The 72,089-nt window shown below is 41.8% G+C and overlaps 4 protein-coding genes across 6 annotated transcripts in view; 2 read left to right on the plus strand and 2 right to left on the minus strand.

The window, feature by feature from the left end:
* Positions 1-691, plus strand: part of LOC115112685 (cytochrome P450 26A1-like) — a 3,097-nt gene extending 2,406 nt beyond the window's left edge. The window contains exon 7 of the mRNA XM_029639711.2: positions 49-691. Within this exon, the coding sequence (XP_029495571.1) occupies positions 49-402 (354 nt within the window). The 3' untranslated portion in view covers positions 403-691. The remainder of the gene's footprint in view (positions 1-48) is intronic.
* An 11,100-nt stretch (positions 692-11,791) lies between these two features.
* slc22a15 (solute carrier family 22 member 15) lies at positions 11,792-20,385 on the minus strand. 3 transcript variants are annotated; one of them, XR_010461679.1, is made up of 13 exons: positions 20,212-20,385; positions 18,314-18,457; positions 18,017-18,149; positions 17,555-17,719; positions 17,241-17,370; positions 16,822-17,058; positions 16,483-16,623; positions 16,225-16,310; positions 16,037-16,145; positions 15,789-15,861; positions 15,417-15,575; positions 14,639-14,786; positions 11,792-14,529 (listed from the first exon to the last, which is right to left on the minus strand). XR_010461679.1 is itself a non-coding variant. In XM_065012775.1 (12 exons), exons 1-12 carry the CDS (start codon positions 20,293-20,295, stop codon positions 14,769-14,771), a joined length of 1,479 nt encoding a protein of 492 aa, XP_064868847.1. In that variant the 5' UTR covers positions 20,296-20,385; the 3' UTR covers positions 11,792-14,768. The 3 variants fall into 3 exon arrangements, 2 of the variants coding, with proteins under 2 accessions (XP_064868847.1, XP_029496334.1); XM_065012775.1 differs by having other exon boundaries at positions 11,792-14,786; XM_029640474.2 differs by lacking the exon at positions 14,639-14,786 and having other exon boundaries at positions 20,212-20,384.
* Positions 20,386-31,767: 11,382 nt separating this feature from the next.
* On the minus strand, positions 31,768-51,806 carry LOC115113167 (kinesin-like protein KIF11). The gene is made up of 23 exons (XM_029640476.2): positions 51,648-51,806; positions 51,314-51,424; positions 49,803-49,935; positions 49,615-49,712; positions 44,495-44,573; positions 44,218-44,403; positions 43,937-44,061; positions 43,752-43,842; positions 43,366-43,608; positions 43,166-43,261; positions 42,957-43,045; positions 42,740-42,827; positions 42,440-42,628; positions 42,078-42,285; positions 41,813-41,985; positions 41,584-41,709; positions 41,328-41,486; positions 40,967-41,106; positions 39,477-39,750; positions 33,964-34,186; positions 33,704-33,861; positions 32,152-32,262; positions 31,768-32,054 (listed from the first exon to the last, which is right to left on the minus strand). The coding sequence occupies exons 2-23, from the start codon at positions 51,388-51,390 to the stop codon at positions 31,944-31,946; spliced, it is 3,177 nt and encodes a 1,058-aa protein (XP_029496336.1). The 5' UTR covers positions 51,391-51,424; positions 51,648-51,806; the 3' UTR covers positions 31,768-31,943.
* An 18,738-nt stretch (positions 51,807-70,544) lies between these two features.
* LOC115112686 (early growth response protein 2b-like) overlaps positions 70,545-72,089 on the plus strand; it is a 2,433-nt gene continuing 888 nt past the window's right edge. The window contains exon 1 of the mRNA XM_029639712.2: positions 70,545-72,089. This exon is cut by the window's right edge and continues 888 nt beyond it. Coding sequence (XP_029495572.1) covers positions 71,102-71,827 — 726 coding nt within the window. The 5' untranslated portion in view covers positions 70,545-71,101 and the 3' untranslated portion in view covers positions 71,828-72,089.

The raw sequence follows: 72,089 nt of genomic DNA on the forward strand, positions 1-72,089 counted from the left end.
TCATTGCCATACCCACCCCACCTAACAACCTAAAGTGTGTTTCCTCAGGGATACCAGATTCCCAAGGGTTGGAAAGTCATCTACAGCATCTGTGACACACACGATGTGCTGGACACACTTATGAACAAGGAGGAGTTTCAGCCAGAGAGGTTCTTGGACAAGTCACCAGATGACTCCTCCCGGTTCGGTTACATCCCATTTGGGGGTGGTGCGAGGACGTGTGTGGGTAAAGAGTTTGCTAAAGTTGTACTTAAGGTGTTCCTGGTCGAGGTGGTCACCAGATGCGACTGGACTCTGTTAAACGGACCCCCGACAATGAAAACAGGCCCAACCGTTTATCCAGTGGACAATCTGCCCACAAAGTTCAGCAGATATGGTGACAAATGTATCCAGAACAACTGATAGTGAAAAATTCACATTTATGTAAATACACTTGTTAATATTTAAGATAGACGTATCATGTATATTACATATATTTTGTAATAGAGATATTTATGTAATCCCCACTAGCATTGTAAAAGCAACATTTTTAGAAGCACTTCAGGTTGATGCACTTCGATAAGTTTTGAGACATAATTTTATGTATATTTTGAAATGTAATTGTTTTTCATCTGTACTTGATCTTTTTCATGCAGCTTAACTGTGTTGTTGCATTTGGAATGTTTTCAATAAAAGAAATGTACTATTATTATGAATTAGTTGATTTTTCACTTTAAATCTGTCTATATCAAAACTGAGAGACTGAAAAACAGCTTCTATCTCAAGGCCATCAGACTGTTAAACAGCCACCACTAACATTGAGTGGCTGCTGCCAACACACTGTCATTGGCTGCTGCCAACACACTGTCATTGACACTGACCCAACTCCAGCCACTTTAATAATGGGAATTGATGGGAAATGATGTAAATATATCACTAGCCACTTTAAACAATGCTACCTTATATAATGTTACTTACCCTACATTATTCATCTCATATGCATACGTATATACTGTACTCTACATCATCGACTGCATCCTTATGTAATACATGTATCACTAGCCACTTTAACTATGCCACTTTGTTTACTTTGTCTACATACTCATCTCATATGTATATACTGTACTCGATACCATCTACTGTATGCTGCTCTGTACCATCACTCATTCATATATCCTTATGTACATATTCCTTATCCCCTTACACTGTGTATAAGACAGTAGTTTTGGAATTGTTAGTTAGATTACTTGTTGGTTATCACTGCATTGTCGGAACTAGAAGCACAAGCATTTCGCTACACTCGCATTAACATCTGCTAACCATGTGTATGTGACAAATAAAATTTGATTTGATTTGATTTGAACTATTTAAATTTTCCCACATGACATTGATAGAGCTCAATGTTTTCATGTCAAATGTTCCTCTATCCCCAAATAAATCACTGTTGGTTCAATTGCTTGGAGAAATATACATGTGTAGTTATTGGCACCACTTCCTGTTATTGTATCACTCTATGGATCTAGTTGTATGCCCATTCATCTAGCACACGCCAGTGTACATTCACTCCATGCGACAAGTCGCTCTGGATAAGAGCGTCTGCTAAATGACTTAAATGTAAATGTAAATGTAATAACTATTACACTTACGCATAATAAGACCCCAAATGACGTTAGACAATGTCAACGGTGATGAATTTGAATCCAAAGGCGACACAGAGAGGGACAGGATGTTAGACCCTCCAGATGAGTGTGGAGAGGATAGGTATGTGACTTCATGGGAAGCCTGAAGGGGGAGTCTTAAAATACTAGTAAATATTTATCCCTCAATGTTGATTTAAAGTATTTTTGTGCTCTCAGGATGTTCTTTAAATGGCTTTGCATATACTTGATTTATTGATTTGTCCTTCTCTGACCATGATTAGACCGTCATAACAACCCTGCCAGGCTGCACAGTCAAGCCGAATGCACTGTAGTCAAGCCAGCTAAGCACGCACGCACGCACACACACACGCACACGCACACACACACACACACACACACACACACACACACACACACACACACACACACACACACACACACACACACACACACACAGCTAATAGGCTGAACCAGGCTTTAAATAGGGCAAGTGTGGCAAAATAGTGGGCATGAAAATACAAGAAAAAGGTAAATATCCCTTAAACAGATACCTTCCCCCGCTTGCTTCTCCTCATGTGGGTGAAAATGTGACTTTTCACTTTGTATCGGGGTGGATGAAAGCACTTATAATGTCATTTGCATGTCTGGTGCACTCTTGCCCCCTCGTTGAAACATATCAGTCCACCTAACTCTCAATCAGATTACCTATTAGCAGCCCATTGGTATTATTTATAATCAAGAGGGAGAGGCTTTTCAGAGGACGCCTCAGGGTCAAGGAGAGTTCAGTGATAAGAAAAGGGCCCTGGGGTTACAGTGATGAGGTTGGGGATGGCCTTTCATCTGCCTGTTCAAATAGTTTACTGATCAGTAAAGAAAAGTAAAACAATTGTCAGCAAGAAGGTTAATAGCGATATTTCATGCATTTCACATTTGAATTTCATCTTCTGTAAAAGGCTTTATTGGCCAATAAAAGTCACACCGCAAACAAGTATGTTCATGCTCTCTTAGAACTCTTGCTCTCTACTCGTGTGGGCTTTGGTTCAAAGACACTTTGAAAGCAATAAGGGACAACGACTTGTGAAATGAGAGGAAGCAGAGAGGAAAAGGCGAAGCGAGAGGCGAGAGGTTTTACTCTGCCTAAAATCTGTCCACTAAAATAAGCCCACGAAGTGAGGAATTTTTGTATGGTCAATTAGTTTTCAATTTGGTTAACAAAAATTGTAATTGCTCATTTGCTGCATGAGGCTTATTTGATTGAAAGAAGCTTCTCAGTTGTTGAAGCTTAGCTTCTTACAAATTCACTGATATAAGTGGACGCATGTGTAATTTCGTCAAATTTATATACAACATTAAATATCGGAGTTGTGCCTGTTGTCACCGAGATAGACAGAGGACTCATCATGTAAACTCAGCAAAAAAAGAAATGTCCCTTTTTCAGAACCCTGTCTTTCAAAGATAATTTGTAAAAATCCAAATAACTTCACAGATCTTCATTGTAAAGGGTTTAAACACTGTGTCCCATGCTTGTTCAATGAACCATAAACAATTAATGAACATGCACCTGTGGAACGGTAGTTAAGACACTAACAGCTTACAGACGGTAGGCAATTAAGGTCACAGTTATGAAAACTTATGACACTAAAGAGGCTCTGAAAAGAGACTCTGAAAAACACACAAAAAAGATGACCAGGATCCCTGCTCATCTGCATGAACGTGCCTTAGGCAAGGCATGCTGCAAGGAGGCATGAGGACTGCAGATGTGGCCAGGGCAATATATTGCAATGTCCGTACTGTGAGACGCCTAAGACAGCACTACAGGGAGTCAGGACGGACAGCTGATCGTCCTCTCACATGGCAGACCACGTGTAACGACACCTGCACAGGATCGGTACATCCGAACATCACACCTGCGGGACAGGTACAGGATGGCAACAACAACTGCCCGAGTTACACCAGGAACGCACAATCCCTCCATCAGTGCTCAGACTGTCCGCAATAGGCTGAGAGAGGCTGGACTGAGGGCTTGTGGGCCTGTTGTAAGGCAGGTCCTCACCAGACATCACCGGCAACAACGTCGCCTATGGGCCAGACAGGACTGGCAAAAAGTGCTCTTCTCTGACGAGTTGCAGTTTTGTCTCTCCAGGGGTGATGGTCAGATTCGCATTTATCATCATTGCAGGCAATCTCAACGCTGTGCGTTACAGGGAAGACACCCTCCTCCCCCATGTGGCACCCTTCCTGCAGGCTCATCCTGACATGTCCCTCCAGCATGACAATGCCACCAGTCATACTGCTCGTTCTATGCGTGATTTTCTGCAAGACAGGAATGTCAGTGTTCTGCCATGGCCATCAAAGAGCACAGATCTCAATCCCATTGAGCACGTCTGGGACCTATTGGATCGTAGGGTGAGGTCTAGGGCCATTTCCCCCATAAATGTTGGGAACTTGCAGGTGCCTTGGTGGAAGAGCGGGGTAACATCTCACAGCAAGAGCTGGCAAATCTGGTGCAGTCCATGAGGAGGAGATGCACAGCAGTACTTACTGCAGCTGGTGGCCACACCAGATACTGACTGTTACTTTTGGTTTTGACCCCACCCCCTTTGTTCAGATACACATTATTCAATTTCTGTTATTCACATGTCTGTGTAATTTGTTCAATTTATGTCTCGGTTGTTGAATCTTGTTATGTTCATACAAATATTTACACATGTTAAGTTTGCTGAAAATAAACGCAGTTGACAGTGAAAGAATGTTTCTTTTTTTTCTGAGTTTATATCACCCATTTTAACATGGATATTAAAATTGAGGGCTTCCACCATTTTAAAGTAGTCAACTGGGTGGGAATTCCTATGAGTTGGGTGCAATCAGCCAATGCAGAAGAAAATTTAGATAGCCTCAATGGCGCTGCCCATGCTGTCACAGACGCTATAATGCACAGATACAAAGATGAGTCCTCTATTTATCTCAATGGCCTGTTGTTCACATGCGTATTTGCCCTCTCATTGTCTAGAATGGTCCCACCTGATTTGGCTTATTCCTGCCTGCCTTCCATTTTTGAGGACGTGTCTTTCCATTGTTAGAGAGGTCACTTGACTATCTTGTCAATATAATAGGCCATCTCTGGAGGTAGCCAGATATGATAGGGCTCCTAAAACATCAAGCCCAAAGTTAGGTAATGCCACCCTTTAGTCCCAAAGGAAATTATAACTGACCCTGTAACCTCCCTCTGAAATCATGTCACTTGTATTCTAGTATGGTACAAAAGATATACATCAATAATGATTTCTTTATATAGCCGTTCCAGGTCATTGAGAGTTAACAGTTAATTACAATAATGAGGTAAGAGAGCAGTCTTTAGAGAAATTTACCCGCCCACAGACGGATTACACAAATCCACTCGCTTGTTGCCTCTTTTGGAGATGTCAGGGCTAGGGATTTGACTTTGTGTTTGAGACTTTCTTTTACAGCATTCAAGAGTCAAAGGTTCTCAAAAAAATAAACCAATAATTCAGAGGAAATAGAAACGTTACTGTAACAAAGTTTACTAAACTTTACAAGAAGCTGACAGGAAATACCTTCAGAATAACAAGCTGCCAGGAAAAACTTTCAGAAGGACAAACATCTTAAGGATGTAAGCAAATGTTGTTCAGATTTCAAAATGTTATAAAGACCATGTTGTTTCATATGTATGAAAATGATGAGGTTCTCAAACAATGAGGTTATATCCAAGCCACAAACAATGCTCTAATCATGTGACCCAGTAAAAGGGAGATAGAGATAAACAGAGAGAGACAGTAAGAAAGAGAGAAAGAGAGAGAGAGAGAGAGAGAGAGGGAGAGAGACAGCATCCTGCTGTGACCTTAAACAGAAAAGGACACAAGCTGTTCACACAGGAGGAATAAGGCGCAAATTAAACAGGGATCTGCCAAGGTGAGAGATAATTATTGGCTATGTCAGACAACATCTGTTATTGCAGCATTCCAGAAGTCAGCTTCTCTGAGGACAAGCTGAAACCTCCTCCAGAGTTCATGACTGACAAAGGCCTCTGGCTGTTCCCACTGGAGTTCACCCTCCTCCATTTCCATCATAATATAGAGCATCTGGCATGATAGTGGAAGAGAGGAGAGATTAAGAGATGATACTCCACACATTTGTATGTGTGTGTGAGGGTGTATCAGACAGGTGTGTAGGGGTTCGTATAGGGCACGTGTCAAACTCATTCCACAGAGGGCTGAGTGTCTGCAGGTCTTCGCTCCACCCTTGTACTTGATTGATAAATTAAGGTCACTCATTAGTAAGGAACTCCCCTCACCTGGTTGTCTAGGTCTTAATTGAAAGGAAAGAAAAAAAACCTGGAGACTCTCGGCCCTCCGTGGAATGAGTTTGACACCCCTGGTATAGGGAGGACAGGCTCATATTAAAAGCTGGAACAGCATCAATAGAATGGTATCAAGCACATCAAATGCATGGTTTCCATGTGTTTGATACCATTCCATTCACTCCATTCCAGACATTATTATTAGCTGTCCTCCCTTCACTGGCCTCCTGTGGTGTGGTGTGGTGTGGTGTGTGTGTGTGTGTGTGTGTGTGTGTGTGTGTGTGTGTGTGTGTGTGTGTGTGTGTGTGCATGCATCATGTGTGTGTTAGCATATCTTATGATCTTGTACATATTTGTAAGGAATATATGTTGTTTACTTGTGAAATGGCTAAAGTTATTGAGCTACAGTTTTCAAAATGTTCATGTTAGCAGTTTACCCATAAAGACTCACCCTGTAAACTTTTGGTATTTGTTGCTTACAGTCAGAGTGAACTCCCAGCCCTGAAGCATGGTAAAATGAGATGGGAAGCATGCATTTCATCGCCAAATAACTGCAAAAACTTGTTTCGTGGCAGCCTGTGCCTCAAGGTCAGGCAGAGTTCGTTGAAAAGTAAAAACAATCCAAGCTAAATCAACTATCTGAGGGTTACTGTTTTTGTTTCCTAAAGTTTTGCACATGGAGGACAAAATAAGAGCTGTGAACCCTCTTTGACAAAGCAGAAGCAGAGTGGGAGGATGAACTGCAAGAGCCCTCATGAACTCTCATATCCATCAGTGCAAATAAACACCTTGTGTCTCGGACGGGGTTGTTTATGCTATGAAATCTTGTGTGGGGTTGATATACACTGTACTACCGTGTGCCACATACCAGCAGAGGTTCAAAAGTTCATCTAAACCATGAACTCTGTCAGGGCACAGCAGGCAGTTCCACCCATGAGTCAAATAAAAGAGAGACAGAGAGGCTCGAAGCAGCATAAAACAACCCGGAAAGTGCTGCACACCACATTCAAGGGCAATGACAGGTGAGAGGTGTCACAACTCCTGCCCCCTTCCTCCCTCCCTCCTGTCCTGTCCATCCCCCCTCATTGGTTCACTTTATGACCCTCTGACGCCCCTCATGCCCCCTTTAGGAGCACAAATACAGTCACTGTGAATGAAACTCAAGCGTGACTGTTTGATCAGTCCATTCAGTTGTGTGGCGTGTGTGTGCTTTAGGAGAAGAGGGTCTAGGACTATGCTATGGTGAGGGACACACATTCTTTCCTAGGTTGTGTTCATATGTGCGTCTGTGTGGTGTGTGTCTGTCTAGGATGGGCCAGGGAATCAAAACAGAGGGGTTATGACCCATATGTATTTGTTTAAAGATGAGATTTGTGTCATCTCCGGGCCCAAAACGCAGCCTAGCAGTGCAAACCAGCGGCAGGCATAACTGGTTCTGGAATGAAAACAAACCCTTTGCTGTTGTTACAGCTAATTTGCTAATGTTTATACCGGCTTATCAAAGAATACAGAGTGTTTAACTCGATCAGTGTACCCTACAGGTTTTCACATAACATGTTGTTCATAGCTGACCTCGTCCTATAACATTTTAATAGGCCTTTTCATTTGCTTAAAATTGTTATTGTTTTTAAGAGGGTTTATGGTTTATTGCCTTTCACATAAGCTCTAGAGAGAGAGGAGGGGCCACATAAGTGAAGTTGTCTATTCTTAGTTCAGGCAGGGGTTACATAAGCTTTGATCAACTTTTTTTACCAGAAGTCTTAGTCTACCAATTGTTTTCGTATATGTTGAAAGAAAACCCAGACTGCTTGCCTTTGAAAGCATTTAGCAGATACCACTGATGGTCTAAGTGCAATGACCTGAAACTGCCCCTGCATGTTCGCTGTTAGGATAAATATCCCTCTATTAGGAACAAGTGCCTTGAAAGCTGCATTGCTTTCTGGGGAGATCTCTACTCAGAGCTTTTAAGAAAAGGTGGTGCACTTGACTGGCAGGTAGACTCTTTAAGAAGCCTGCCTCATCCATCAGGTACACAGTATGACGGACAGTTATATTTAGCCGTTGTGGTATGTGAATCTGTGTGCATGAAGAGTGCTTCCAAAAACTCCTCTCTGTGAAAAGGTTCATTTGCTTTTCCTGGCAGGCGTAGGCAGCCTGATATAACAGCAAGAGGGGTATTTTAAACAGTCTGCTTCCCTCAGACAGCTGCCATGGTGGGAATTGAACTGCAGCAACGCAGCAGCAGAGCTGCAAAGGGAGGGAGGATGACCAGGTCACACAGCGGGCACGGGGATACGCCTGGGACACTGCAGCGACGCTTCATTCCCATACTGTAAATACAGACAGACAGTCTCTGGCACACATACACGCGTTAATGCACAGGGGGAAACCATGGACAGCCATGCACACATAAGCTTTGTATGGTTTGTTGTGGGCTGATATGTTAGATATAACGTGCATTAAATATTGAAATGATTTATAGGTCACTACGTGCATTGCATTTTTTTATTCATACATTGACAACAAAAAAAGCTGGAGACTAAAAGCATTCACTCCAGTGGTTTGGTACATCCACTGCACTATTTTCCAGCTTCTTCTGTTTCTCATTGCACTAAAATCCAGGTTAATACACATCACCACAATCCATTAGAGGGAACCCCCATCTCCTCCAGATTCTGGCCACACATTCATCATCTGATTTCACTTGTTCCAAGGCCGAGCAGCAAGTCATCCATCATTGCCATGTGCTCGTTTCATTATCACCAATCTCTCCTTTTCACCCCCAGAAAACATCTAGCATGCTGTAAAGCTGAGAGAGAAAGAGAAACCAGCAGCTCAGTGAATAGTGAGCTACCTTCCATCTTCATTTGTCAGAAAGGAACAGTACTACGTTCCAGACCCTTTTGAGGGTCTTGCCAAAAATCAGGAGAATGAACACTGTTGAACAGGTCATGTTACAGCAGGTATTGCACTTGGCTTTGGCCTTGTCAGTACATATCTAATTTAGGTGTGAATCGACAGTCAGTGTCATACAGGTGTTTCTTATCTTTACTGAATCTGATAGATTAATTATACATTTAATGAGAAATGTTATCAGAAATGTCATGAGGGCACAATATGTTTGCAAGCAGGGTGGTGTGAGCTGAAACTGGTGAAGTTGATCAATTTGTAAGTCGCTCTGGATAAGAGCGTCTGCTAAATGACTTAAATGTAAATGTAAATGTAATTAATCTCAAAAACAGAGCCAATTCCAATAGGTTTCTCAGGGTCAAAATGAGAGGCAGGGGATGCATAACAGAACATAATCTCTGCAATACATTCCCAACACATAACAAAACTGAAAATATGGTATTTAAGAATATGAAAGGAGCATTTTCTCACAGGTCAGACTTGGCTTACTCTCATCATTGCTCTCTCCATCTGTGGAAAGTTCCCCAACCCCCTTCCCTTCATTCCAACCCCCACCTGCACATGTCCCTCCTTCCTTTCCTCCCCCTCTCTCAAGAGCGGAAAGGCCTCGGTCTCTGAGAGACTCACCGGCAGGATGCTCTATACACAGTGTAATTACAACCAGAAGCAGCGGCGAGTGTGAAAGCAGCAGATAACATCAGGTCACCCAGCGTGCAGGAGTTCACACAGAGCCCAGTGGAGTGGCAGCAGCTGAGTTATGGCTCCGTATTTTAACTGCTCCAGCCTGGTCCAGCCCTACGCTACATCCCCATTCACTGCCCACACCCACTGTGATACAGCAGCAGGGAGCAGCATGGTGTAGGGTTAGAAACGTTAGTCACAGATTGCAATGTCATACATAGACAAAGAAAATGTTCAAGGATTTGGGGATAGAGATTTATGTTCATTGTAAGATAAGAACACAGCCGGACGCGCACATACGCAAGCACGCGCACATCCACGCGGTCTAGTATAGCAGGTCTGTATCTATTTGCAGAACTCTGACAAATTCAAAATAACTTAAACTTGTCCTCTCTGGTAATGTTCAACCCCAATTGTCATCTGTCCCCCTAGGTGGTTGGAGGTTGAAAAAGGTTGGGAGAAACGACGGCTGTGGAGAGCAGTGACCCTGCACTGTTCCCTGTCAGACTGCTGGATTTATGGCCCATCACTGTGAAGGGGAACTGTTTGTTTAGACACCACAAATCCTTAAAATGTCCACTTCTGGCACTTACTCACTGATGTCACAACAGTCAGAACTGTTATACCCGTGTACCCGGGAATCTACTGTAATTATGTATTTGCCCTTTAACCTGTTACCTGAGAAAAGATAGCAAGGAACCAGCAGAAAGTACCATACTAGATTATACTGGGTGCTAGATAGTTCAGTTGACCATAAAGCAAAAAAAAATCTGTGTGCTACTAATAGCGTTTTACTTGAATAATTGTCTGAATAAGACTATTAATCTTTATTTTTTTTACCTTTATTTAACTAGGCAAGTCAGGTAAGAACAAATTCTTATTTTCAATGACAGCCTCGGAACAGTGGGTTAACTGCCTTGTTCAGGGGCAGAACGACATATTTGTACCTTGTCAGCTCAGGGATTTGAACTCACAACCTTTCGGTTCCTAGCCCAACACTTTAACCACTAGGCTAACCTGCCGCCCCTATTAACATTAATCAAACTTTTAACACTGATAAAATCTTAAGTAAACACATAAATCTGGACTGAGAGCACATTTACTGCTAGCAATCCACCCAATAGGCTACCACAAGTACAAATACACACATGCTCCCTGGCACACACTCTCACTCACGCACACTGCCCCAATCACGCACTCTCCCCTCTAGAGATGTGACAGAGTTGTTCCTCGAAAGTTCAGCAGTGGGTCAGTGTGGACATTACTCTCCTGGCTTCCCCCACACACTCACAGGCTCAGTGCTCACACACCCACTCAAACATAACCACACTCTCATTCCCCTCCTCATGCCTCATCAACTTGACTGGAGGTAACTATAAATATCAAGATATCAGTGCCGTTGGAAAATGTTTTTTTTGGGAGTGTTAAGTGAGGAATTGGGGGGGGGTGGGTTTAGCTGGCTAGATCCTGAACTTTTGATTTGAGTGCATATTGGAGGGTGTGTGAACAATATTCTGTGTTTCCCCGGTCTCAAGTGCCAGTTTTAATAAGCAAATGAGGTCACCTTGAGGCTTCAGACTTTCCTTTTTGTTATTTAGTTTACACAACCATTCAACTGAATCATCTGACATGCCTTTCAATTGGCTTCTAATTAGACAGAGAATGGAAGTAACCTCACCCAACCCCATGTAACACATCTTATCTACCTCAGGTGCATTGCCTTCAATCACCCATCCACAAAATATTTTGCAGCAAGAGTTTGTGTGACAAATCTACTGCATGCTGAAATATCATCTGGCACGCTTGCTGTTCAGAGTGAAGAATAGCAATTCCAGGACCTCAAATCAATGGTGGGTGAAAGCCTCCAGCTCAAACATACAATAATGATGGAAGCAGACCACAAAACTTTATTTCAACTAGGCCAGTCAGTTAAGACCAAATTCTTACTAACAATGACAGCCTACCGGGGAACAGTGAGTTAACTGCCTTGTTCAGGGGCAGAACAACAGATGTTTACCTTGTCAGATTGGGGGTTCGATCAGGCAACCTTTGGGTTACTGGATCGTTCTAACCACTAGGCTACCTACCGATAATTACTTTAAGTAGCATAAGCACTTCAGCTCGCATTAGGACGTAGAGTTATAAAATTGAAGTGCATTCAAGCTGTTTTGAGCTTGATATTAAGCTAACCCACACTGTATAAATTATACATACATTAATTCAATACATTTTCATTTCAATTCAACACCTCATTTCCACAAACTTTTGTTGGAGATTGTTTATTTCCTTCAACAGGGAATTTCTGTGCTGGCAAGCATACAGTGTCAGAGGAATATAAATCAAAACAATGATTATGGTTTCAACTCTTCAACTCACTCCAACTGTTTGCTGAACCGGTGGTACGGGCCAACTGCCATAATTATAAGTGATGGGGGGGGGAAAAAAACATTAAGCGGTTACTTCATTCTTTGATGAGAGCTTCTGGACGATATGGTTGTTCGGGGGCCTCTCCTGTCTGCGTCAATGGTGACACAATCACCTCACTAGTGTAAAAGGCCAAATGTGACCTGAGTTTAGGCAGTGACCACTAATTACTTATAAACAGTATTAAGTTATAAAAGATTCAAATGTCGATGAACATTACAATGCAACCCTGTTTCATGTCATTCTCATAATGATATTATTATGCAAGCTACCATTCACAATTGGTGTTACTTCCCGTCATTAACTATTTATAACTCCGGAATCAACACAATGTAAACCAATTACCTTGAATACTGTACAAATCGTCAACAATGTCCAATATAGATATTTATACATAATCTGTATTCACATTGTAACTAGCATATGATCTGTCCAGCAGAACACATAGAAATTATATATTTATATGGAAACTGAAACAAGCCATTTGAACTTCAGTGACTTGATTTATAAACGTTGCGTACACACAAAATATGCATGCCTGTTCTCACACAAAAGTTGGTATTTATAAAAACTGAACTTAACATGAGAAAGGGCCATCCTTCCGCAAACTTTAGATCATGCAGTTTCTAGTGGTTGAAGTCCTGCATTGCAAGAAAGCAAAAGTAGCCTAGTCGTAGCCTTATGAATATGTGTCGTCATATTTTCACAACAAAAAACAGGTAGGCCTAGCTAAATAAGCTGCTATCATTTTCCATTAGTGATAAAAGAAAAACAATCAATGCATCATCACATTCTAAAATAATTTGAAATAAGGCATATATATTTGCTATTATTAATTTAATTTCCACAATCATTTCACCTTTGCTGTTTTCGAAATAGCCTACAGGCAGACAAGTTAAGATGGGACGAATGGTAGTTTATCACTCATTTAAAATTGTACCCACTTCCCAGTAGTAAATAGATAAGCTATTTCAAGCAGCCTATTTTGCTCTACGCGATCTGAAGCGCAGTTGAACAGTAAAACAGATGGTTCACAGGCTACGTCCGAGTACTGTAATGTGAAATGTCTAGAGTAGATATTTAATTTACAAACATAATACATATCATCCATCGCAGAATAAATTCCTCACATTTTCTGGCCATGATGAGTTAATATTCTTGTAGTAGCCATACAACAAATTACCACACGCATCTCATTTAAATGGGATTATTAGTTAGAGCAAAATTATAAATAGCCTTTGTGTCCGACAGGGTGCGCGGTTTATAACATACAGTAGAATTAGACAGGCGAACAGACAGTTGATATTTTGCATTGAAGTGTGTAGGCTACCACTAAGGTCACTGTTTACATTTTACAGAGTAGACAATGTATCAGAATTTGCGGGCAGTACAGCATATTTAGGTTCGGGAAAAGGTTCATGCAAAATTTTGCATTTAAAACTATCTGTTTACAGGTCCACAAAAACATGCAATTGTTTGTCTTTCAGAAAATGTCAAATACCCAGATTTACTCCACCTCAAAAACACCCATCATTAACCTTTTGTGATGACAATAACGCCCTTATTTTCGGTATAGTTTGAAAGTAGGCCAAGACAGTATCTAAAGGAAATAGCAATACAAAAGAAAACATTTAGCCAATCCCTCCAAAGACATGTGATCAAGGTCACCATTGCTATTTCCTTTAGATACAGTCTTAGTCTAATTCCAATACTTCCAAACTATACAGAAAATAAGGGCGTTATTGTCATCACAAAAGGTGAATGATCGAGCATTTACTCCACCTGAAAAATGCCTGTCACATTTATGACAGGTCTGATTTCAGGTGTCTCACCTTCCGGAGACACCTGAAACCCCACCTCTTTAAGGAATACCTAGGATAGGATAAAGTAATCCTTCTCACCCCCCCCACCCCCTTAAAAGATTTAGATGCACTATTGTAAAGTGGCTGCTCCACTGGATGTCATAAGGTGAATGCACCAATTTGTAAGTCGCTCTGGATAAGAGCGTCTGCTAAATGACTTAAATGTAAATGTAATGATTTACAATGGGAAACCTGCATATGAATGGCGTGTGCCAAGTTAACTGCACGCACAAAAATATCGAGATTTTTCAGAAATGGCGCACGCGGCTATTTAGTGTTAAATGTACGCAACAATTATAAATTAAGCCCCCGATGGCTACTTGGCAAAGTAGAAACTGAAAACTTTGGCAGTAATTGTAGTTCTCTTCCATTTGATACCACGTGATTACTTGATCAATTCACTGCGGCTAAACTACGATTTTCACTGTGAAGTACAAAAAGTATCACACATACAAAGAGAGAAACAAAATAACACGAAAACATTGTAAACATGTGCCGTTTCCTGTAAAAAAAATGGACCACCATCCATCACGGCATGACCCGTCCTTGCTTCACCATGGAAACAGAGCACACCGGGTCACTTGTGAGAAAGCACTTGTGTGTGGACAGGCTTTGAGAGTCTCTCCTGTCGGATTGCCTCTGACTGTTCTCTTGTTCAAAGAGTGAGTCACTGATTGTGGTTGGTTTTCGATTGGTCCTCTTCAAACAAGTGTGTCTGTATAACGGAACACAAACCAACCCCCCAAGATACAGAATGTTAAGCAGGTATTAAATTTAAGATCATTGTAAACTTGCATTTGGATAGGGGGCGTAACTAGTCTCACCTGACCATCCTTCTCAATCCCATCTCAACTATTGGAAGTCTGGAGAACATCAATACTGGATTTTCATTTGAATGGGAGCGCTGGCCTTCAGAGCTTGAATTTGCCCACAGGAGAGGCATTTCCTTGTTTTTCATTTTTTTCTATTTCCCTACAGTGTCAGACATAGGCTTGCTAGCTTGTTTTAAAAATCATAGTCACAAACTCCGTTTGGAGCACCACCGATGCAAAACATGTGATGGGTTGCAACAATCATACCAATCACTAGTTATACTCCACCCCTTTATATTTTCTTCCTGAGGAGAACTTCGCCAGGCTTTCGAAATACAGTACAAGTAAAGTTTTGGACACACCTACTCATTCAAGGGTTTTTATTTTGACCATTTTCTACATTGTAGAATAATAGTGAAGACATCAAAACTGTGAAACATATGGAATCATGTAGTTACCAAAAAAAAGTATTAAATCAAAATACATTTTATATTTGAGATTCTTCAAAGTAGCCACCCAAATGTCAAGAACTTTTTTAAGTTTCTTCAAGTGCAGTCGTAAAAACCTTCATATGTTTAACCAATTTTTTTCCGTTACTACATGATTCCATGCATTCTGCCATAGTTTTGATGTCTTCACTATTAGTCTACAATGTAGAACATAGTCAAATAAAGAAAAACCCTTGAATGAGTAGGTGTACAAACTTTTGACTGGTACTGTACGTGAGAAGCTCGACGTCCGAAGCTAGGGGGTAACTTACCCAATATAATGAACAGAGTTATGATCCTACCTTGGTCTCTACAATGCGGTGGTAAGCAGGGCTGCTGAGCTCATCCAGTGTCTCTGTCACAGGTTTGTTAAGTGTCTCAGGGAGAAGGAGACCCAGGCAGCCAGCAGAGATCCCACTGAGACAGAACACCAGGAAGGGCATAGAGGTGTGTAACTCTCTCTGAAACACATAGCAAACAAAACACAGCTTAAGCTTGAGGGGTTCAAATGAATACCATACATTATGACAGAAGGCAAAACAAAACTTCGGTTTACCACAATTTGAACACTTAGAAAGCCCAAAGTGGTCCTCGTACTTGATTACAATTGTGAAAACAAAAAAAGACTTATGATTTTTGTCCCTTGTCATATTAATGATATTCTGCTGACGTACCATAGAGGGCACAAAAGGGGCCAGGATCCCCCCGACTCTGCAAGACATTGAGCAGACCCCAAGACCAGCATTCCTGACATCAAGACAAAGCACTTAACATTATTTAAACACCTCTCCAACATACCATACAAAACCATATTGCATTGTGAGAATTGACACTCATATTACACAAGCAAAAATGGGAGAATGGCACCCTCTACTGTACTTCATAGAAGTAATTTAGTGGGATCTGTTTGCACTGCACTCACCTTACAGCAGTGGGGTACAGTTCAGTAGTGTAGACATACACTATGTTGAAAGCCGCACTGACCAACAGCTTTCCTAACAAAGCTAAAGAAGTAGCATTGAACAATGCCCCTAAATAATAAACAAATAGATTAATAAGCAAAATAATGAATCAAAGCTATCTAATATACTGTAGATGGAATGCCCTTACCAGCATTTACTGGAACCAACATGGTGCATAGACACGACAAGCCAGCTAAAGCCAGAAAGCTGGCCATGGTTTTCCTTCTCCCAGCCCTAAAAAACAGGCACAGATTCCAACTGTTTAGCACAGCTGAGGAGAATATATGGTCTTGTGAAACTATTACGATTCAACTTCTGAATTATTAACCATAAATCAAGACATTTATTCAGTGCACCACTGACACTTCAATTCATAGAATATCATCACAGGTGGTGATAATCTTACCACTGCTTGTTTATAAAATAGATACAGAGAGGGTAGGCTGGGAGCTCCACTAGTCCATACATGGCAACACTGAAGTAGCGGTTCCCACTGTCCTCACTGGCATTCATGGTCAGCCCATAGTACACCAGGCTGCAGGAATACCTAAAGCACATCCACAGACAGTGTCAATCTAAGTTTGGTTATGTTTAAAGTCTTCAGTGTGAAAGGACTTTAAAACAACGTATACTGAACGTATGCATCGTTGTGAGCTGTTGATACCGTCTGTGCACTATTAATGACATTGCAAAAAGCGAGTCCCTCTGGTTTCCCAGTGGTTCAGCTCATGATGTGCTAACTCACCAGACATACATGAGCACCACGGTTCTCCAGCGGAGCACTGTGTGGGTGAACAGGTCGAGGAAGCCAGGGCCATTGTTGCCCTGGTTACCAGTCTTGACAGAGCCAGGACACATACGGAGCTTTACTTTGGCTGCAGCATTGCTGTTCCCATTCCGCACAGCTATATAGTGCAAAACCTCCTCCGCCTTCTCCGTGTAACCACGGGAATACAGCCAGCGTGGAGACTCCGGGAGAGTCCTGCCTCAGCCAGAAAAACAAGAACAAGAAAGAAAAACAGGAGACGAAAAGGTCAACTTGCTATTTGTTTCATCAGCAAACTACAGTCTCACACATGCGGTAAAATGTATTGGGAAAGGTGTCAGTAAAGGTTCTAATGCAATTGCTTTCTTGGAATAATCATCCTAAAAAAAGTGACTTACACACAAAGTAGAAAAAACAGGATGCCAGGAGAATTAGCTGTTGTTGCCAGGGTACGCCATGGTCTGATATAGTAGCCAAGGGCACCAAACAGGGCAATACCCACAGCAAAGGTCATATTAGTCAAGGTCCCTGAAAAACAAAACACCAGAGACAACTTTTAAATAATTTGAAATAAACACTTTGCAATAGTGTCAGACCACTTTCTTATGTGGACGGACTGACTACAATTGACCATTTGTCCAATCCTAGTCCCCCCCTTCCTTAGTTACTGTAGCTGGTAAACATTTGTCATTGTCATGATGATTATTTGTACCTGTCATGGCCCAATAGGCCTTGCCCACATACTCCTGGGTGAGCACAAAACAGACGAGGGACATACCCCCATTCATCAGACCCACCAGCAGGCGCGACAACGCAAACACCTCATAGCTGGGAGCAAAGGCTGTGGCATAGCCAAACAACACCTCAAAGAACAGAGCTGAGAGAGAAACAGAGAGCAAAAAAGTTGGTTTGTCAAAGAGAAAGTTGCTTAAAGAGCATGTTATCAATGATGTAGCAGTCCACAAGCAAAAGTTTTTTTTTTTTTAATTATGAATGATGAGGCCTAACCATAGCTCTCAGATGTTTACCAGTGACACTATTAGCTGGGCTGAAAAGCAGCCTGCAAGGAAGCAGTTCAGAACAACATTTCCTAATGACTGCTATATCATATCAGCCAGTCAAATATTTGAGAGGATATGGATTAAGATCAAAATATGTGAACCTCATTTGTCACCTGTTAGGAAGACTGGTTTCCTTCCAATCTTGTCAGAGAGGGGTCCAAAAAACACATTTCCAATCAAGACCCCGGCGAAGAACAAAGAGCCTGCCAAGCTGACCTTGTAAGCCTGTTGCTTTAGAAGGAACCACTAAGAGAAAAGGAAGGAAAGAGACAGGAAGATGGCATTCATAAATTATCATTGTGTAGATGATTTTTAAGTGTGTTAAATACCATACACAGGTGTGAATGACGCTATATTCTCAAGCACGGCACATTTTTGCTCCTATTGAATCATGAACGGTGACTGCTCACCTCCGTCACGATGGAGTTCACATCCTCTGTAAATGTAACGTGTTTGATGAGCTCCTCATAGTTGGAGTGGTCACCTTGTTCAATGTGGTATTCTGGTATAGCGCCAATGAGCACAATGAGCATGGACTGGCATGCCATATACACCTGGAAAACAAAACCAAGCTGAGTGCCAAGCAAGTAAAAGGCCTAGCTACCTAAGTGATCTATCCATCACTGGTATTTAATTAGCTAGCTCCTTTCACACATTCTGCATTGGAACAGCCTGACCTGCTCAAATCCTCTGAAATTCCAGAGATTGGCATGGTAGAGCTGGGGAGCTCGGAAGGTACCGGAACGCATAAAAAAATAACCCACCTTTATAATAAAGCATTGAATGTATATCAACACATTTGCCGAGTGACATAGGGCAGAAGAGTAGAGCCACTTACAGATGTTACACACATGGGGACATTCTTTTTGGGGCCGAAGATGCCGGAATTGTTGGGGCCTTTTATAGACACATTTCATGCAATTCTTCGTAATTTTACATGAATCTTTTTTTAATGCTGCGTTTAAAACTGGGAACGCGGAGCTGGAAATCTCCAACTTCAGTACAACTGGGAAATAGGGAAAAAGAAGCTCCGACTGTGAAAATTTGTTTGGGACATTCATCTAACTCGGAATTCCAAGTGGGGAACTACCTGAAGATGGATCACTGACGTCATGATTCGACCTCGTTTCCTCCCCCTGAGTTACCAGTTGTCTTGAAAGCACCATAATACTGCACAAATGATTGAAATGACAAGCTACTTTGACACCGAAACTGAGATCAGTGAAAACGACCCTGTCTTGAATCCATCATTAGCCTAGATTTATGGAGACAATGAGGAAATTATATATTTTTTTAAATGTTTTCCAGTTTCACCCAATGATATGCAGCTCACTCGCTGGTGATGGCATATTAGTGATCACGTTAATTCAAATTTTTACATTGCAAAAAGTTAATTATCTTGAGGTAAAGTATTCAGCCAAATAGGTTCCGGAACGACACAGCCACAGGTGTTAGATCCTGTTCCAGCAGTCATTTAGCAAATGCTCTTATCCAAAGCAACTTACAGGAGCAATTAGGGTTAAGTGCCTTGCTCAAGGGCAGAAACATTTTCCAACTAGCCAGCTCAGAGATTCGAACCAGCAACCTTTCGGTTATTGCGAACCAGCAACCTTTCGGTTATTGGCCCAACGGTCTTAACCGCTAAGTTAACGGTTGTGAAGGAAGTTGTCAAGGTAAGTGAATTTGTGTTTACACAAGTCCTCCCGCCCACCAATCATGTCAATGCAGAGCTATATGAGACCTCATTTTTACCAAATTTGAGAGGCGCAAGGCGATGCGGTATGGTGCTCAAATGTGTCCTCTGCGTGCCTCCAGAGACTTGGCAATTGCGTCACACCACCCATACAGGGCCTCCGAAAACATTTTCGGATCAAGCATAAATTGGCTCTTAGATATTGGGTTATAGGATAAACCTTTTGTCATATTTCATTTATAAGTTATATTCTTCAAGAACTGAGTAAAATGAATTAAAATGGCCATTGAACAGCGGGAAATATTGCAGACTGTACCTTTAATGGGTATGCAAATGACGGGAGAGATAGCTTGCTAGGATTCATTCAGCAAGCTACTTCAAAGCTTCTGTGATTTCGTTATCTAGCCAACTAACGTTAGCCAAGTAGCTTAGCTATGGCTGGATAACAATAACAGCGACAGACTACTACCTGGCTTGCCCCACACGAAGTTTGACCACATACTATAATGCATTCAGAAAATATAGTAAATGTATTAGATTACTAGCTAATACAGCTAACTAGCTGTGGGTGGCATACGTTTTCCGCGAAAAAAAAGGAAAGTTAATAAAACAAACCTGTAGCAACACAAGAACCAACACCATCTGCTTCTGATATGATCCGAATTCTCCGACTAGTTGAAATGCCTCTTCTAAATCCATTCCAAGAGGAAACAATATTCAAGCACATCACACCAATTTGACAGACTGCGCAAACATCATTTCGCAGACGTGGATTACTATCACATGTTATCATATAGGGAAGCGTATTGGTCAAGGAGACGAAACAGAATACGGCGCATGCGCAGCAGTAACTAATTGGTCGAATTCGTTCTGAACGTATCAGGTGGATGGAATGGATACACTGTGATCAATTGGAGGCTAAAGAAATGAGCGTATAGAACTCTGAGATAGCCTCCAGGCAATGGCGACCCATCATTCAGGGCAGGTTTTGAGCCCCACATTTTTAGCATTTTATTTTGTCATTTATACGTGTCACATATCAGTTTGCAAAAAATGTAAAAATAAAACATCATTGAGTTAATAAAGCCGCATACAAACGTGGTCCCTTTTTTATTCCTTGAGTAAGCCACCTCAAAATGCTGGTGTTTTCGCCTAGCTCAGTGCTTTTAAATCAAATCAAATTTTATTGGTCACATACACATGTTTGGCACATGTTATTGCGGCTGTAGCAAAATGCTTGTAAAGCCTTTTCCGAGTTCTGTGGTGATGCGGCAGCCGGCAGAAAATATGGAGCGTAGGGGTTGGTAATGTTCTCTAGTTGCGCCGTGATTGTCACCGCAAAATCTAAGGGTAGAGCTTAAAAATTCATGCCCCTTCAGTGCTGCCATAGAATTACATTAGAAGTGCCCATCGAAAAAGGCACAAGGTCAATGGCCACAGATAAAATTAAGTCAAATCAAGTTATACAGTGGCAAGCAATAGTATGTGAACCCTTTGGAATTACTTGGAATTCTGCATAAATTGGTCATAGAATTTGATCAGATCTTCATCTAAGTCAAATCAAATCAAATAGTATTGGTCACATACACATGGTTAGCAAATGTTAATGCGAGTGTAGCGAAATGCTTGTGCTTCTAGTTCCGATAGATCACTTGTTAGATATTACTGCACTAACAATTTCACAACAACTACCTTATACACACAAGTGTAAAGGGATGAATAAGAATATGTACATAAATATATGGATGAGCAATGGCCGTGCGGCATAGGCAAGTTGCAGTAGATGGTATAGAGTACAGTATATACAGTGGGGCAAAAAATAATTTAGTCAGCCACCAATTGTGCAAGTTCTCCCACTTAAAAAGATGAGAGGCCTGTCATTTTCATCATAGGTACACTTCAACTAGGACAGACAAAATGAGGGAAAAAAATCCAGAAAATCACATTGTAGGATTTTTAATGAATTTATTTGCAAATTATGGTGGAAAATAAGTATTTAGTCACCTACAAACAAGCAAGAGTTCTGGCTCTCACAGACCTGTAACTTCTTCTTCAAGAGGCTCCTCTGTCCTCCACTCATTACCTGTATTAATGGCACCTGTTTGAACTTATCAGTATAAAAGACACCTGTCCACAACCTCAAACAGTCACACTCCAAACTCCACTATGGCCAAGACCAAAGAGCTGTCAAAGGACACCAGAAACAAAATTGTAGACCTGCACCAGGCTGGGAAGACTGAATCTGCAATATGTAAGCAGCTTGGTTTGAAGAAATCACCTGTTGAAGCAATTATTAGGAAATGGAAGACATACAAGACCACTGATAATCTCCCTCGATCTGGGGCTCCACGCAAGATCTCACCCCGTGGGGTCAAAATGATCACAAGAACGGTGAGCAAAAATCCCAGAACCACACGGGGGGACCTAGTGAATGACTTGCAGAAAGCTGGGACCAAAGTAACAAAGCCTACCATCAGTAACACACTACGCCGCCAGGGACTCAAATCCTGCAGTGCCAGACGTGTCCCCCTGCTTAAGCCAGTACATGTCCAGGCCCGTCAGAAGTTTGTTAGAGAGCATTTGGATGATCCAGAAGAAGATTGGGAGAATGTCATATGGTCAGCTGAAACCAAACCATATAGATCTGCATGGAGGAATGGGCCAAAATACCAGCAACAGTGTGTGAAAACCTTGTGAAGACTTACAGAAAACGTTTGACCTCTGTCATTGCCAACAAAGGGTATATAACAAAGTATTGAGATAAACTTTTGTTATTGACCAAATACTTATTTTCCACCATAATTTGCAAATAAATTCATTAAAAATCCTACAATGTCATTTTCTGGATTTCTTCTCCTCATTTTGTCTGTCCTAGTTGAAGGGTACCTATGATGACAATTACAGGCCTCTCTCATCTTTTTAAGTGGGAGAACTTGCACAATTGGTGGCTAACTAAATACTTTTTGCCCCACTGTACATATGAGATGAGTAATGTAGGGTATGTAAACATTATATTAACTGGCATTGTTTAAAGTGACAAGTGATATATTTATTACATCCAATTATTAATTATTAAAGTGGCTAGAGATTTGAGTCTGTATGTTGGCAGCAGCCACTCAATGTTAGTGATGGCTGTTTAACAGTCTGATGGCCTTGAGACAGAAGCTGCTTTTCAGTCTCTCTGTCCCAGCTTTGATGCACCTGTACTGACCTCGCCTTCTGGATGATAGCGGGGTGAACAGGCAGTGGCTTGGGTGGTTGTTGTCCTTGATGATCTTTTTGGCCTTCCTGTGACATCGGGTGGTGTAGGTGTCCTGGAGGGCAGGTAGTTTGCCCCCGGTGGTGATGCGTTGTGCAGACCGCACTACCCTCTGGAGAGCCTTACGGTTGTTGTCGGAGCAGTTACCGTACCAGGCAGTGATACAGCCCGACAGAATGCTCTCGATTGTGCATCTGTAAAGGTTTGTGAGTGTTTTTGGTGACAAGACAAATTTCTTCAGCCTCCTGAGGTTGAAGAGGTGCTGTTGCGCCTTCTTCACCACGCTGTCTGTGTGGGTGGACCATTTCAGTTTGTCCGTGATGTGTACGCTGAGTGTCCCGCGATATGGATAGGCGGGTGTTCCCTCTGCTGTTTCCTGAAGTCCACGATCATCTCCTTGTTTTGTTGACGTTGAGTGTGAGGTTATTTTCCTGACACCACACTCCGAGGTCCCTCACTTCCTCCGTGTAGGCCGTCTAGGCGTTGTTGGTAATCAAGCCTACCACTGTAGTGTCGTTTGCAAACCTTATGATTGAGTTGGAAGCGTGCATGGCCACACAGTCATGGGTGAACAGGGAGTACAGGAGAGGGCTGAGAATGCACCCATGTGGGGCCCCACAACAACAGACAAACACAGTCTGCTTAAACTAATAACACACAAACAATTATACGTTTTAATGTCTCTATTGAACACTGTGTAAACATTCACAGTGCAGGGTGGGGAAAGTACGTGATCCCTTGGATTTATTAACTGGTTGACCCTCCTTTGGCAGCAATAACCTCTGTATAACCTTCTGTAGTTGCGGATCAGACCTGCACAACGGTCAGGAGGAATTTTTCACTTCAGCTATATTCTTGGGATGTCTGTTGTGAACCCCTCTTGAGGTCATGCCACAGTATCTCAATTGAGTTGAGGTCAAGACTCTGACTGGGCCACTCCAGAAGGCATATTTTCTTAATTTGAAGCCATTCTGTTGTTGATTTACTTGTGTTGTGGGTTGTTGTCCTGTTGCATCACCCAACTTATGTTGAGCTTCAATTAGCGCACAGATATCCTTACATTCTCCTGCAAAATGTATTGATAAACTTGGGATTTCATTTTTCCGTCGATGATAGCAAACCTTTCCAGGCCCTGAGACAGCAAAGCAGCCCAAAGCCATGATGCACCCTCCACCATATTGTACAGTTGGGATGAGGTTTTGATGTTAGAGTGCTGTGCCTTTTGTTCTCCTCACATAGTGTTGTGTGTTCCTTCCAAACAACTGAACTTTAGTTTCATTTTTTTGCCAGTAGCACTGCTGAACATCCAGGTGCTCTTTTGCAAACTTCAGACATGCAGAAATGTTTTTTTTTTTGGACAGCAGTGGCTTCTTCCGTAGTGTTCTCCCATGAATACCATTCTTGTTTAGTGGTTTACGTGTTCCAGAGATTTCTGTAAGTCTTTAGCTGACACTCTAGGATTCTTCTTAACCTCATTGAGCATTCTGCGCTGTGCTCTGGCAGTCATCTTTGCAGAAGAGCCCCTCATAGCGAGAGTAGCAACAGTGCTGAACTTTATTTATATACAATTTGTCTTACAGTGGACTGATGAACATCAAGGCTTTTGGAGATACTTTTATAACCCTTTCCAGCTTAATGCAAGTCAATAATTCTTAATTTTTTATTTTCTGAGATCTCTTTTGTTCGAGGCATGGTTCACATCAGGCAATGCTTCTTGTGAATAGCTAACTCTAATTTTGTGAGTGTTTTTTATAGGGCAGGGTAGCTCTAACCAACATCTCCAATCTCATCTCATTGATTGGACTCCAGGATAGCTGACTCCTGACTCCAATTAGCTTTTGGAGTCATTACCCTTTACAACCTACACTGTGAATGTTTAAATTATGTATTCAATATAGACAAGAAAAATACAATAATTGTTGTGTTATTAGTTTAAGCACACTGTGTTTGTCTATTGTTGTGACTTAGATGAAGATCAGATCAAATTGTATTCCCAATTTATGCAGAAGTCCAGGTGATTCCAAAGGGTTCACATACTTTTTCTTGCCACTGTTTCTACAGTATCTTTGATTGGACTGATCATGTCAACATCATACTTTCAAAATCTTAGCTAGCAAGCTAGCAGTCATCATCATGAATCAAGTCGACAAGTCTACTGGCAAATCCTTTTCATTCTGAAGAGAAATAATGAAGAGAAATTATAGATAAAACGTATCAGTGCTCATCGGCCATTGAACATAAACATTACACAAGTTGGAAATCGCAAATTCAACAATGAGTGGTTTGGAAGGAATCAGTGGCTACCTGCAAGCATTGCAAAGCAATCACTAGCCTGCTATTCAGTGGAGTTGGTGTGTGGTCCCAAGTCTAGGTTTAAGGGTCTCTTTTCCAAGTTTAAAATGCTAAATATTCAACATTGGCCATGTTGTCAATCCAGCATGACTTCTGCCGCGCTCAAAACAACTGGAAAGTTGGTACTAGGAAAACTAACTTCAGTGAGTTCAAGACAATGGAGGAGCTCCAACTAGGAAAATACGTTTTGAACAGTCATCCAACTCGGAATTGCAAGTCGGGAACTCTGGCCTTTTTCTAGACCTCTGACCTGAAGATCCCTGATGTCATCATGATTCAACCTTGTTTTTTTCCAAGTTCCCAGTTGTCTTGAAAGCACCACAAATCCAGAGAATGCCAGACTTTGATGGCAAAGTGTAAACACAAGATTTCCCCACGAAGGACTGCTGCGCTGTTCAAGTGAGCACAGCACAAGGTGAGTCCAAAAATGTCTTGTATGCTGCTGCATAAATGATGTAATATGCCAGGGGAATACTATCTGTAGCTAGGAAAATAATAGTAAGTGTATGTTGTGTAGTAAGCTGTTAGTAACCCATGTGCCTCACCCTAATAATTTGTTCACTTTCCCCATCATAATTTCGCCTACTGTTCTGACTTTGTGGTGCACATGTAGTCTATAGCCTGTTTTAGAGAAATGTAATCTTCGATTATTGTAAGAGCTTTCATTGTCTGCTTATATGCCCCATTTATTTATCCAATGGTTCTGACTTGCTGTACAGGGAGAATACTGTAAGAACGGCCCATGTTCTGAATTATGTCGCTTTACATTTCAGTGTTGAGTAAATAGTTATATTGACCATGTCCGTCCTAGCTCGCTCATTAATGTCTTAATTGAAATGACTGATTACCTCTTATCCGCTCCTCGTGACCTTATGCCATAGTTTGTACATCTAAATTATTAATAGAAACCACATTTGTTTAAGCAATTCAGCCATATCAGCGATGTTTTTTTAAAGGCAGTAACTGAGGCTGAATGAACTGTTTCACTGTCAGACGAGGCTCAGCTGATAGCCAGGTGTAGCAGTGGTAAGGTGTTGGGACTGCTGTTGGGACAGTTTTATTTAGACCCAAACAGTTTGTGGGCACCGTTTGGTACCGTTATAATGCAATTAATGTATTGTTTATTGTTGTGTAGTGGTTTTTGCTGGCATGCACCCACCCACATTTTTGGGGTAGTTTGCCCCACCAAGGTTTACTAAAGATTTGCTCAAATCAGCCCTGGATCCAGGCACATGCTCATTGCTCACATTGAGCACTCAAAACCATATATATTTTTTGAAATGTTACACAATTCGTAATGATTATGTAATAAACCAAAACTTGTTTCTTACAAGTGTAGGAGGTTGTGAACTCCAAAAACAACGTTTCCAGTCCGAGAATGAGAATGGTAAGTAACGAATTAAAACGTGCATTAACAGAAATCAATGTAGCCAAATAACGGGGGATTAACAGTACATTTCTTAGGCCTACGAGTGACACATGCAATGGGGAATTGATCAAAAAACAATGAAAGGGTAAACAATTCACACAATGAAACATGAATGCACAAGAATTGGCGGGAGACAGCTGAGTGCATTTTGGAGAGCTGAGTGCATGCATTCCGGAGAGAGACGCACCATATCTTAGCCACACACCCCTGACAGTCACAACTCAATCAGTTAGACCTATTGCCACACTCACGACCCAAATTGCGGTCTTCCCAAGTAGGCATAGGCCAACACATTTGTGATTTGAATAAATTCACAGCAAACATTTTTTAAAGAAGCTAATGATCATCTGTGGCTAAGTAATGCTCCCTGGTGAAGTATTTTGTATGATTTTTATTTAGACAGGAGTAATTATAGCCTATACTTTTGGCGAAATACCAATTCACTTGAGGGGAATCCAGCTACTAACAGTGCACCCGAAAATGTTCCTTTCCAATTCCCAAGAGACTGAAACCAGAGATCTGTATATATTGACGAAATGCTCATACATCCGGCAGGCGACAAGCTTGGGTCTGCATATTATGCACATGGAAACGCATTAGGCTTATTCTAGACACATTTTGGCGAGTGAGCTCTCTCGTTTCGCCTTTTCCTCTCTGCTGAAACGACACTACATTACCAAAAGTGTGTGGCCACCTGCTCGTCGAACAACCTACTCCAAAATCAAGGGCATTAATATGGAGTTGGTCCCTCTTTTGCTGCTATAACAGCCTCCATTCTTCTGGGAAGGCTTTCCACTAGATGTTGTAACATTGCTGTGGGGACTTGCTTCCATTCAGCCACAAGATAATTAGTGAGGTCGGGCACTGATGTTGGGCGATTATGCCTGACTTGCTGTCGGAGTCCCAATTCATCCCAAAGGTGTTTTATGGGGTTGAGGTCAGGGCTCTGTGCAGGTCAGTCAAATTCTTCCACACCGATCTCTACAAACCATTTCTGCATGGACCTCGCTTTGTGCACTGGGGCATTATCATGCTGAAACAGGAAAGGACCCACACCATTATACAGTTGGAAGTGTACATACACCTTAGCCACATATATTTAAACTCAGTTTTTCCACAATTCCTGACATTTAATCCCAGTAAAAATTAATTGTTTTAGGTAAATTAGGATCACCACATTATTTTAAGAATGTGAATGTCAGAATAATAGTAGAAATAATTATTTACTTCAGCGTTTATTTATTTCATCACATTCCCAGTGGGTCAGAAGTTTACATACACTCAATTAGTATTTGGTAGCATTGCCTTTAAATTGTTTAACTTGGGTAAAAATGTTTCAGGTAGCCTTCTAGAAGCTTCCCACAATAAGTTGGGTGAATTTTGGGCAATTTCTCCTGACAGAGCTGGTGTAACTGAGTGAGGTTTGTAGGCCTCCTTGCTCGCACATGCTTTTTCAGTTCTGCCCACAAATTGAGGTCTGGGCTTTGTGATGGCCACTCCAATACCTTGCCTTTGTTGTCCTTAAGACATTTTGCCACAACTTTGGAAGTATGCTTGAGGTCATTGTACATTTGGAAGACCCATTTGCGACCAAGCTTTCACTTCCTGACTGATGTCTTGAGATATTGCTTCAATATATCCACATAATTTTCCTCCTTTATGATGCCATCCATTTTGTGACATGCACCAGTCCCTCCTGCAGCAAAGTACCCCCACAACATGATGCTGCCGTGCTTCACGGTTGGGGTGGTGTTCTTCGGCTTGCAAGCCTCCCCCCTTTTCCTCCAAACATAACGATGGTCATTATGGCAAAACAGTTCTATTTTTGTTTCATCAAACCAGAGGCAGGAAACTGAAGGAATAATCCGTAGAGTTCCGAGACAGGATTGTGTCGAGGCACAGATCTGGGGAAGGGTACCAAAATATTTCTGCAGCATTGAAGGTCCCTAAGCACAGTCACCTCCATCATTCTTAAATGGAAGAAGTTTGGAACCACCAAGACTCCCCCTAGAACTGGCCAAACTTAGCAATCAGGGGAGAACGGCCTTGGTCAGGGAGGTGACCAAGAACCCGATGGTCACTCTGACAGAGTTCCAGAGTTCTTCTGTGGAGGTGGGAGTACCTTCCAGAAGGACAACCATCAGGCCTTTATGGTAGAGAGGCCAGATGGAAGCCATTCCTCAGTAAAAGGCACATGATAGCCCGCTTGGAGTTTGCCAAAAGGCACCTAAAATATTCTCTGGTCTAATGAAACCAATATTGAACTGTCTGGAGGAAAGCTGGCACCATCCCTACGTTGAAAAATGGTGGTGGCAACATAATCATGCTGTGGGGATGTTTTTCAGCGGCAGGGACTGGGACACTTGTCAGGATGGAGGCAAAGATGAACGGAGAGATCAATGATGAAGTCCTGAACGCTCTGGAGCAGGTTCTCAGACTGAGGCAAATGTTCACCTTCCAACAAGACAACGACCCTAAGCACACAGCCAAGACAAGGCAGCAGTGGCTTTGGGACAAGTCTCTGAATGTCCTTGATTGGCACAGCCAGAGACCAGACTTGAACCTGATCGTACATCTCTGGAGACCTGAAAAACACGAAACAGCAGAGAGAACACGCCTATCCACATTGACGGGACCGCAGTTGAGAACGTGAAAAGCTTTTAAATTCCTCTGCGTACACATCACCGACGATCTGAAATGGTCCACCCACACAGATAGTGTGAAGGCGCAACAGCGGCTCTTAAACCTCAGGAGGCTCACAAACATTTACAGATGCACAACTGAGAGCATCCTGTCGGGCTCCATCACCGCCTGGTAACTGCACTGGCAACTGCACTGCCCGCAACCGCAGGGCTCTCCAGAGGGTGGTGTGGTCTGCCCAACGCATCACCGGGGGCACACTGCCTGCACTCCAGGACACCTACAGCACCAGATGTCACAGGGAGACCAAAAAGATCAAAGGCATCAACCACCCGAGCCACAGCCTGTTCACCCCGCTACCATCCGGAAGCCAAGGTCAGTACAGGTACATCAAAGCTGGGACTGCGAGACAAAAAAAAAAACTGCTTTTATCTCAAGGCCATCAGACTGTTAAATAGCCATCACTAGCCAGCTACCACCCGGTTACTCAATCCTGCTCCTTTGAGGCTGCCGCCCTATATACATAGACATGGAATCACTGGTCACTTTAATAAATGTTTACATACTGCTTTACGCATTTCGTAGGTACTGTATTCTATTCTACTCTACTGTATTTTGGCCAATGCCTCTGACATTGCTTGTCCTAATATTCATATATTTCTTAACTCCATTCTTTTACATTAGATTTGTGTATTGTAGTGAATTATTAGATATTACTGCACTGTTGGAGCGAGGAACACAGGCATTTCACTACACCGACAATAACATCTGTTAAATGTGATATTTTGCAAAAATGTTTATATAAAAAAAAAAAAAGTTTATGCTTTGTCATTATGGGGTCTTGTGTGTAGATTGAGGGGAAAAAACTATTTCAATTTTAGAATAAGGCTCTAACTTAACAAAATGTGGAAAAAGTCAAGTGGTTGGAATACTTTCAATGCACTAGTGTGTCATCCAAGAAAGCATCCGAGTGAGCGAAACAGAGCCCCACTTTTGCCCATTTATCTGATCCAGTCTGGCCAGAAATATACTGAACAAAAATATAAACACAAAGTAATGTTTTGGTCCCACGCTTCAAGAGCCGAAATAAAAAAACTCCAGAAATTTTCAACAAGCACAATTGTATTTAGTAGTCAATAATATACTGTAGATATTGCCTCCTAATATTGTACAATCGGTGTGTCGCTTCACTGGCCTGGGATAGTTTGAATTCAAGACCAGATTGATCTCAATTTGTCAGTGTGAAAGTAGCCACTCATTTCAGTTATGTGTGTGGGTTTAAAAAAAAGAGTCAGCTAATGGCTATCATGTCAATGACGTGGAAACAAAATATGCCTGAAAAGAAATGCTAGTTTGTTAACACCACCTGCTTTAAGTCACAAGCGTAAATTCCTCAAGATTTAAATGCATATTCCCATTCAAATGATTGGTATGCAGTTTGACATTTCAACAGCAAAACGTGAAGAATTATCGAGACACGGTGTGGGCATATAGGTGGAGGATGCATTTTAAGCACCTAGTCTAGAATTAAGGAAGAAGGCACAAGGGTGTGATATATGGCTAATATACCATAGCTAAGGGCTGTTCTAAGGCACGACCCAACGCGGTGTGCCTGGATACAGCCCTTAGCCGTGGTATATTGGCATTATACCACAAACCCCTGAGGTGCCTCATCGCTATTATAAACTGGTTACCAACTTAGAGCAGTAAAAATAAATGTGTTGTCATACCAGTGTTTTTTTTTTATATACCACGGCTATCAGTCAATCAGCATTCAGGGCTCGAACCACCCAGTTCATAATGATATTCAAATCAGTCGGTACAACAAATGTAATTCATTACATTTCTCGCACTCCCTCACCTAAATATGTAATAAAAAGCACTACACCCCTGACAGTATGATAAATTACATTAGAGAACTGGGTGGTTCGAGCCATGAATGGGGCGGCAGGGTAGCCTAGTGGTTAGAGTATTGGGCTAGTAACCGAAAGGTTGCAAGTTCATATCCCCGAGCTGACAAGGTACAAATCTGTCGTTCTGCCCCTGAAGAGGCAGTTAACCCACTGTTCCTAGGCTGTCATTGAAAATAAGAATTTGTTCTTCACTGACTTGCCTAGTTAAATAAAGGTAAAATAAAAATGAATGCTGATTGGCTGACAGCTGTTGTATTTGAGACCATATACCACGGGTATGACAAAACATGTATTTTTATTGCCCTAATTTCATTGGTAACCAGTTTATAATAGCAATAAGGCACCTCAGGGGTTTGTGGTATAATGCCAATATACCACGGCTAAGGGGTGTGTCCAGGCACTCTGTTGCGTCGTACATATGAACAGTCCTTAGCCGTGGTATATTGGCCATATACCACACCTCCTCGGGCCTCATTGCTTAATTATAGAAATGCTACATTTATTCTTCCAATTATGGGCTTTCGGTGCAGTGAACTAAGTGAAAGAAAGAAAGTCGTGTATATTTCAGAGGACGCTGACAGCTTTAAAAATATGTTTAATACAGACAAATGAACATTAGTTAAATGTTCTAGCTCATTCATGTCAGTCAATCCTTTTAAGACTGCATAATAGGAAAATAAAACATTTCCAACAGAACAGATTAAGAAAATATTAAAAACAGACTCAAGACAGGTAAAAGGAAAGTCACATTCTACTAGTTCTGACACCCGAGTGGTAATTTGGACCTGAGTGGGGTATCGTGAGTGTCATTTTCTGCCATCTTGGAACGATTGAGGGATTTGTTTTCCTTCTTGCATGCCTTTTGCTGAAAGGAGAAAACATTACATTCAAACAAAGCCATAGCTGGGGCTAGGAGCAAGAGATGACAGTACATTAACAAAGAAACCCTGTGGTAATCTTACCTTGAAGAATGGCACTCGTCCATTCTCGTAGCACATGAGGTTTTCGTCGATATAAGATGGCTCAGTGACATAGCTGTCGTTGTAGCCGCTCAACTCGTCCTCCAGAGAGTCCTATGGCAACAGATGTCATAACATGTATTCTGTACACCGAACTTCACCCTTTCCAATGTCATTATTGCCCATTACATGCTGAATAGTCTAGATCAGTCAGTATTCATAGTCAGTGTATACAGTAGAGGTTGACCAATAAATCGGAATGACAGATTAATTAGGCCCAATTTCAAGTTCATAACAATCGTAATCTGCATGTTTGGACTCCGATTATATTGCAATCCACGAGGAGACTGCGTGGCAGGCTGACCACCTGTTACGTGAGTGCAGGCAGCAAATTATTTTTTTATCAAACTTAATATAATCACTAGTTAATTACACATGGCTGATGATATTACCAGTTTAACTAGCTTGTCCTGCGTTGCATATAATCAACGCGGTGCCTGTAATTGTGTCACTTCTCTTGCGTTCAGTGTAAGCAGAGTCAGGGTATATGTAGCAGTTTGGGTTGTCTGGCTTGTTGAACTGTGTGAAGACCATTTCTTCCTAACAAAGACCGTAATTAATTGGCCAGAATTTTACATAATTATGACATAACATTGAAGGTTGTGCAATGTAACAGCAATATTTAGACTTAGGGTTGCCACACGTTCGATAAAATAGGGAACGGATCCATATTTCACTGAAAGAATTGAAGTTTTGTTTTCAAAATTATAGTTTCCGGATTTGACCATATTAATGACCTAAGGCTCGTATGTGTGTTTATTAGAATTAAGTCTATTATTTGATATAGCATTCAGTGGTGGTAGGCAGCAGCAGGCACGTAAAGCATTCATTCAAACAGCACTTTCCTGCGTTTGCCAGCAGTTCTTCGCAATACTTGAAGCACAGCAAAGTTATTGACTTCAAGCCCATCAACTCCCGAGATTAGACTGGCAATACTATAGTGCCTATAAGAACATCCAATAGTCAAAGGTCTATGAAATACAAATGGTATAGAGAGAAAGTCCTATAATAACTACAACCTAAAACATCTTAACTGGGCATATTGAAGACTAAAAAGGAACCACCAGCTTTCGTATGTTCTCATGTTCTGAGCAAGGAACTTAAACGTTAGCTTTTTTACATGGCACATATTGCAATTTTACTTTCTTTTCCAACACTGTTTCTGTATTAAATAATGAAACATGTTCAATTTAGGTTTATTTGAGACTAAATTGATTGATTTTATTTATGTATTATATTAAGTAAACAATACTGTTCATTCAGTATTGTTGTAATTGTCATTATTACACATGCATACAAAATTGGCAGACCTTTTTTGGGTACTCAAATTTATTAAAAAAAATATATATAAAGAAAACAAAATCGGTATTGGTGTTAAAATCATAATCAGTCAACCTCTGGTATACAGTTCCCTTAATGTAACCGTGACAGTAATCTGCGATACTGCCCCAAACCGACATGACCCAACCAGGCAAAATTGGGATCTAATGTGTACCTGATCGACCTGCTTCTCCTCCTCTACTGTGTCACACTGGAACAGGGTGGCCTGCAGCTCCTCCTGCTGGTGGCGGAAGCTGTCCAGCAGTTCAGCTCTGCTCTTCGACTTGGCCAGGAGACATGGGTACACAAACTCCCTCCTCTGAGGAGTTGTACCTGCCAGAACAAAACAAGGTCAGTGACTCAGACTATACATGTAGAAGAAAAAAAGAAGCCAATTTAACATTTTAAATGGCATTACATCCGCGGCAGGCTCACCAGTTGGGACATCCTGTTTGAGCTGCTCGCTGAGGAAACTGTGGACACTGACCACGCCACCCTCCATGTGGGCCTTGAGTTCTATGTAGTGGTGTTCCAGAGTGTTCTGGTCCAGTGACGTCTGCTCCTTCAAGGCGCTCAGACCCTCCTCCAGAAGCCCTTGCTGCTGCGTCAGTTGACCACTCACCTCCTGGACCCTCTCCTCACAGCTCTGCTCCACCCTCTGATTCACACCACAGAGAAACACCGGTCAGGATTTCAGTTATGATGAATACCGACATGCAATGAGCTGCTCAGGGATTTCGAAGCTAACCATGTTTGTAAAACTGAACAGTGTAGTACCAGACTACTAATATTTTCCGGCACGGAGCAAATTCCAGGTCTGCTGAGTGTAAACTTGAACCTTGTGCAACTTCCAGCACGTGTTTACTGTGAACAGAGGCTGTACCCACTTTAATTTACTGTTTCAGTGGCAAATAGCCTACTGTGACTATTTGATCATACATGTACACCTACCAGAGTGGCTTACCATAAATATATATATTTTTTGAAAACGCATCATGTAAAATTAACAAGGAAATTGGTTATATCATGCAGCCTACAGTAGCAGCCAATGTATAGTGTTTAATGTAGGCCTACATTCCATGAAACTTTTCCTTCAGACAAGATGGTGACTGAACATTGTTGTTTGATACAAGAAACCAAAATAAAAAGGCAGGGTTATTCCCATATCATTATTAAAGAGAATCATACAAGTTATGCTACTCTGTGCCTATTGGCTACTTAGCTTATTCAGACTAGTCTCAAATAAAACACTTCCCCTTAAGACAAAGAAAAGCTCTTTTACCTGGCACGCTTTTCAAAGATGGCTAGAAAAATGTACACGTTTTGTAGGAAGCACAAATTTGCTATAACTGGGTTAATAATTCACTAACTAGCAAATAATACGTCGCTGCATGCGATTGTTTTGAGATCAAAGCGTGAGCTGCATAAATCACAACCGCTAATGCTGTAAAACAGTCCAGTTCAAAGTGAATGGCACAAATCCATATATTGCAATTGTCTATTTGAACATAGCCCTACTGCAGTTGTCATTGGTTATGCCGCACTGGTCTGTGTAAAGGAATATAATAGAATCCTACTTTGATGCGCTCAAATGTCGGTCGACCGAGAATCATCCGTTCGTTCTTCCAATCTGAATAAAAGGTGTACTTTTCCATATATAGACACCCTACACGCAGAGCTCGTCTGATGCTTTAAGTGCACTCTTAGATAAAATTACTCGTAAGGGGTGAATGTTTACTAGTTGCTCAGGAGGGAAAGTCAGCTCTGTGGAAGACATCTACTGGAGATAAAAAGGGTATAGGAGCAAGCGTTGCGTGAGTATTGTGCGCCAAACAGGTGCGATTAGAATACAATATTATTTTTTCTTAGCATTTGGAAAAGTGCACACACTAAATAAGTGTACCAGAGTGTTAAGGGAAAAATATGAAGCCTTTAAAAACAGTAAAGAGAAAAACAGTTGCATGCATTTGTGATTTGCAGTTTATTTATCGCGTAGGAAAATTATTCAAAGCTCCCTTTCTTATTCCGTTTTAAAACTAAAAATGTTTGATTGCATTTCAAAGCATGAATGACTCGTATGCTGTGTACATACAGTAGCATACAGTGCCTTTGGAAAGTTCAGACCCCTAGACTTTTCCCACATTGTTAGCCTTATTCTAAAATATATATATATTTTTAAGAATCCTCAGCAATCTACACACAATACCCCATAATGACAAAGCGAAAACCAGTTTAGAAATTTGAGTAAATGTATTAAAACAAACAAAAAATACCTTTACATAAGTATTCAGACCCTTTGCGATGAGACTCGAAATTGAGCTAAGGTACATCCCGTTTCATTGATCCTTGAGACGTTTCTACAACTTGGACTCCCCCTGTGGTAAATGCAATTGATTGGCCATGATTTGGAAAGGCACACACACACACAGGTCTATATAAAAAAGGTTCCACAGTTGACAGTGCATACCAGAGCAAAAACCAACAAATGAGGTCGAAGGAGTTGTCCGTAGAGCTCCAAGACAGGATTGTGTCGAGGCACAGATCTGGGGAAGGGTACCAACATATTTATGCAGCACTGAAGGTCCAAGAACACAGTGGTCTCCATCATTCTTAAATGGAATTAGTTTGGAACCACCAAGACTCTTCCTAGAGCTGGCCGCACAGCCAAACTGAGCAATCGGGGAGAAAGGCCTTGGTCAGAGAGGTGACCAAGAACCCAATGGTCACCGACAGAGCTCTATAGGTGCTCTGTGGAAATGGGAGAAACTTCCAGAAGGACAACAATCTCTGCAGCACTCCACCAATCAGTCCTTTATGGTAGTGACCAGACAGAAGCCACTCCTCAGTAAAAGGCACACGACAGCCCGCTTGGAATTTGCCAAAAGTCAAACACTCAGAACATAAAAACAAGATTCTCTGGTCTGATGAAACCAAGATCAAATGCCAAGCTTCATATCTGTAGGAAACCTGGCACTATCTATACAGTGAAGCATGGTGGTGGCAGCATCATCCTGTGTAGATGTTTTTCAGCTGCAGGGTCTGAGAGACTAGTCAGAATCGAGGCAAAGATGAATGGAACAAAGTACAGAGAGATAGTTGATGAAAACCTGCTCCAGAGCGCTCAGGAGCACAAACTGGGGTGAAGGTTCACTTTCCAACAGGACAATGACCCTAGACACATAGCCAAGAACGCAGGAGTGGCTTCGGGACAAGTCTCTGAATGTCCTTGAGTGGCCCAGCCAGAGACCAGACATGAACATCTCCGGAGAGACCTGAAAATAGCTGTGAAGCAACACTCCCCATCCAACCTGAGAGCTTCAGAGGATCTACAGAGAAGAATGGGATAAACTCCCCAAATACAGGTGTGCCAAGAAGATTCGAGGCTGTAATCGCTGCCGAAGGTGCTTCAAAGTGCTGAGTAAAGGGTCTGAACACTTATGTAAACGTGATTTTTATTTTATTTTTTGCTTTGTCATTAGAGTATTGTGTGTAGATTGATGAGTAATAAAACTATTTTGATACGTAACAGTCTTATTCTAAAATGTATCAAAATATGGAAAAAGGGGTCTGAATACTTTCCGAATGCACTGTATGCATGTATACATGCACACAGTACAGGTCAAAAGTAGACACCTACTCATTCCAGGGTTTCTTTTTTCTGATATTGTAGAATAGTGAAGACATTAAATCTAAGAAACATACGGAATCATGTAGTAAGCAAATGTATTAAATCAAAGTAACTGATTCTTCAAAGTAGCCACTCTTTGCATTCTCTCAACCAGTTTCATGAGGTAGTCACCTGGAATGCATTTCAATTAACAGGTGTGCCTTGTTAAAAGTGAATTTGTGTTATTTCTTATCTTTTTTAATGCGTTTGAGCCAATCAGTTGTGTTGTGACAAGGTAGGGTTGGTATACAGAAGATAGCCCTATTTGGAAAAAGACAAGTTCATATTATGGCAAGAACAGCTCAAATAAGCAAAGAGAAACAACAGTCCGTCGTTTCTTTAAGACATGAAGGTCAGTCAATCCAGGACATTTCAAGTAACTTGAAAGTTTCTTCAAGTGCAGTCGCAAAAACCATCAAGCGCTATGATGAAACTGGCTCCCATGAGGACCGCCACAGGAAAGGAAGACCCAGAGTTACCTCTGCTGCAGAGGATCAGTTCATTAGAGTTAACTGCACCTCAGATTGCAGCCCAAGTAAATGCTTCAGAGTTGAAGTAACAGACATCAACTGTTCAGAGGAGACTGCATGAATTAGGCCTTCATGGTCAAATTGCTGCAAAGAAACCACTATTAAAAAGGACACTAATCATAAAGAAGAGACTTGCTTGGGGCAAGAAACAAAAGCAATGGACATTAGACCCGTGGAAATTTGTCCTTTTGTCTGAGTCCAAATTTTTGGTTCCAACAGCTGTGACTTTGAGATGCAGAGTAGGTGAACAGATGATCTTTGCTTGCATGGTTCCCACCATGAAGCATGGAGGAAGAGGTGTGATGTTAAATTGCTGGTGACAAGGTCAATGATTTATTTAGAATTCAAGTCACACTTGAGCAGGATAGCTAACAGCATTCTGCAGCGATACGCCATCCCATCTGGTTTGCACTTAGTGGCACTATCATTTGGTTTTTCAACAGGACAATGACCCAACACACCTCCAGGATGTGTAAGGGCTATTTGACCAAGAAAGAGTGGAGTGCTGGATCAGATGACCTGGCCTCCACAATCACCAAGCTCAACCCAATTGAGATGGTTTGGGATGAGTTGGACCGCAAAGTGAAAGAAAAGCAGCCAACAAGCTCTCAGCATGTGTGGGAACTCCTTCAAGACCGTTGGAAAAGCATTCCAGATAGAGCTGGTTGAGAGAATGACAAGAGTATGCAAAGCTGTCAAGGCAAAGGGTGGCTACTTTGAAGAATCTAAAATATATTTAGATTTGTTTAACACTTTTGTTACGACATGATTCCATGTGTTATTTCATAGTTGATGTCTTCACTATTATTCTACAATGTAGAAAATAGTACAAATAAAGAAAAGCCCTTTTAATGAATACTTGGCCAAACTCCGGACTGGTACTAATATAAAATTCAATCTCCTACATTTTCTTAGACAATTAAAAAAGGCAAGAACCGTTTCCTCACTCCGCTGCTGCCTCCGCCACATTGTTCTCAACACCAATACGCGGGTTAACATTGCTATTATGTATATAGCAACATAGGGAAAGGCGCCAATTCAACGGCACACTGAGGATTGTTTCAGAACTGTGGACAGCGACCTCTATCCAACAGGAGAATGCGCATGTTACAAAATATTATTTATTAGTGCTGCATAATTATTTTCACATATACAATTTCAGGTATCACATGTTTTTGAGTGAAGACTGTGCCATCCCCGTGGCCTCCGCAATTGTTTTGTCGACCGAAACAGGGGTGAATCAGACAGCTCGTGCACCATGAAAAAACGATTTGCGATTGCTCGACCAACAGCCTATCGACCAGTCAACTAAATGGAGTCAGCCCTAATGAGGTCTGATACTGTTGGTATCCAACATGTATCAGACTGCTGAACACTTGAACTGGACTGCAGACTCTACAAACCTTAGAGCACACATACAGTACATTCATGACACACACATTACTAATGATTGCTAAATACTGCACAATATAAAAACACTCCCACCCCCCCAATCCCTGCCTTGCCCAAAACACATGAAAATATTGGACTATAAATTATACCTTCCTGTATTATACTAAAAAGTTTATTCTATTCTACTAAGCTATTTACTTTTGTTTGTATTCTTATCATTTCTTACAACTGAAACTTCTTGGCCAAGAAAAAATTGGCTAAATAGCAAAAATACATGGTGGTACTTTATGAAATGGAGTACTAACAAGTCCCTGTTTGAGGTGAAACTGCACAATATTCTGTCTGAGTGTATAGTTTACCTGTAGCAGGGTCTGAGCAGAGGCGGTGTTCTCTCTCATCAGGGTGAGCTGAGCATGGGAGTCAGTGCCGTCCTTGGTAGAGGCACACCATTGCAGACTCCTCTCACACAGTTGGGTCAGAGAGCTGTGCAGGTGGCTGCAGTAGACGGAGCACTCCTCCACCGTATGCTGGGCCTCCTGGGCAGTCTGCTGGACCTCCGAGATAAGGCTGGCGGTGGAGGACGCTAGACGCTCCTTTTGGGTTGCGGTCTGGTTCTCAGCTGCACTGCATCTCCTGGAAGACAGAACCAAATGAATTAGAGGCTATGCACTGGCAAACATCAAGTGAAAAGAGTAATATGCCGATTCAATGGACAAAGTCAACGACATGGTAGGGCTGACTCCAAGTAGTCAACCGGTCGATTGTTTGGTCGTTAGGCTGTTGGTCGACCAAGATTGTGTGTTACTGCTTCACTAAAACACACCCAACTCCGTGAACTAATCCATTAGAGGCCAAGACTAAAAGCCAATTTACATTTGATTTGAAAATGTGGTTTGAGGCTCCATATGGAGAGATTGACACAATTGCGGAGCCTCCAGAGGCATAGAGGCGAAATCAAGCTCTGTACTGCGTCGCCATGCGCGTACCAAATGTTGTAACAATGAGAAGGGATCTGTACAGCTCCGCATTGACATGACATTGGTTGACAGTAGGTGGGGGTGGTACATCCTGTATAAACACAAACTCACTTCTTTGAGAACAGCTGTGCATTGCGCGGTTAAGCGCAAGAAATATGAATGCCCTGACATCTGATGAGACTATATCACTGCCAATGCAGATGTCAGATTGAGCACGCACAATGCACTTCCCTCTCCAGAATGCGCGCTCTCCCGCAGATTTATGCACATTCATAACTTCATTGTGTGAATTGTTTGCATATATCAATACCCCATTACATATATCACCAGTAGTATATTTAAGCAATAAGGCCCGAGGAGGTGTGGTATATGGCCAATATACCACGGCTAAGGGCTGTTCATATGCGCAACGTGGAGTGCCTGGACACAGCCCGTAGCCATATATCACAGACACATTGTTTGCTGAGTGCACAACCTATGCTTCAGTTTGTTTATTTCATTCCATTTTACAAATTGTCAATTTAGTAGTCCTTTGTTTGGAGCTCTGCGGTCGATGTTGATTAAGGGCACGCATAGAAGTAGGCCTACAAGCTACCATGAAAATGTAGGCCCAAAAAGTGTTTATTTGGGGATATGATAGTATTTCTGATTGGCTTGACGCACCATCACTAATGACCTGTGGAGCTTCTCAAAGTAATGTTGTTTTCACCTCAAACGGCAGCTGTTTTTACATCCATTGAGAATTACAATAGACGACTTTCGGTCAACCACAAAAATATATACATTTGAGTCGGGACAGCCCTACGTTATGGACAGGTATATCACGTCACATTAGGCCTATGGCCCAGTTAAGACAGCCCAGTTGCACTTACGTTTGCAGGGTCTGCTGAAGGGACTGGACAGGGACCTGCAGGGCGTCGGAGGCACTCATCAGGCCGGCGTAGTTATTCTGGGTCTCCATGGCCAGGAGGTTGAGCTGGTTCTGCAGACACTGGATCACTTGGGTAATGCCCTGTAGGGGAGGTGATGTCACAATGTCAGATCAAAAAGCACACTTGTTGACCAAACAGCCTCGATAGTGAGAAGTTTTTTTTTTTTTGTCAGTATAAAAGCAGAGTAGACATTGCCAGAGCAACCCTATTGTGCATATCAAAGTGTATTACTTTGACATCTTGTTTTTTCAGATGATTGCAGAGGGTGATTAGACCACTCCAAATCGATCCCAGGCCGTACCGTCTGATGCTCCTCGTCTGCTCTGCTGATCTGTTTCTTCAGGTTGTTGTGCTCAGTCTTTAGGGAGCCGAGACCTGCTGTGGCAGTCTCCCTCAGGGCAGCCAGGTCCTGGGCATGGCCACTGAAGAACGACATCATCTCCACCTTCATGGACGCCATCTGGGAAAAAGGAAAGCATTCATTAAATTGTCTAACACATGCATAAGCAAAGTATTTAGAGTATATACAATGCATTATTTCAGCCAGCTTCACTTACCTTAGCTGCCAGGGCATGGTGGCTCCCCAGTGTCTTCTTCAGGCTGTCATTCATGGCCATGATGGCACTGAAACCAGGCAACATCTGGGCCACCAGGACCTCCTCAAGCTCCAACTTGTGCTCCTCCTGTTAAAACAGGATCATATTTATCAAGAAATATCACACCTCTTTATACAAAAACAGAAAAAAGAAAAAACAAGAACCGACATGGCTTAATTTCTACCCTTACCAAAACCTGGTGCAGAGTGTTTTTGGCCTCCGCACACAGAGTCTCTTGCGCCATCAACTTAGCCTGACACTTGGTCATGCCATCCGTAAACAGGTTATTGATGCAGCAGAAGGACGCGGTAACAGTAGCCATGGCACCTTTGAAGGCTTTGTCGTTGACTGTAAGAAGACCCTCTGAGGGCGCAAAAGACATTCAATCAGATATGAATTCCTATGATGCGCTCATATCACACTTTTAAACTACCGGTCCATTTCAAGCTGCTCACCAACTGAGGTTTTGTAGGAGTCCAGCATGCTCTGGTGCTTGTTGCGCTGGTCTTCCACAGAGTTCTGCATCTGGCTGAACATAGCATCCATGTGGTCGGTAAAACTAATCTGGATTTCAGAGTTGTGCTCCTCAACTTTCTTCTTCCTCTCTAGCTTAGCATGCAGGTCAGATACGTCTTTGGTGCTCACATCAACAGTTGTTAGCAACTGGAGAAAAAAAAAGGTTAAATCTTAAAAACAGACAGTCATACAGTACATGCGCAAATGACATTTTAGTCTTTTAGACTGAACTGTTAACCAGAGCGAATTACAGCAGTGAGTGTATACATTTTCGTACTGGCCGTAACGTCGTCACCCTAACCTTGTCTGCAGTGGTGTACAGTTTCTCCTCAGTGGTGGCCAGCTCAGACACTATAAACGCCTCCTCAGTAAGCTTTTGCTTGGTCTCCTGCAGGTCCTTGTGAGTCTCCTCCAGCTTATGGTTCTTCTCCTCCAGATCATTGATGCACTGGTCCAGCTTATCCTTGCTATCCTCAAACAGCTCAAAGACCTGGGAAGGAGGGACGATCACAATATTTTTGGATTAGTCATGTGGAGCCAGTAGCCATTGTTCAGCTCATCCAAAAACAGGAAGTAAAATGACATTTTTAAACATGCTTACTCTCTTCAGCTCCTCCTCCACTGATGCAATCTTCTCGGTGTATTCGGTTATATGCTCCTCTTGGGAAGATATCACGCCCGCCATGCTCCTGTGGGGTGATAAATTAAAATGTTTAACTCCTGTACTTTCTCCTTCTGAAGTGATTACATTCCAATACAGATTTTAGTAAAAACGTTTGGTTCATGAACAAAATATGTGTTGTACAATGGGTAATTACTCATAGTTCTCAGACGACAAATACACTCCATTCTTGTCACGAGTGGCAGCCAAATCCCGTTTTAGACGCTCAATTTCCTCTGTGTATTCCTGATAAAATACAATATTTTAGTCCAGACATTTCACCAAATAAGATATTCTTAAAAAAATACATAAAGTAAACAGAGAATTCTCCAAATTTCAATTTAGAGTTTCAGTTCTTATATTCACCTTGATAAGAGTTCTCTTTGTCAACTTCTGGTTCACCTCAGGCTTGTTCATGATGTTCTTGGCCCTGTTGGCATATTCCAGCGTGCTCAGAGTTTCCTGGGGATTTCATGAAATGAAAAGTTAGAGTATTGAGGCATTGCTAAAAACTAGACATCAATCTAGACACACGTGCCAAGAGACAATAAGACAGCCAGACACACCTCCAGGTTGATTGAGGCTGGGGAAACGGTGGCGATGATGGAGGTCTTGGTACGGCCTCCCAGTGAGTCCTGGAGGATACGGGTGAGTTTGGACTCCCTGTAGGGCACGTGGGGCCTCTTCTCCACCAGTGCAGTGATCACCCTGCCCAGTGTCAGCAGAGACTGGTTGATGTTGCCGGCCTCGCGCGCCCGCTTGTCCACAGCCCCCGATCTGCCGATGTTCTCACTGCCAGCAAGGTCCACCTACAAGAGGTCACATTGGCGAGAATTCCTGATGGGTATCACAAGCAGGTGCACATACAGGACAAATGTGTGATCTTTCTTTGTAAGTCACGGGTAGAGGATATGTGACAATGATATTTGTAGGTAATACAATTTAACCGTACCAAATTCAGTTTTCCAATTTTGACCAGTTCCTCTCCTTCAATGGTGATCTCCTTCATATGAATCGTGACAGAGAATACAGAGTGAGAGCGGCTGAAAAACAAAAACGGGCAGATCAATATTAAACTATTCAAACACTATAACACCTTGCTATGAGAAGTTTAGCTGGTTAGACATGCAGGTTTACCTGGAGTAGGCATTCATAAGAGTGGAGGCAGTTTTTCTCTTGGCAGATCCACGCTCCAGAATCTGGTAAACCTCATTTTTGTTGTGTACCGTGATTTCCTCCAGGCCCTTGATGATGACACCCCTCTGATGGACAGAAAGTACATTTAAACATCATAACTAGTTTAAGAACATCACCCCATTGGTGGAATAGCAGGTTGTCTATGGAAACAGCAGTGACGTGTTGACACTTGTGGAATTCAACTAATTAGGAACGTACATAAATGTGAGAGTGAGTACTACCTTATTACGTGGATCATCAAACAATTGAAGGCGTTCAGTGACATCGGGACAAGGACTTAGCAGGTCAAACAGCTCTTCATTGTAAATCTCCAGCAAGGAAACCTTGACAGAAAACTCTGTCCCATTCTCAGACAGCTTCTCAAATATCTGATGAAGTGTCCGGGGAATGATACCAGCAAGAGGGTCCTGAAAGAGTAGATTCAAATCACACATTAGTACACATACAGAGGATAATAACAAAAACAGTCAACTGACAAATCTGACAACTATGTTATACCTCTTCCCATGTAAATTCTTCATTCGGGGATCTTTCTCCTTCCATTGTGAAGGTCTTTCCTGTTCCAGTTTGGCCATATCTACATGACAAAAGCCATTTAAATCAAAAAAATATTTTAGAAAAACAGACAGACAAGTTCAGTGGCCAATGTCAGCTTCTTTTTTTGGGGGGGGGGGGGGGGGTGGCACTGTCGCTGTTTGGTCGGTGTTTGGTCGCTGCTCATGTTTTTGTTTGTTAATTTGAGGATTGCGCTGTACTCTGCCACTAAATGTTGTCTATTGCTTGCTAGTGAAGGGGAATATATACATTTTAGAATAAGGCTGTAATGTAACAAAATGTGGGAGTCTAGGTGTCTATACTTTCCGAATGCACTGTAACTGCCTTAATGTTGCTGGACCCTGCGAAGAGCCTTAATAAATATAAACATATTGCTACCATATGTCTGCTGCAGAGGGACAAGAGCCATGAGAAAACAAGTTTAGATGAGTCTTGGAAATAAAAGTTAATTATTTAACAATATCGCACCATTTGACACTGACGAAATGTTATTCTTGCACCAGTTCAGTATTTTTATTTCCATGACTCATCTAAACTTGTTTTCTCATGGCTCTTGTCCCTCTGCAGCAGACATATGGTAGCAATATGTTTATATTTATTAAGGCTCTTCGCAGAGTCCAGCAACATTAAGGCAGTTACAGTGCATTCGGAAAGTATACAGACACCTAGACTCCCCACATTTTGTTACGTTACAGCCATACTCTAAAATGGATTCAATATTATTTTTTTCCTTAATCTACAAACAATACCCGAGAATGACAAAGCAAAATCAGGTTTAGACATTTTTGCAAATGTATTAAACTGAAAAACCTTATTTACATACAGTTGAAGTTGGAAGATAAACTTAGGTTGGGGTCATTAAAAGTGGATTTTCAACCACTCCACTAATTTCTTCTTAACAAACTGTAGTTTTGGCAAGTCGGTTAGGACATCTACTTTGTGCATGACAAGTTATTTTTTCAACAACTGTTTAAATACAGATTATTTCACTGTATCACAATTTCAATGGGTCAGAAGTTTACATACACTAAACTGACAGTGCCTTTAAACAGCTTGGAATATTCCAGAAAATGTCAGGGCTTTAGAAACCTCTGACTCAAATTATGTCAATTAGCCTATTGGAGATGTACCTGTGGATGTATTTCAAGGCCTACCGTCAAACTCAGTGCCTCTGCTTTCATCAGGGGGGGAAAAAAATCTAAAGAAATCAGCCAAAACCTCAGAAGAAAAGTTGTAGAACTCCACAAGTCTGGTTCATCCTTGGGAGACGCCTGAAGTGATGCCCGCTTGACCCTATCCCCTCCTCTCTTCTCCAGACCATCTCCGGTGACCTCCCTTACCTCACCTCGCTCATCAACTCATCCCTGACCGCTGGCTACGTCCCTCCCGTCTTCAAGAGAGCGAGAGTTGCACCCCTTCTGAAAAAACCTACACTCGATCCCTCCGATGTCAACAACTACAGACCAGTATCCCTTCTTTCTTTTCTCTCCAAAACTCTTGAACGTGCCGTCCTTGGCCAGCTCTCCCGCTATCTCTCTCAGAATGACCTTCTTGATCCAAATCAGTCAGGTTTCAAGACTAGTCATTCAACTGAGACTGCTCTTCTCTGTTTCACGGAGGCGCTCCGCACTGCTAAAGCTAACTCTCTCTCCTCTGCTCTCATCCTTCTAGACCTATCGGCTGCCTTCGATACTGTGAACCATCAGATCCTCCTCTCCACCCTCTCCGAGTTGGGCATCTCCGGCGCGGCCCACGCTTGGATTGCGTCCTACCTGACAGGTCGCTCCTACCAGGTGGCGTGGCGAGAATCCGTCTCCTCACCACGTGCTCTCACCACTGGTGTCCCCCAGGGCTCTGTTCTAGGCCCTCTCCTATTCTCGCTATACACCAAGTCACTTGGCTCTGTCATAACCTCACATGGTCTCTCCTATCATTGCTATGCAGACGACACACAATTAATCTTCTCCTTTCCCCCTTCTGACGACCAGGTGGCGAATCGCATCTCTGCATGTCTGGCAGACATATCAGTGTGGATGACGGATCATCACCTCAAGCTGAACCTCGGCAAGACGGAGCTGCTCTTCCTCCCGGGAAGGACTGCCCGTTCCATGATCTCGCCATCACGGTTGACAACTCCATTGTGTCCTCGTCCCAGAGCGCTAAGAACCTTGGCGTGATCCTGGACAACACCCTGTCGTTCTCAAATAACATCAAGGCGGTGGCCCGTTCCTGTAGGTTCATGCTCTACAACATCCGCAGAGTACGACCCTGCCTCACACAGGAAGCGGCGCAGGTCCTAATCCAGGCACTTGTCATCTCCCGTCTGGATTACTGCAACTCGCTGTTGGCTGGGCTCCCTGCCTGTGCCATTAAACCCCTACAACTCATCCAGAACGCCGCAGCCCGTCTGGTGTTCAACCTTCCCAAGTTCTCTCACGTCACCCCGCTCCTCCGCTCTCTCCACTGGCTTCCAGTTGAAGCTCGCATCCGCTACAAGACCATGGTGCTTGCCTACGGAGCTGTGAGGGGAACGGCACCTCAGTACCTCCAGGCTCTGATCAGGCCCTACACCCAAACAAGGGCACTGCGTTCATCCACCTCTGGCCTGCTCGCCTCCCTACCACTGAGGAAGTACAGTTCCCGCTCAGCCCAGTCAAAACTGTTCGCTGCTCTGGCCCCCCAATGGTGGAACAAACTCCCTCACGACGCCAGGACAGCGGAGTCAATCACCACCTTCCGGAGACACCTGAAACCCCACCTCTTTAAGGAATACCTAGGATAGGATAAAGTAATCCTTCTCACCCCCCCTTAAAAGACCTAGATGCACTATTGTAAAGTGGCTGTTCCACTGGATGTCATAAGGTGAAAGCACCAATTTGTAAGTCGCTCTGGATAAGAGCGTCTGCTAAATGACTTAAATGTAAATGTAATCACGTTCATCTGTACAAACAATAGTACGCAAGTAGAAACACCATGGGACCACGCAGCATTCATACCACTCAGGAAGGAGACGTGTTCTGTCTCCAAGAGATTAAAGGACTTTGGTGCAAAAAGTACAAATCAACCCCAGAACAGCAGCAAAGGACCTTGTGAAGATGCTGGAGGAAACAGGTACAAAAGTATCTATATCCAGAGTAAAATGAGTCCAATAACGACAACCTGAAAGGCCGCTCAGCAAGGAAGAAGCCACTGCTCCAAAACCACCATAAAAAAGCCAGACTAAGGTTTGCAACTGCACATGGGGACAAAGATGGCACTTTTCGGAGAAATGTCCTCTGGTCTGATGAAACAAAAAAATAGAACTGTTTGGCCATAATGACCATTGTTATGGTTGGAGGAAAAAGGGGGAGGCTTGCAAGCCGAAGAACACAATCCCAACTGAAGCGCGGGGGTGGCAGCCTCATGTTGTGGGGGTGCTTTGCTGCAGGAGGGACTGGTGTACTTCACAAAATAGATAGCATCATAAAGGCAGGAAAATTATGTGGCTATATTGAAGCAACATCTCAAGACATCAGTCAGGAAGTTAAAGCTTGGTCGCAAATGGGTCTTCCAAATGGACAATGACTCCAAGCATACTTCCAAAGTTGTGGCAAAATGGCTTACGGACAACAAAGTCAAGGTATTGGAGAGACCATCATAAAGCCACAACCTCAATCCTATAGAAGATTTGTGGGCAGAACTGAAAAACCATGTGCGAGGAAGGAGGCCTACAAACCTGACTCAGTTACACCAGCTCTGTCAGGAGGAATGGGCCAAAATTCCCCCAACTTATTGTGGGAAGCTTGTGGAAGGCTACCCGAACCGTTTGACCCAAGTTAAACAATTAAAAGGCAAAGCTACCAAATACTAATTGAGTGCATGTAAACTTCTGACCCACTGGGAATGTGATGAAAGAAATAAAAGCTGAAATTCTCCACTATCATTCTGACATTTCACATTCTTAAAATAAAGTGGTGATCCTAACTGACCCGAGTCAGGGAATTTTTACTAGGATTAAATGTCATTATTGTGAAAAACTGAGTTTAAATGTATTCGGCTTAGGTGTATATAAACTATTGAATTCAACTGTAAGTATTCAGACCCCGTTTCCATTGATCATCCTTCTACAACTTGAGAGTCCACCTGCGGTAAATTCAATTAGACATGATTTGAAAAGGCACACACCTGTCTATATAAATGCCCCACAGTTGACAGAGCATGTCAAAGCAAAAACCAAGCAGAGGTCAAAGGAATTGTCCATAGAGCTCAGACAGGATTGTGTCGAGGCACAGATCTGGGGAAGGGTTCCATGTAGCCATGGCTCTGTGATACTGCCTTGTTCCGAGCCAATTGTAATGTGGCACCTGATCACACGACTGGACAGTAGTCAAGGTGAGACAAAACTATGGCCTGTAGGACCTGCCTTGATAGTGTTGAGGCAGAGCAGCGCTTTATTATAAAAACAGACTTCTCGCCATCTTAGCTACTGTTGCATCAACATGTTATGACCATGACAGGTCACAATCCAGGTTTACTCCAAGCAGTTTAGTCATCTCAAATTGCTCAATTTCCATACTCATTACAAGATTCGCTTAAGGTTTAGTGAATGATTTGTACCTAACACAATGCTTTTAGTTTGAAAGATTTAGGACTAACTTATTTCCAACCATTCTGAAACAGACTGCAGATCTTTGATAAGTGTTGAAGTAATTTCACTTGCTGTAGTAGCTGACGTGCACAGTTTTGAGTCATCCGCATACATAGACACACTGGCTTTACTGAAAGCCAGTGGCATGTCATTAGTCAAGAAAAAAAAAGTAAAAGGGCCTAGACAGCTGCCCTGTGGAATTCCTGATTCTACCTGGATTACGTTGGAGGCTTCTATTAAAGAACACCCTCTGCTACAGTGTGGATAAAGAGTTACTTGTTGTTAGACATCAGATAGTAGATAGTATCATGAGGTCCCTGGCAATTCCCAGCCCCATGGCTTACAGCACCATATTAGCAAGTCAAATTCAGAGTATGAGTTAAATGTACTTGGCAAATAAAGATGATTTTGATGTCAGTTATTACCTAGTACTTACGCAAAAACTGTACAGTTGTATCCACTTATCACTTCATCCAAAATGGGACAGACAACACTCTTGTAGACGTCAATTTGCTTTGCAGCTGGACCGAAAACCTGAGGGTTTGATAACATGTGCAACCTTACAGATGGCCTTCCAACCCAAGTAGATATTGGTGTTAGTCCATTTTAGACAACATTAGTTACCATATCAAAAGTGTACATTTTCCTAGCCGCCTTGTCGCCAATCCCTCCCGTTCGCACATTGATCTCTTTTCTGTTTTCAACCGTATCAATAACTCCATGGGAGGCAGACTTGCGTTCCGCGTTGTTGAAGGGTCTGAAAAGACAAGGGCAGAGAAGTTAAGACATTAGTTAAGCCTAGATACAGTGCATTCTTAAAGTATTCAGACCCCTGGACTTCACATTTTATTACGTTAGTTTCCCCCCCCTCAAACAAACACACAATAATGACAAAGCAAAAATGTTGACATTTTGTCCCAATCTTCTCTGCAGATTCTCTCTAGCTCAGTCAGGTTGGATGGGGAGCGTCGCTACACAGCTATTTTCAGGTCTCTCCAGAGATGTTCGATAGGCTTCAAGTCCGGCTCTGGCTGGGCCACTCAAGGACATTGAGACTTGTCCTGAAGCCAATCCGGAGTTGTCTTGGCTGTGTGCTTAGGGTTGTTGTCCTGTTGGTAGGTGAATCTTAAATCCAGCCTGAGGTCCGGAGAGAACTGGAGCAAGTTATCAACGATCTCTGTACTTTGCTCCATTCATCTTTCCCTCAATCCTGACTAGTCTCCCTGCTGCTGAAAAACATCCCCACGCATCATTTTTTCACCTTGGGGATGGTGCCAGGTTTCCTCCAGACATGACACTTGGCATTCAGCCCAAAGAGTTCAATCTTGGTTTCATCAAACCAGAGAATCTGGTTTCTCATGGTCTGAGAGTCCTTTAGGTTCCTTTTGGCAAACTCCAAGCGGGCTGTCATGTGCCTTTTACTGAGGAGTAGTTTCCATCTGGCCACTCTACCATAAAGGCCTGATTGGTGGAGTGCTGCTGAGATTGTTGTCCTTCTGGAAGGTTCTTCCATCTCCACAGACAAACGGTCTTGCGCAGTTTGGCCGTGCAGCCAGCTCTGGGATGAGTTCTTGGTGGTTCCAAACTTCTTCCAATTAAGAATCATGGATGCCACTTCTCAGGGACCTTCAATGCTGCAGACATTGAAAGTGCCTCGACACAATCCTGTCTCGGAGCTCTACGGACAATTCATTTGACCTCATAGTTTGGTTTTTCCTCTGACATGCACTGTCAACTGTGGCACCTTACAGACTGGTGTGAGCCTTTCCAAATCATGTCCAATCAATTCACCACAGGTGGACTCAAATCCAGTTGTAGAACAATCTCAAGGATGATCAATGGAAACAGGATGCACCTGAGCTCAATTTCGAGTCTCATGAAGGGTCTGAATACTTCCGTAAATAAGGCGTTTTTTAATACGTTTGAAAAAAAATGTCTAAAACCATGTTTTTGCATTGTCATTATGGGGTAGTGTGTAGAATGATAATGTTTTTATTTAAGCAATTTTAGAATAACGCGCAAGAGGTGTGAATACTTTCCAAATACACTGCATCTGGCAAGTGTTGCTGTGACACCATGTCCAAATGTTTGTATTTAAGTCCCAACTGGTTTCATACAAGTCACGTTTAGCTTACCTGCATCTCACAACGACTTGAATATTTCTCCCCTTCTCATCCTTTTTGGCAACATTGAACAAGTTGTTCGAAGCCATGTTTGCAGAACACTCAAAATCCTGCCAACGGCAACTGTAACAAATAACGTTACCGTTTTTCAATTGAAAAACGCAAATGTTGTATTAGTTAGCTAACATAACGTTACTGTTATTCTAACTAAGCAGTTCGCTAGTTAATTACCGGTAGCTATCTACTGTTACTAACTAGCAATTATCACTTCAATATATTTGCTAACGTTATCTTGCTTAGTTAGCTAGCTATGTTACATAGGCAACCAATCCAAATTTGTCATTACCAAATCTTTGCTCTTGGATTTCTCTCGAACAGTTATCTTGTAGATGGCTAGCTAATTTTAACAAAAACAAATGGTTTGATTGCTGGCGTTCTTTCGTGCGGACTGTGTAGTATTTCAAACGTTAAATAGTTTCATCCGAGTTCAGCCAATCGCTAAATCGGAATGTCTCAAACGCGATTTTATTGGCAGTCTGTGGTCACATGAAAAATGGAGGAGTGATGCATCACGGGAACTAAGCTATAAATTGGGACACGCTAAAATACACTGCAGACCAAAAATATGTGGACATCTGCTAACAGCTTATTCCAAAATCATGGGCATTAATATGGGATAGAGGTGAGGGCTCTGTGCAGGCCACTTTCATGCCATATTCCTATTTCTAACGTTATAGTTATTGCTATTCCATTACTTCAGTTCAATTTCTACAGTTTATGTAGTCTGGTGGCCAGTTAGTATATGAAAAGATAAATATTTCCATTCTTCTCATCACGGACTGGTAGAGTTGGGACACCAGGAGGGTGCAATAATAATCAAGTAGAACAGAAAAACGACAGTTCTCACAATCTCCTCTAGCTGCTGTCCTCTTAAATTCCACGAGTACAAAATTACTAGCTGATAACACAATTCATGTTTGTATTTACATCATATAATGTAGTGCTTAGTAGAAAGTATATTTATTGTTACATTGTAACTAGGTTTTCCCCAATGGTTCCTCTAGCTAGCAAGTGATTGTGAAAATCAAGTCGTCTGCTGTAAAACTCGTTGCTGTGTAATACGCAAAATATCGTTGTAGTGAACGGGAATATGACGTCATTACAACATCTGTATCCCTTCTAGCCATGCTATTTTTTGGATGGGAGGATTTATCACATTTGGGTTGGCATTGTGACTCAAGCAGAGTTTCTAACACAGAGATGCAACATCGCGAAATTTACGGGAACGCTTGCTGAACAGACCAAGCAGACCAGGCTGGGATTTTGGGTTTACAAAATCAGCGAGAAAAAACTTTCTTCCTTAGTTCATTTTCTCGAAATCTGAAGGCACAACGTAGATTCGAACCAATGTCTTAAGTACTTGAACATGTTATTACCCCAACCTCTTGAAAGAGACAAACTGACACGTTTTAATTGACGTCAAAAACAACTTTATATATCGAAGGGAGTGCCTTTGATTTGACGGCCGGAACATGCGCAGTTTGGCTTGAGACAATCATTAGACCCGATGATGTATTTCTACGCATGAGTTTAGTTAGCCAACAGGGATTTATTTTGGAGAAGCAGTTTCTGCCTATCTTTATACTGTACTGTCTTTGATTCAAGGCAAATAACATTTACATGACAAACATTGCACGGGAAGTGTTAGGAAGTGCTATTTCTTATGTAAGTGACCAGCATACTGCTATTGCATTGTTATAACTGAGACAACACATAGCAACATATACTCACAGTAAAGGATGTGGGGCCCCCTACAGGATAACTCTCGCACACACACCAGATTCCCCTTTAGCTGAACATTGTGTGACGGCGGGATTCTAGAGTGACGGACAGACAACTGAGCCAATGGCGGAAGACTACAGACTACAACCAGCTGAACCAATCCGGAGATCCGATCTTCCTAGGGTCAACCTACTTTCTGTGACGTATATAAGGGCTGTGCTGACTGTTTACGCTCTCTCTGCCTGCTGTTCCAACACGAACTAACGGAAGAGCCGTATTTACGTGTACCAGATATTCTCCCTCTGAAATAAACTGTCGCTTGTCGTACAATTTTAACACCTGGTCTGAATCGATCCTTAACCGGCTCACCCTTCTAATATCCTTTTATCAACAGAAGTCAATGTCATTTTTTTTCTCCCCACATTTTGTAAAATTTGCCATTCACAACGTAAGTCGACTATTTGTTTAAAAAACAGTTGTTTTAAACACTGTGGTCAATACAGATCCATCAGTTGTCAATTCAACAGTAGTAAGTGTCTCAATTATTGATAAAAAAATGTAGGTGGAAGTTGCAATGTGTTGTAAATTGACCAAAGGTATGGACTTTATCATACAAAGTGAGAGACACACTTTACAATAACTCATAGATATTACCCGTTCAACAAAAGTATTTGTTAGGATATCACCTTTCCAACAAGTCAGTTTGTCAAATTCCTGTCCTGCTAGAGCTGCCCCAGTCAACTGTAAGTGATGTTATTGTGAGGTGGAAACATCTAGGAGCAACGCCACAAGCTCATGGAACAGGACCACGGAGTGCTGAAGCTGTCCTCGGTTGCAACACTCACTACCGAGGTCCAAACTGCCTCTAGAAGCAACATCAGCGCAATAACTGTTAGTCCGTAGTTTCATGAAATGGGTTTCCATGGCACACAAGCCTAAGATCACCATGCACAATGCCAAGCATAAGCTGGAGTGGTGTAAAGCTCACTGCCATTGGACTCTGGAGCAGTGGAAGCAAGTTTTCTGGAGTGGTGAACGTTTCACCACCTGGCAGTCCGTAGGGAAATCTGGAGAACGCTACCTGCGTAAATTTATATTGCCAACTGTATGGAGTGCATACAGAAATGGTTTGTCGAGATCAATGTGGAAGAACTTGAGTGGCCTGCACAGAGCCCTCACCTCAACCCCATCATACACCTTTGGGATGAATTGGAATGCTGACTGCGAGCCAGGCCTAATCACCCAACATCAGTGCCGACCTCACCAATGTTTTTGTGGCTGAATGGAAGCAAGTCAATGATCCAACATCTAGTGGAACGCCTTCCCAGAAGGGTGGATGCTGGTATAAAGAGCAAAAGGGGGACCAACTCCATATTAATGCCCATGATTTTGGAATGAGATGTTATACGAACAGGTGACTTTTGCTCATGTAGTGTATATTCGAAACGTTCATGAGTAAGGTACATTTTGTTGATCTATTTATGTGACTATGTTCTGGGTGGATCTTCGGCTAGACTTGGGTAAAAAAAGATTTGGTAGGGACATCGATCTGCAAGCTTGATGTTCTTTTTATTTTTGATAGTCCAAGGTTTTCCACTGAGGAAAAGTATGTGTAATTTGATTATAATTCTTGCTAAATTTTACACCCATAAAATTATTATTTTTAATTAAAAATGATCCTATTCAGGTAGATTTAAATAATTACTTTGCCACATACTATGCGCTATAAGAATAAGAAGGTAATGAAATCAGTACTCTTAACCTTTTCACATTTCTTTGAATGTAAAAACCCGTTATGCGTTTCTGTTTTTGTGTTTCTGTTTGTTTGATGTTTACATGATCAATTCATCAGTTATGTCACCCTACAGACTTGAAGCTGACCAAATAGCTCAGAACATAATTTCTGTTATCTCAGTGGCTACTTGACTGACTGGTGGAGGGGAATCTGTATAAAAAAATATCATGAATTTTGACACTCAACTCTTTATCACATAATGTTTTTGCCCTTATAAACCAGGTTTCATTACAGGCCTGATGGAAACAGAACATTTTGGGGTCAACTTTCCAAGGTGGATCTTTTTGTGTCGGTTAAATTAATTATGCGAGAAATGGCGATGCATAAATATCGATTTAGTAACCATCATATTAAAGTAAAACTTGTAGTCACACTATGATATGGTGTGTGGTCCTTCCACTGCGATTATGGAAACCATGCAGTTTATTTGGCTACAAATGAAATAGCTGGCTGTTGGGCTGCAACCTTGTCTCAGAGCATTTCGTATTATTCTGCTCCTAAATATGACACACTCAATTTAGTATGATATGGTTTTACATATATGTATATGTATTAAGGTATGGATGTCATTCACCCATTTCGTAAGATATGTTGTGAATTACAATTGGCATTAAATGTTACGAATTTACAAAACGTATGATATGTTACGAATTCTAGTAAGCCAGCTAACGTTAGGTACCTAAAGTTAGCTAGGCTCAGGGTTAAGTTATGGCTAGCTAAAAGTTTTTTTTAACCTTTATTTAACTAGGCAAGTCAGTTAAGAACAAATTCTTATTTTCAATGACAGCCTAAGAACAGTGGGTTAACTGCCTGTTCAGGGGCAGAACAACAGATTTGTACCTTGTCAGCTCGGAGATTTGAACTTGCAACATTTCGGTTACTAGTCCAACGCTCTAACCACTAGGCTGCCCTGCCGCCAGTTTAGGGGAAGGCTTAGCTAATATGCTAAGTATCTAAAAAATTAGTAAGTAGTTGCTAATTAGCTACAATACGAAAGTTGTTTGTGATGAGATTCGAACTCACATCCAGCCACCCTACTTTCGTTTTTGCCCTAAGTAACAATCTTTCTAATGTAAACATACCATACTAATTGGGCAGTCACTAATGTACGTTTACTATGTTACGTCTAGTGTATGTGACCAGACGTACTTCCCTGGATGGTGAAAGTTCACTGTGATCTTGATGCTCCTTTCCAATAAATATCTAGGGTCTGATTGTGGTGACATAAGGATCGATGCTTGACTGCCGTTTGACAAATATTCTGGCTCTTAACCATAATCTCATCATGTAGACTAGCCTATACGCACTATCTGCGAGCTGTTGGGTAGAGCGCATGTGCCAAGTCCATTTGGAATTGACTATTTAACCCAACAGTTTTTGTGACAAAACTATTGGTAGAGTTGAAAACTGCGATAGAAACACATTATTTCATGTACCAAATAAATATCTAAAGTGATAAAGTACATGTTGTGTGCACTACGTCATCACGCACTGTTTGTTCTATCTGCAACAAGTAGGTTTGGTGGAAACACCACCGGTGAAAAAATGTGCATATTTTATTTATGGAGATTTTAGAATATTCGCATGGAAATTTGTCCCCAATTTGATGGAAACCTAGCTATAGAAACACAATATGAGCCATTTGAGGAGCACACTTCCATCCAGTGCCAATATCCTTGAATAGACATTTAGTTGGTCGTCATACAGCTATCATATTGAGGTAGATGAACAACTGTTTGAGATGAAATTTGTTATAGGTACGTGCACTGGACTGGTGAAGTGTACCGTTGAATACAAGAGCCTAGTCTCTGTGCTTAATTCATGTGATAAACCTCAGCAAGAAAATAACCCATCCTTCTGTGCTTGCTCAATAATTTGCCTTCAACAGAGTTTATTTCTTGTTTGTTATGTCTGACTGTTGAAATACAACATGATTATGAATAATAGAGAAAATAGATTGGATATTCTAAATTAGAGAACAATAGACAAGATGTATAGGACAATGTTTGATATAATTGTTTTCAATAATTAATTGTTCTAGTATTTGATCATGTTTCCCAACAATAAGTTAAAGTAACTAGCTGTGAGTCAATTCAGTTCTGCCCTACACCTCTGTCAACAGATTCTTTGTTTTACTTGTTACTTGTTGTTACTTGTTGTTTTACTTACTTTTATGACATAACACCACCCATCAACCTTGCAGAGCAGTCATCCATCTCCCAGGGGGCATCCACCCACACATCCTAGTGGGGGGGTATTCCCTCATTTTCTTCTCTTTCTCTCTCTCACACACACACACACACACAATTTTCCTACCCTGGTGTGACTATTCAGCAATTAAGAACTTTCTTAAATAATCTGAGCCTGTGTTTATAAACAATGGCGGAAAAGGGCAACTCATCCCAGTCCTCAATGGTCACACAGTCCACTGATTTACTCACTTTTAGTACAATAATAAACACATTATCTAGGTAATCAAAAAGGGGAAAACTAATAAAAGCACATTGCATGCATCTTCTGTTTTTCCTATCCAAAATCACATGGGCAGCTGGTGGAGGATATGAAGAGAATGAGGGTATATCATGAACACATACCCCAATTATAATGTAGCGAAATGGAGGAATCTAAAACTGTGTTGTTTGTATATGAATCCTGCATAGATGGTCGCTGGGTCTCTGAGATGAGCCTCTCCTGGAGTTTCATCGTCATGAGAGCAGCTGTCCCCCAGGCCACGCCCCAGGCATGGGGTTTGAGTGACCCAAACACCTCCGGTTCCTCCGATCAAAGAGACCTTTTCTTTTACAATCTGCTGGGTCTAACAAATCCACTTCATTATCATAACAATTTTAACTGCGAGGGTGGAATCAAAGTGAAGTGGGAACAATCCTATTGTTTATTTGTTCCATCAGTCAGAGGAGTAAGAATCTAGTCGGTAACTTTGGTTGATCAGACGTTAGGGGACTGCCACAGCAGAAGCAACGCTCTCTCCATCTATCTGAGGCCCTGCTATCACTGTCTCGGGGGCTATTCCAGGTAAGCAATTGAGGGGCTGTTTCAGCTGGGGTTTTTTGTTTTTTTGTCTCCTATTTTCTTGAACATGCAGAAATCTTAGGGCCGGTTTCCCCAGACATAGATGAAATGTAGTCCTGGACTAAAATGCTATGGAGATTCTCAATCTGTGTCCAGGAAACTGGCCCATAGTAACAGTATCGTTGTTTTAAGCTTGTAAAAAAAAAAGTAGAATAGATCACTTTTAAAATGCACATGTAATCAACACCTTTACAATATATACTCTATATGTAAACTGTTAGGTATGAAATTAAGGTAGTATCATCAGGATCTATTACAAATACAACTCACTCTTGACGAAGCACAGTATGTCACTGTACACATACTACTTATCACGAGTGCCACTATGTATTGGTAGGCTGCATGGTAATAGACTATCATTCGAATGTTGTAGTTTATTGATGCTCAAAATACTTGACAAACAATCAGGCCTCAATTTCACAATAAAGGGTTTTTCTGAAAGTAAATGTAAATGTCAGTGATGTACAATAACAATACTGTACTATAAAAGATTCAAGTCATGGGTGATTCAAACACATCAAGACATACATTCATCCCATTTGCAATACATGCATTTATGAATGGATATTCTCTGGTCTGTTTTTAATATTTAAGAAAGCTTACTGCAAACCTCAAACATATCTTCAAATCAAATTTGTCACGCATGTATTACCTATTTAACAAAAAAAGTGTTATAAAACAAAGATTCATAATAACAAAAACCTGACACACATGACATTTGATTAATCGTCATGCAGGGGTCTCCAGACCCCTAGGTGACAAAGGCATAGGCAACACAAAACTCCCCCCTCTAAATCCCACTCAATGTGGCGGGGCGTGGGCGTGGGGTGCAGGGAGGGCACCATTCCCCACGGAGGCACGCTGTGCAGAATAACGACCGGACACTGGACCTGGAAAAACTCCCATCTGCCAGAGGGAAGAGGCATTCACCCAATACACTAACATTTTTGTAACTGTGGGCGTTAAAAAGGGAACTTTTGGGTTAATTTCCCCCCTGCAAGGGGAAAGGGGAGTTAGGTAGGGAAGACCGTTCCTAAACTACTCACTAGTCATTGGGATGTCTTATTTAAGTAGGTCTATCATTTTTAGGTGGACAAGTTGTTGCCTGTGTCACAGGCAACATGAAAAAGCCTATGGACAATTGTTTTTGTGTTTCCTACATAGTCATGTGCTATAACAAATTACATACACTAACTAGCCTATTGTGGAATATGTTGAAGGTTTCACAAATAGGAATACACATAGATGATGTCATTAGGAACATGTCAGACACATTTTGTATAAGAAAGACTAAAGATCATCACCATTATAAGTAGACGGTGTCCCCTGTGACAGAATAGCAAATCAAATCAAATTTTATTGGTCACACACATTTAGCAGATGCTATTGCGGGTGTAGCAAAATTATTGTGTTCCTAGCTCCAACAGTGCAGTAGTATCTAACAATTCACAACAATACACACAAATCTAAAAGTAAAAGAATGGAATTAATAAATAAATATTAGATTGAGTGGCATTGACTAAAATACCATAGAATAGAATACAGTATATACATATGAGATGAGTAAAGCAGTATGTAAACATTATTTAAACATTATTAAAGTGGCCAGTGATTCCAAGTCTATGTATATAGGGCAGCAGCCTCTAAGGTGCAGGGTTGCGTAACCAGGAGGAAACCGGCTAGTGATGGCTATTTAACAGTCTGATTGTCTTGAGATATAAGCTATTTTTCAGTCTCTCGGTCCCAGCTTGATGCACCTGCACTCATCGCGCCTTCTGGATGATAGTGGGGTGAACAGACCGTGGCTCGGGTAGTTGATGTCCTTGATGGTATTTTTGGCCTTCCTGTGACATCTGGTACTGTAGGGGTCCTGGAGGGCAGGTAGTTTGCCCCCGGTGATGCATTGGGTAGACCGTACCACCCTCTGGAGAGCTCTGCGGTTGTGGGCGGTGCAGTTACAGTAACAGGTGGTGATACAGCTTGACAGGATGCTCTCAATTGTGCATCTGTAAAAGTTTGAGGGATTTAGGGGCCAAGGCAAAATTCTTCAGCCTCCTGAGGTTGAAGAGACACTGTTGCACCTTCTTCACCCCACTGTCTGTGTAGGTGGACCATTTCAGATCGGCAGGAACTTGAAGCTTTCCACCTTCTCAACTTCAGTCCCGTCAATGGCGATAGGGGCGTGCTCCTTTGTTTTGTTGACGTTGAGTGAGAGGATATTTTCCTGGCACCACTCTCCCAGGGTCCTCAACTCCTCCTTGTAGGCTGTCTCGTCATTGTTGGTAATCAGGCCTACTACTGTTGTGTCGCAGCCCGTCAGGAAGTCCAGGACCCAGTTGCACAGGGTGGGGTTGAGACCCAGAGCCCAGAGTTCAATGATGAGCTTGGAGGGTACTATGTTGTTGAATGCTGAGCTATAGTGAATGAACAGCATTCTTACATAGGTATTCCTCTTGTCCAGATGGGATAGGGAAGTGTGCAGTGTGATTGCATCGTCTGTGGAGCTATTGGAGCGATAAAGCAAATTGAAGTGGGTCTAGGATGCCAGGTAAATTAGTGGTGATATGATCCTTAACTAGACTCTCAAACCACTTCATGATGTCAGAAGTGAGTGCTATAGGGTGATAGTCATTTTGTTCAGTTACCTTTGCTTTCTTGGGTACAGGAACGGTGGGCATCTTGAAGCAAGAGGGGACAGCAGATTGGGATAGGGAAAGATTGAATATGTCTGAAAACACTCCAGCCAGCTGGTCTGCACATGCTCTGAGGACGGGGCTGTGGATGTCGTCTGGGCCAGCAGCCTTGCGAGGGTTAACACGTTTCCATGTCTTACTCACGCCGGCCACGAAGGAGAGCCCACAGTCCTAGGCAGCGGGCCGCGTCGGTGGCACTGTGTTATCCTCAAAGCAGGCGAAGAAGGTGTTTAGCTTGTCAGGGAGCAAGACATCGGTGTCCGCGACATGGTTGGTTTTCCCTTTGTAGTCCGTGATTGTCTGTAGATCCTGCCACGTCTTGTGTCTGAGCCGTTGAATTGCGACCCCACTTTGTCTCTTTTCCTGTTTGATTGCCTTACGGAGGGAATAACTACACTGTTTGTATTCGGCCATATTCCCAGTCACCTTGCCATTGTTAAATTCGGTGGTTCTCGCTTTCTCGCCATTTATCCACGGTTTCTGGTTTGGGTAGGTTTTGATAGTCACAGTGGATACAACATCTCCTATACACTTCCTGATGAACTCAGTCACCGTATCTGTGTATTCGTCAATGTTATTCTCAGAGGCTACCTGGAACATATCCCAGTCCGTGTGATCAAAACAATCTTGAAGCATGGATTCTGATTGGTCAGACCAGCGTTGAATAGACTTTAGCATGGGTACTTCCTGTTTAGGTTTCTGCCTATAGGAAGGAGAAGAAAAATGGAGTCATGATCAGATTTGCCGAAGGGAGGGCAGGGGAGGGCCTTGTAGGCATTTCGAAAAATTGAGTAGCAGTGGTCCAATGTTTTTCCAGCACAAGTACTACGGTCAATATGTTGGTAGATTTTCGGTAGTGTTTTCCTCAAATTTGCTTGGTTAAAATCCCCAGCTACAATAAATGTGTCCTCAGGATTATCTACTTGTGTAAGGAGAAGTCTCATTACCTGTGTGTCATAGTGGACGTGCAGGCATTGTGTTTAAAGGGCCTCCTCTTGCTTTGTTACTAACTACCACAGCCCTTGGATCAATAACTTTGTCACATGCACAGTATGCCTACAGACATCAGCCATATGTAATTTACACTGAATGAGGGCAGCTTGATGAGAAGAGAGGAAGGAGTCCCAAGATGATCCCTTCAATAGTGTGGGATGTAGAGTAGGTGCAGCTATGTCATACATACTTTCAGTCCATACAGGTTGGCAACCCATAACTCAAGAAGGATTAATAGTCTATCTAATGACCATCCTGTTCACTGGGTACAAATGTTCCAACTTTATGGGGTGATATGAAGCATGTTCCTTATAAAGCATTCTAAAGCATATGCCTTCATACATTTTTTTGTTTATCCTACACTGATTTTTCCCCCAAAAATGTTTTAGGTAGCTATAGAACTTTGACCAATTGAAATTTAAATTGTTGCACATGAAATCGCTCTTCTCATATGCCTCTGTGTGTGCTTCTTCGTTCCCACGACTCTATATTTCACGGATGTATTTAATATCAGTAGAAAGTGGGTGTCATCTATTACACCAGTTGAATCCATTTTTGGTGAAGTGATACCAGAGTTCCTGTAAGCTTTTGTCAGCATGCCGATTATTATATAGACAATAAAATGGGAAATAAACTTTACATGGTAATATTTACTCAACTGAACCAGGCTAACAAATACCACGCAAAAAGAAAACTAATTTGTCATGTATTTTTTAAATTAATTGACAAGTATTCTTTGATGTTGTAATCAAGTTTGAGGCCTAATCCTAGCCCGGCTTTTTCCCCGTTTTAATCACCTAGTCCTTGGATGGCCAGTGACGTCAAGGGACATTATTAAGAGACTCCCTTCAAATTCAAACTACAATATTGAATCCCCATAATACAACGATATTATATTGTATTTGTCATGCGTAGGCGACACCATAGGCTATGGCAGAGAATACATCACTGGATTTGAAGGTTATATATTGAGTGCGTAAAGGCACGTAAAGGCTTGAAGCGCATACTCTTGGTAAAATAAATGACAGCTAAAACCATGGATAAAGTTTGGGTACCAATCTGTGTTCTTTTTTACACGACATTCACGAGGGAATTTACTCAAAGGAAGAGGAAATATCCGTATCATTGCCAGAGACGGAACTGGGTTAAAAGTTGAGTCATTGTAGAAACAGCACAGCCAATTAGATAAAGCTTATTTAGAAAATATTCATTTCTATTTCGCTGCTCTAGCCAATGGAAGGGAAGCCAGGTGTTCTCATCAACCTTACTGAAATGTCAGTATTCAAATACATTATTAGTCATTTGAGATGATCGTAAATTGAGGAGAATAATCCAAATTATTGGTCAATATTAATCCAATAGTTTCATTGTCTGCTATAGTAAGCCAATGTATTTTTTAGAAAGCACTATGTGACATGAAACTTAATTCGTACCCATTACAAAACCACAAATTGGTGCTCAACCGCACGCAAAACCCATGCATAAAATGAAAAACCCGTGCGTAAAAGTCATAATAAACATTTTTTTGGCCACATATCTAACAGTACTTTTTCTTTGCTCCGCAGGTGATCGTTTGAGTGAAGAAAGGGACCATTTCGAGTTGTCTTTCCAGAGCAACTTTACGCAGCCCCCGCGCACTCAGCCTGTTGCATAAAAGGACACCGGAATCCCAGGGGCTTCAATAAGTAGTTTGTGATTGTTAATAATTAGATATGTAGATGGGTGAGCCGGTCAAGGATCGATTCAGACTAAGTAGTAAATTTTATGACAAGTAAACAGTTTATTCAGAGTGAAAATATGTAGTACAGCGTAATTACGGCTCTTCCGTTAGTTCGTGTTGGAACAGCAGGCAGAGAGCGAGTAAACAGTCAGCACAGCCCTTATATACGTCACAGAAAGTAGGTTGACTCTAGGAAGATCGGATCTCCGGATTGGTTCAGCTGGTTGTAGTCTGTAGTCTTCCGCCATTGGCTCAGTTGTCTGTCCGTCATCGTAGAATCTTCTTCGGACACACAGTGTTCGGTTAAAAAAAAAGGAGATTATGTGTGTAATGTGGGAGCTATCCTGTAGGGGACCCCACAGGCTTTACTGTGAAAAATGCGTTGCTATGTGTTGTCTCAGTTATAACAATGCAATAGCCATGTATTTAGCAATAGATTGGTCTCCTGCATAATAGCAATTCTTTACAAAACCCTCTCTTCACGTCTCACCAGAGACGTGACACAACCTAACTAGATCCAGACACAAAGAGAAACTTCTCCCAAAAGGACTATGAAATAAGGCACGGTATTAAACAGAAATAGATATTTATGTATTACCATCATGTTCTCCATTCAATCCCACTATGTACTAAGTTGGCTACCAGCCACCTAGGAACTTACAACCCTCATTTAACAGAGCGGAGAACAGCTCAAAATAAAAGTAAAAATTATTGTCCACATTAGCCAACTTTTTCCAGCAGGAAAAAGTTGTGATACCCTCTCTTCACATCTCCTAAGAGATGTGATATAGTCCATTACTCCAAGCAAAAACAAAGACATAATCCAAAAAGGAAAAATATCCTAAACTAGGTATGTCTATCCGGAAATGGCCCACAAAGAAAAATCATTTCCCCCTCTTCCCATCCCAGATGGGACACGACATACAATGGAGAAGCTTAATGAATATAAGCAACTGGATCCCCCTCCCAAAATTGCTGCAAAAACTGAAAGATGCTCCATACCGTTATCTCGCACCTGGCTCCTGTTATCTAACCAAAAAGGCCGCTTGTTCTCGCAACCCCACGCTCTGAATGTGCCCTCCCTTCTGTATTTTTCCAGCATGAGAATGTTCCATGGCCCTGATACTTTTAAGAATGTTTCAAATCAGCTAGGTAGCATAACACATACATACATCCACACAAGGCAACAGCAGATAATATTCAATCATATATATGGTAATGGCTATAATGTAAAATAACCCCAAGGGTGTGAACAAAAACTCAGCAATGAATCATAACAGTTACGAAGTTTAAACTACCTTCATGTCAAAAGAGAACAGCTCATTCAAAAACAGAACAAAAGAAAATAGTGTGAAATTTAGGTCCCCCTTTTGACACCAGCTAGGGTGTCACTCATTATCCTTTATTTCAGCAGTCATAGCATTTCATGAAAATAATAAAAAGTTTATTATTAACAACAAGTGATATATGCCTTTGTTTCCCCCTTGTCACCCACAAGGGTGTCACTTATCAAAAACAGGATAAAACTTTATTGTTATTGACATGTAAGATGTAGGATAAAACTTTGGTCATGGAAAACAGAGTAAAGAATTATTAGAAACCATCTGGTCCTCTCAGCTACTCCTATCCTGTACCAGGTGGGTTCCTTGCCACCCAGGGACTCCAAACCATGTGTCATCCTCAGTCAGTCCCATCCTCCCCTGAAAGCATGCTTCCGTATCGGCATCGCCAACTGGAGCATCAAGCAAAGGCATCATGCCTGAAGCCCTCACCACATCTGTAACAGACTTGTCAAAACACAGTATGATGCGAGCAGCACATCACATCAATAACAAATAATACAAGAATTAGGGTCAGAAATCCAGTAACCATCATACCAGTGTACTTACCAAACCAGGCCAAGAGAACAGACTCCTCCACCCCCCCCCCCGTGGACCTCATCTTAGCAGACAGTGCATCAAGCCCGCCTTAGATTGTGAAGTTTAAAAACTATCATCTGGACTGGTATTAGGAATATACGTGCATATTCAAGGCAAGTCTATTCTGTCTGGAAACCCCAAATGTGGCCTCAAGCTGTTCAGACATACTAGTGAGTGCATCACGGGAGTAATTCACAAAACGCTGTTGATTATAGTAGATATAATTAATCCATGCAGTCTGTCTAGCATCCACCATGGCTGGACCCATAGTAGGTAGTAAGTGCCCGAGTCCATCATTCCTACCCAAGGCCTGAAACTCATGAGGAATCCCCACTGGCACTCCCAACAGGTTAGTGTGTATGTCAACTACATCCTCTGTCCATGGAGCACTACTACATCTGTCTCCCATGGGATGGAATGTTTTCAGGTCCCTGGTTACAGAACTCAGCAGCTGTTCAGCAACAACATCAACAATGGTCAGTGGAATTATCAAACTGGTCAGACCACACGTACCTTGCCATTCTCCTCTAAGAATGGGTCTCAGCACTCTTTTGGCTCCACTCATCCAACATACATCAGCCAGACCACTAGTTTGGTTTAGGCCTGTAACTGGCCAAGTGGAATTAATGGTTATGTTACTCCTGCAATCAGCTTCAGGCAATCTCCCATAATCAATGCCATTACCTGTACCCGTGATGCACTCGTAATTGCCCCCATATGCCTCAACACCCCAAGAGGCCCGATGAGGAGGTACTGCAGGAAACACAAGGCTCAAAGAGGAACAGAGGGTTGAATTGGGCTTAACCTGGTAAAAACTTCTCAAAATACACAACCACCCCTCTCTTTCTCCTACAGCAAATGGGTGTGTAGCCAGAACAGGTCTAGCATAACTTCAAATAATACAGTCCTTTCTTCTCAGGGTTTTAGCTGTGTACCTCATATAAGACAGCCACAAATTGTCCCTACTATCAAAACCAGTCTCAGTTTCTAATTGATCAATAGCCGAATAGTCTCTAACATTAATTACCTGAATGGTATTTTTAACAGTGGTGGTAGAGGAGTGTGTCCGGTTACCTCTGGTCTTGGCAGTACCTTAATAGAAAACACACCCATCATGTCTGTCCTCGCCCTTTGTAGTCCGAGGGTGTGAGTGCCTGCATCAGAGAGCTTAATAGTTTTGATGGTTAGTAGGATTTCATCACCTTTACAAAGTTCAACATTGCTCCCAGGTTTCCCCATATCATGGAAAACCTATCCACCCTTGTGGGATCCCCCATGCTATAAGGATACCCTCTTCTCCAATCCTAAAACTGTCCGAAGTCGGTTATCATGTAATCTCTACTCTAACTTCTTGTCTACCCAGATCTAGGGATTTCTTATGCTTATTTTGGAACAAAATACACATCACTTAGCCAGAGCCAGACACATCTTCACTTCTATGAACAAAAACAGGGGTGATAGGACAGGTAGGGTTACTTCATTCGAGAGTTGGCCCCCGGAATTCTGTTAATTCCAGTTCTTCTCCCGAACTCTGTTTATTGTCCGACAGTGAAAAAGTGTCTTACCCTTCCGCCGTGCGATATGAATCTGGGTAGCTCTTTCAGCTAGCTGTCACCAGGGGTCTTCTATGGTCCCCAAGCCTCTGGGACTGGATTGAGTGACTTCACCTGTAGTTCACCTGTAATGCATAAAATCCTGGACATACAGGCTTGGTTAACAAACAATTTCTCATATGTTTTATCTGATTTTATCTTTAACTTCTATTCCCAATTGTTAGCTTACATATTTTTTTTATTTTATTAGTTTCTTATCCAATAAGCCCCATCCTATCCTAGACCACAATTTACCCATCCCCCTTTTGATACCTGACTCTGCCCAGGTATCAACCTTACCTACTCTAAATAATGACTTAGGTAAGATTAGTATATTATCCTTATGTCTGACATCATCATGAAGGAGCCCTTTTTAGTTTTCCACATGTCCAATTCTCCCTTGGGCGTCAATCCAGTACCAATTCCCTGTCAAGTTTCTTATCTACTTAAGAACTATCTGCTCTACTTATATATTTTCTTAAATATATATTTACCAATTTAAACCTTTTCTCTCATATTTCTCAAATACCACTAAGCTTCTAACTGTTTGACTTTATCTAAAATCACGTCTATGAGTGTCAATCTCTAAAGTCCTTACATTTCCTTAATCAACCTAACAATAATCCTAAATTATCACAGATGTCCTATATACCTGTTAAATTTAATACTATTTTTTTTTTTTTTTTTTTTTTTTAAACCCCTAATGGTCAAAAAAAATTCAAAACAAATGCTTATCATATCAAAATCCTTCCTTCAAGGACTCTCAGTATTCTATCTGACAATAACATGAATTTAATATATGTTGCAGAGTGCAGAATTCCTTGTCTACAGTGATTTATCACCCCTAAGAACTGAAACTTATTTTTCTATGTAATTCCCTGCCCTATTGGCTTAATATATATCCTATCCTAACCTCCTAACCTAAACTCCTTTATAATGAATTTACCTTAAAACTAGTACTCAATATGACCACATTCATTATACCAATGACTCTCCCCCAAGGCTGATCAGACCTTAGAAGACAGTCATGATAAGGTCCATGAGTCAACCCACCCTTTTATAGTCAAGTTCTATACTACACTAGACATATTAAAGAACCCTTTATCCTTAAAATCCAAATTCACTTGTGTAATTTAAAACTCATAAAAAATAAAAACTCATAAAGTTCCATATTTGAGCGTGTCTCTTTAAAATACCTTTGCACCAAAACAAATAGTCCTAACAAATGTTTTATGTGTATATATTTGCAAACCTTAATGATTAATCAAAACTTCCAGGCCTTTCCAATTTGGTCGTTTATGGCCTCATTCTCCCCAAGATTATAATCCCTGATATTTAATAAAAATAACGTATTTCCCTTGGCTCCTTCAACTCACATTTACATCTCAATAAAACAAAACACCATCTGCGTGTTCCTCAAGGAAAAACAACTTGCCCCTGTTACGTATGTCTACGTATCAAGGGAAATGTTCAAATAACCAAATTCAACCTCGCTAGTTTACCGAAACATGTACAATTATGTTTTACCATAGAGGTTGCTTTTCACCATTAATACCCTGACACCGTTCCACATAATGGAAACAGTGCTCAAATTCACTGGTGCTATTCAAACGATCAAACCAAGAATCAACAACCATCAGAATCCACCATCACGATGTTTTATGACTCAGACATCCAATCCCTCTCTCTCACGGCCCAATGACAGTCCAAATAAACGCCACAAATCAATGATACCCACCCAGCGAATCAGCTGCTAGTTTTTAGCATCTTTCCTGACGATTTACATACTCCTTTTAAAGGACACTAACCATTTTCTCTGTCACCCCCAGTCAAGACATCATTTCCGTGGCGATGGAAACCTCGCTAGTGATGTCATCAACAAGCGCTCAATCTTGACTCATTTCGCAACGATTTTCAACTCATTGTAAATAATGGTTGGCTGTCTGCAACAACAGTATTTCGGGTTCGATAAACCAAACCTAATTTATCACATCTGTTGAATCCTGAATTAGAGTTTACAACATCAATCAACATCTCTCAATTCGCTAATCTTATAAAAACATTTCGATGGACACAAATCTATCGTAATTGTTCCCCCGTTATTATTCAGAATTAATTTGATTTAAGTTACTGTCTCGTCTTTGAATTAGCATTTTAATTACGACTCTTTTCCCAATGTATTATTCCCAACAAATCATTTAGTGAACAGACATCGCCTTGCATCAAAATCTCCGTTCTTATATAAAGTTGAATGAATTAGTCTTTCAATTTGAACCAAACAAACTATTTAAAACGTTCAGTTTATATCTTATACCAATACTAGTGACTATAACTTTCTCTGCAAAACAACCAGTTCAATTACAACCAAAAACTCAGACATATATAACTATTCTTTACACCTCAGCTGGGAACCGAACCCCGGCCTCCCACATGGCAGGCGAGAATTCTACCACTGAACCACCAATGCTTATGGAACTGAGATTCTCCGCAAATAGACCCAATTTTCAGTTATCTGCATTTGTTACTCCGGCATCTGAACAACAGAAAACAGCACCAACCTAAACGCCCAAAGTTTTCCCTCAATCAGGATTCTCATCAATCTCGCTCCCTTCGTATCTGACCCCCTCCCTCCTAAATACGTGATTTTTTTCTTTTCTGCCTCTTTCTCTCTATGTAACCACCAACAATCTTAATGGAAACAATTACAACCACCTTGCATTTTCATATAAACAGTTACAAATAGACAAAACAAGACAAAACACACAATTACAGGTTATATCTCTGACCTCTTATTAATCGACCCCTATCAGACCGAACTAAGCGGATTTACTGGATAGAATTCAACTCTAGAATTCAACTCTATCCCCTACTGACCCCTATCGAATTAACAATATCAGAATTAATACACGTTATCTCTCTGACCTCTGAAAGCCGATCCCTATCAGTGAATTTCTATCGGACTGAGCCGTGCCGGGTCGCAGGAGAAAATGACCATTTCCCCCCTCGGTGCCAGATTTAATGAATAGTAATTAACTATCCCCTTACCGATCTCTATTCCTGATTTATATCACACTAACCCCTATCAGAATTAATACACACATGTCCAACCCCTATCGGAACTGAATTTATATATGTCCGACCCCTATTGGAACTTTTTAGGCCTTTAAGTGATCTCTCATCATTGAAAGCTATCAGACTGCGCTGACCGGGTCACGGGACAAAATTACAATTTATCCCCTCAGTTCCAGGTTTAATGAATAGTAATTAACTATCCCCTACTGATATCTCATCAATGATTTATATCACACCAGCCGTCGCTGGCTTGTTTCTACATATCTTCACTACACTGTTCTTTTCGACTCGTCAGCAAATTTATAAATTTACACAAGAATTCATACTTACTCGGAAATACTGATCAAAATTTAGACTGACTATACGACAATATGCAAAGTTTGATTTAACAGGTTTTGCTTACCTTATTTATGGTGCACCTTTAGATCAGTTTCCCGAGTTGAGCAGAATTGTTGTCCACCCCCCGAAAATCGAATCGTCCTTTCCACGAGCTCACCCCCTCTCTCATACCCAATCTGCTCGCTTCGACTGGACCGTTAGTTAACCATCCTCTGCTACCAAGTTCTGTTAATAATTAGATATGTAGATGGGTGAGCCGGTCAAGGATCGATTCAGACTAAGTAGTAAATTTTATGACAAGTAAACAGTTTATTCAGAGTGAAAATATGTAGTACAGCGTAATTACGGCTCTTCCGTTAGTTCGTGTTGGAACAGCAGGCAGAGAGCGAGTAAACAGTCAGCACAGCCCTTATATACGTCACAGAAAGTAGGTTGACTCTAGGAAGATCGGATCTCCGGATTGGTTCAGCTGGTTGTAGTCTGTAGTCTTCCGCCATTGGCTCAGTTGTCTGTCCGTCATCGTAGAATCTTCTTCGGGCACACAGTGTTCGGTTAAAAAAAAAGGAGATTATGTGTGTAATGTGGGAGCTATCCTGTAGGGGACCCCACAGGCTTTACTGTGAAAAATGCGTTGCTATGTGTTGTCTCAGTTATAACAATGCAATAGCCATGTATTTAGCAATAGATTGGTCTCCTGCATAATAGCAATTCTTCACATGATTTAACTACAGCAGCTTCCTCCCCGGTGTCTGCCTCGCCCTCGCCTGAACCACAGAACCTTTGCGTATGAACCGTGAGCTGCACCATGGCGCAGAGTCAACATGATATAAACCACATGTATGCTCCATCATCTTACTCTTGTAGCAGGGAAATGTACCAGGACCAATCAACCTACCTGGCAACCTCGACCTGCCCCATGTCCTACCAACAGCCGTTCCACTCATACACGTCACCAAAGTCGACAGTGGACAGTGCGCTCTTAACCATCATGCCTGACTACAGCGGGTTCTACCAGCAAAATTGCCAACGAGACATCCAGGCTTTTCCTGACAGGAAAGTGTTACCATATTCACTGAACTCGCTGAGGCTTCCACCACCTCTGACACCTCTGAACACAATAAGGAATTTTACACGTGTGGGACCTGCGACAGAGGGCCCTTGTCAACCCAATTCCTACAACACTCCAAATGTACCCCTGAGGCCAATACCGAGGCCGAGAAAGTATCCAAACCGCTCGAGCAAAACGCCTGTCCATGAGCGACCATACCCTTGCCCGGCAGAGAGCTGCGACAGGAGGTTCTCTCGGTCGGACGAGATGAGCAGACACGTCAGAATCCACACAGGGCACAAACCCTTCCCATGTCGGGTCTGCATGCGCAGTTTCAGTCGCAGCGACCACCTCACTACGCACATCCGCACACACACTGGAGAAAAACCATTTTCTTGTGACCACTGTGGAAGAAAGTTCGCCAGGAGTGATGAAAGAAGGAGACATACGAAAATCCACTTAAGACAGAAAGAGAAAAAGTAATCATAATGACCCTGGCATAATTGGTTTGAACATTCAGCCACAATGTTTCCATGCAGTCCAAAAATAATTGTATAACATCCAAATCACATTCACGCTGAATTTAGCAGACATGGTTAACTAGGGCGACTACTGAATGTGGATATAAGGTGCTGAATGAATAACATCATAAATGGACAGGGCTATCACGTGTATATTATAGACGTTAGGCATAGAGCCAGTTAGCCATAACTTAACTGTAAATGTGCACAAACACTAGTGCTCA

The sequence above is a fragment of the Oncorhynchus nerka genome, linkage group LG28, assembly GCF_034236695.1.
Source record: "Oncorhynchus nerka isolate Pitt River linkage group LG28, Oner_Uvic_2.0, whole genome shotgun sequence".
In the NCBI taxonomy this organism is placed as follows: domain Eukaryota; kingdom Metazoa; phylum Chordata; class Actinopteri; order Salmoniformes; family Salmonidae; genus Oncorhynchus; species Oncorhynchus nerka.

Coding starts and splice junctions, on each gene's coding strand:
- slc22a15 (XM_029640474.2), bottom strand. CDS start 20,295: ATGGATTTAGAAGAGGCATTTCAACTAGTCGGAGAATTCGGATCATAT. Junction 17,371..17,554: donor GGCCTATTGGGCCATGACAG/GTACAAATAATC, acceptor TTTGTTTTTCAG/GGACCTTGACTAATATGACC. Junction 17,059..17,240: donor CTGTTTTTTCTACTTTGTGT/GTAAGTCACTTT, acceptor TGGCTGAGGCAG/GACTCTCCCGGAGTCTCCAC.
- LOC115113167 (XM_029640476.2), bottom strand. CDS start 51,390: ATGGCTTCGAACAACTTGTTCAATGTTGCCAAAAAGGATGAGAAGGGG. Junction 43,046..43,165: donor CAAAGAGAACTCTTATCAAG/GTGAATATAAGA, acceptor GTATTTTATCAG/GAATACACAGAGGAAATTGA. Junction 41,710..41,812: donor ACACTCTGCACCAGGTTTTG/GTAAGGGTAGAA, acceptor CTGTTTTAACAG/GAGGAGCACAAGTTGGAGCT.